The 72,089-nt window shown below is 40.8% G+C and overlaps 1 protein-coding gene across 1 annotated transcript; it reads right to left on the reverse strand.

The window, feature by feature from the left end:
- Positions 1–6,384: 6,384 nt before the first annotated feature.
- Positions 6,385–28,572, reverse strand: LOC150091856 (uncharacterized). Its single transcript, XM_090370040.1, has 4 exons — positions 27,924–28,572; positions 11,753–11,917; positions 10,742–10,949; positions 6,385–6,817 (listed from the first exon to the last, which is right to left on the reverse strand). The coding sequence occupies exons 1-4, from the start codon at positions 28,570–28,572 to the stop codon at positions 6,385–6,387; spliced, it is 1,455 nt and encodes a 484-aa protein (XP_090226166.1).
- Between the last annotated feature and the right edge of the window lie 43,517 nt (positions 28,573–72,089).

Here is a 72,089-nt window from a genome sequence, read left to right on the forward strand (position 1 = left end):
TAATGGCTCCAAGGCAGTAGCTAAGCATTCTATTAATATATTCATTCTTTTTTGCAGGTAAACAGTAGAAATTCTAGACATCGCCAGGATGACCGACAGCAGTGGAAACCAGTACCCATGCGATGCTTGTGGTACAATATTTTCTTGGCCTGCATCCATCTTTACTTACAAAACGATTCATACCAATGTAAACATCAGATGTGAAACTTGTGACAATGTCTTATGTACGTTATCAGATCTTAATACAAATGATACAGTTCTCACCAAAGACAAACCTTTTATTTGTGTCCTCTGTGAGAAGGGATTTTCACACAACTCAGATCTTCTAGTACATCTAAGAACTCACACCAAAGAGAAGCCATTTATGTGTGAGTCTTGTGGGAAGACATTTTCACAGTCAGCAAATCTGTACAGACACAGAAGAACCCACACTAAAGAGAAACCTTTTGTATGTGAACATTGTGGAAAGCAATTCTCAGATTCCTCAGACCTTGCTAGACATAATAGGCTTCACACCAATGAGAAGCCATTTGTGTGCAATATTTGCCACAAGAGTTTCAGAAGGAATGCACATCTTACGACACACAGAAGACTACACACAAATGAAAAACCCTTTTCTTGTGATTTCTGTGATAAAACGTTTTCGGATCGATCAAACCTTTCAGTGCACAGGAGAATCCACACTAATGAAAAACCCTTCAAATGCGATTTTTGTAATAAGGCATTTACGATGTCATCATGTCTCAATCAACATCTAAGAGTTCACACCAGAGAGAGACCTTTCACTTGTGCTACTTGTGGTGAGAGATTTACACAGTCATCCAGCCTAGCCAAACATAGCAAAATGCACATTAAAATGTGAAATGTTTGGATTATTATTTATTGAATTTATTTCTAAATAAAGAGTTGTTTCCAGTATTCGATCAAGATTAGCTTTTTACTCAGTTGTGATGATTTTAATGTGATATTTATGTAGGAGGACTGTATGAAAGTTAGGTAAATTTTTCAGGAGAAACTTCTTTAGCAGAGACATTGCATGAATAAAAGCTTTTTTAAAACATTTTAAACGATTTGGTTAAATGTTTGTTTTCCCCTTTTCGTGTTGTAGGAGGGTGCACATCTTTCTTGATATTAACTTACTAAAAAAGGTTCGTGTGGTTTTTTTATAGGTTAATATTTTTCCAATGATTACCATTTGTGGAAGCTGTTGTAGATGGCAGTTATCCGTTGATGCACATCGAAAGTATTCTAAAAATCCTTTACTAAAAATTAGTAATTAGTAATCTAAAAATTATTTACTAAACTCCTAGCATTGGTGTACACGCAAGTATACCTGCACCTGTTTCTATTCTTAGCTACCCTAACACAACCCATGTGTTTACTTGTACCGCAATGGCTCCCAGCAGTCTCTGAAATACCATGCATCTTGTTTTTCAGGCTTCTGCTCATTCTAATAGAAGCAGTGCAAGAATCTCTTTCACCTCTGCCAGTGGCTACTGTCAATCTATTGGTCTTTGTCTCCCCCCAAGCTAGCAGTTTTCCGACCCACCTAACACTGCCTCGATAGCATCAGCAAATATTCTTGCACCCTTTCTATTTAAGTGTATCCCATCCCTGTAGAAGCAATCTCTCCTGTTAACAAGTACAGTCCAGGCCGAAAAAAATTCTACCCCTTGAGCCTTGCACAATCTTTCCAGGGCCGAATTGATCGACAAGGCTCTCATCATATACTCCCTCCTATCGTGTCTGGGCAGAATTGCAGACACTTTCAAATTCAACCCTAATTCTCGGCTTTTGTTCAACAGTGACCTGTACTTGTTAAGTAATTCTGCTGGTCTCCTACTCTTAATATTATTAGTGCCAACGTGTACAACTATATCACCTTTTGTGCCCTTAAAAGATGATATTCGCTCTACAACGTCATCAACCTTTGCCCCTGGCAGACATACCCTGGTCCTGTTCCACCTATCTTTTTTACAAAGCATGTTCCCCGTTTCCCTGACAATAGAGTCACCAACAACTACTAGTTCCTTCGGGACCAGAGCATTCTGCCTTAGGGGTTGTCTCTGTGTCACGCGATGCCCAAGTGCAAGCTCTGGCGTTGATGTGGGCAGCTGGGAGCTTGATGGGCCCCTCAATTTAGTTTCTTCGAGGGCATCCACCCTGTCCTTCAAGCTCTCATATAGGCCCACAAGAACGCCGAGTTGTTGCCTGATATCGATACACTCCTTGCATCGCGCACACACAAAGACATCCCCCTTGGCAGTATCATGTCCCGTACCCGATTGCTCTGCAAACATCAAGCAAACAGTGCATTTTATAAGGCTGTGAGTCAGAGGACAACTGCCCCCCTCAGTTCTGCTCTGAGCCACAGCACTTCCATTAGCTTGAGCCTTTTGCTTTGCTGCTCTGGTCTGAGTCATGATTCTATTCATTTATTAATTAATTATGTTATGTTATTAATTATATTACGTTTGTAATCTAAGTCGTTATATGTATTTATTTAAACGTACAATTTAACTGCTAACGAAGTTCAACTAACGCTATCTAGTACGGTATATAACCTACGGTATATCTAGTACGGTATCACAATGGCGGAAAGTTACTAACGGTAACGGTAGTTACGAACACGTGGAAACCCTTACCGATACTTGTACAAGGCCGAGTAAAGAATAAATACACCAAATTAATCAAAAAATCACAAAATAATGTTATACTACTAAATTTAAATCAAAAGTTTTAGAAAAACAATAATTTCAAATCAATAAATAAGAAAAATCCACTTAGCGGCTTTGAACACGACCGTCACTAGTGGCCTCGTCAGCGTAAGTGATTAATACAACTTATTTGTTGTATTAATCACTTAAGGGATTAATACAACTTATTTCATTCAGCCATTAGATCAAGACAAATCCACCTTTAAAACTCGTATCAGAAAACCGTTACAATGGATTTTGGAAAAAATTGATTCCGAATCTATTGAAGTAATTGGAGGCATGGAAACATTTCTCAACTGTGGACTGTATCAGAATCATAGCTTTATCGCTGAAAGAAAAACAACAGATGCGTGTTGGAAAAATGTATGGCCAGAGTCAGTTCATGCAGGAAATATGATCGAACGGGCAGAAAATGGAATTGGTGCGATAGTAGAAATTGCTATGGCGGTAGGAGGAGCAGGTTTTGATGATATGGCTGCTGAAGTCCTCGTTAGTAGCACAGTCCATAGAATTGCCCTCCTCCTCCCCACACCGGCTGGTAAAGACCCGAGTTCGAATTCCGTCGATGAAGGGAGGAATTTATATTGGTTTTTTTTTCACAACGTGGCTGAGTTAAGTAGGGCTTGGGTGAGTGTAGCATGGTTTTTTCTCCCGGAAACTGGCGTTTTCCATCCAGCAAAACAGAAAATCGACCTCAGGACGCAATTTATAGACAATATACAAAGAGTAACATGGCCTTAGTTGCCGATGCTTCTAAAAAAATTTAAAAAAAGATATGATTACTCATAGAAGGAGAAGCCAGCGTAGCGGATTTGGTGCAAATGGCATCGGAGGTAAAATCAAATCAATTCAGATGATGATATGACAGATGAAAATTGTAAACTTCCAAAATTTGCATTAAAAAGCATATGGGAAGGCATAAAGTTAGCTGAGCAATTAGAATATTTTTTGAATGCAAATTCTTGAATGAAAGGAGACCAAAGTTCAAAAGGGAGCTTCAAAAATGGTTAGTTCCATAAAGATTTATCAATCAAACTCAGATTGCTGATTTTTTAAAGAGAGTAGAAGATACACTATATCTAGAATGGTGTAGTTTTGTTAACATTTTGTTAATGAAATAGTGTATTTTGGTTACACAAAAATCCTTTTAATGGGAATCTTGCAAGGAATTTGGTGGGCAGTGAAAGACTAAAATGCCTAGTCTATACATGGACAGGGATCACATACAAGAAACTCTCTCCAAAGCTGGATTTTAGAACGGTGACATGGCAGTTTAAAGCACACGACATTTTACAGGAACCTAATAACCGTGTTATAAGAGGGTTACCTGTACATCCATATTTAACTAAAACTATCTATCAGACCTTATTCTGCTGAAGTTATCAGACCATACCTTTGTATCCTGACCCAAACGCTGAAGATGACATGTTAAGGGGACGTTTGAGAGCCCACTTATTTCAGTAATTAACAAACTTGTTTGAATCTTGCATATATTTATAAGAGGTTGCTCTGTATTTATAAAACGCTGTTCTATATTTATAAATACATATAAAGGTTACTTTATATACAGACTTCGTTTCAAGCAGTATAGAGCAACCTTTTGGTCCTCTAGTGTATAGTGGTTGCTCTACTTTTCATTTGTCTGGGGTTAGAATCCTGTTGATGTTAACTGCATTTAATCTATAAATAAATTATTTATAATTATATATTTGTCAGCTAATTACAATTAATATTAATTAACAATTATAGTTAATTATAATTATTAAATTATCTTGTTTAGGTGGACTTGTGGAGACATGAATTTATGTAGTTAGAAGGACTTTTTAACCAGCAGGATTTAAACTGCTGAGTTAATGGAGTTCTCCTAATGCTTACAGCAGAACAAACTTTTTCCTTCACAACGAGTTGCCCCGATTTTGCACTACGTTCAAACAAATGACATCGCCAAGAGGTCCTTCAATTTGCATTTACTTAAAAATGAAATTGGCTGAATTGTAGTTCAACAAAATCAAGTCGTGTTATATACACAGATGCTGGTTGACGTAATGGAGTTAAATGTAAACCTTTATTTACAATTTAGAGTTTACAATGACAGTGTTTATCTCCTTATACATATAAAATGCGTACATTTTGCTTTTCCAATACCTTTTTTTAGTATCTTTCCTCACTTAGGCTATTGTATACTCTTAATGTTAAGTTACCTATGCTGGTAATTAATGCCAAAAATAGCAATGTATCTTTTCGCTCATTACCTACCATCCGAGATGGAGTTTCCCAGAGGAAATACCACACGAAGAATACAACTGTAACTCCGTAAATGGCTTATAAATGCATCTCTTACTTGTCTTAGTGTTAACTATCGCTCAAGCTAAGAATGTATGTATAGGTGTTATATTTGTCTTACAGTGAATTAATCACTGTTTATATACTCATGGATAGCCCGCCAGTTTAATTAAACCTATTAATATTAAAACGTCTGTGAATTTTTGTGTATGATCTTTTCTAGTATGGATTTAACAATAAACTGTTTTGTTTAAGCTTCCTTGCCTCAGACCCCATTCTCTTTTTACACGATGCTCAGAATGTAAATTAGAGTGATTAGAATAAAAGAACTTGCATTGCGGCTCTCAAGATCCGACTATAATCGAAAGGGTTTTGTAGTGAATAACACAGCGCTGGTCAACGCCGCGATTTCTATTCTGACAAGTAGTTTTTGAGGACCAAGACCATTGTCCTATCATAAAAGCCACTAGGCAGTCACATAAGTGTACTGGGGTTACGTTCAGGATCAAGTACTTAAGGAAGGAAACGAATCCCGCAACACAGTCGTGCTGTCCACAGAAGCCCGAACGAGAATATAAAATAACCGCCAGTATAACATACACCTTTCCAGCTTGTTTGTTTTTAACAGTTCTTACAGTAATGTTAAATTTAAGATTGTTAATCATACACATTTGCGAAAACAATGGATTAATCTGACTATTTTTAATACATTTTCTTCATTAGAAGAAATTCATCAGGATGAAAAGCACAGTAAAAATCCAGCACTTGACTTCACAATCCCGTTGCTTGTCCTTGAAGCATGCTTCGGCTTAATGAAGGATTGGACTTTTTGTCTCTAGTACAATTGTATCCTTACAATCTTTATGTCGTTTTTGTGGAATCTTATATCAAAAATGAGCAAGTAATATAAGAAGTTTTTGATAAATGGACAGTCACATGAACACTTTTAAGCAAGGTCTGACAGTATTTCGCTCGTTTAAGAAGCTTAGTGAAGTAAAGAAAAATGTCATCGATGATGCACGCATCAAGAATTTACTCTGATCTTTGAAGTTCAGGTGAAGAAACAATTGTATATCTTCAAGAAGTATTCATTCATCAGCAAAAGTTGAGAAAGTACATATCATTATCCCTGGCAATTGAACATTTTAGAAAAATTTGAAGTGTTCGAGGACTCTGTTGGACATGGAAGGAAAGACTTGACTAAGATAATAGATTTTTTACTTCACCATGACAATGAACAAAGGGTTTCCAGAATTCTTTTCACCAAGAGGAACATCGTAGGATAAAGCACACAACCACAAAAAAAAAAAAAAACCTGGAATAATTCAACGAAAATAAAGTTCCTGATGTATACTAAGGTATGTCTATTTTAAAATAAGTGTCGCTATAATTTTTCTGAAGCAACAAAGAACAGTATTCTGTGATTTGGACCATCAGTTACGATATTTGAATGATCTTTAAACTGCCATGTCACCGTTCTAAATCCAGCATTGGAGAGAGCCTCTTGTATGTGATCCTTGTCCATGTATAGACTAGGCATTTTACAGTCTTTCACTGCCCACCAATTTCCTTGCAAGACTCCCATTAAGAGGAAGCCTCCACCTTGACGGAGTAGGCAAGCGATATTCTTTATGGTTTTTCCAAATACTTTCCAGTTTGGGCAAGCTGACTCCAAGCACAGTGAAGAAATAACGAGGTCATACTGGTCGTTGTATTCCGATGGTATTATCTGATCTGCCAACACATCACAAAACACAATGGCTTTTAGATTCTTTCGCAGACGAATTTCAATATCTTTTTTTCCTTTCTCTAGATCACTAGAAGATAAAGAAAACAATAAATAAATTGTCTTATTAAAATTCTTATTCTACAATTATTTTTTAAAATTTATGTAGTCTTAATTAAAGAAAAAGATGAATCTTAATTTGCAATGGCTGCATTAATCTCCTTGTTTGGTTGCCCTTGATCTATAAAGGAATATAATAGCAGATTAATTGTGAAGAATTTTCTCATGCAAATCAGACTTGTTGGTGAGTTTGAAACAACAACAAACTGCTACATATTTAAGAAATTTATCAGATCATGTACGACAGGGCCAGTCATACAGTTCCGTGAGGCCAGGTGCAAGAATTAATGTTGAGATCTCTCCGTTTTACCTTGCCAGAGCCCCTTTGTTGAATGTGTGGTCCTTTTTGATTGCGGGCTCAGTTGCATTGCACCCAATGTAAAATTACTATGTGTTGGTGATATTGGGATTCTGTTTCTAATATTTTCGCCAGATAGTGTACATAATGCACTAATGAAAAATAAGTAATAGCACGATGGATGCGAAACATTCAAAATCGAGACCTTTGTTCTTGGACTGAGGAACAATGGAAATAGGTCCTATGGAACAAGCTAAGCTATGGTCTTAAGGTCAGACGGTAGAATGTGGTATGGAGAGTCACTGGAAACGTCTGCGAGAATGTGGGTATAGAGAAGCACTGGAAACGTCTGCGTGTCCATAGAAAAGTGTGGAGTCATAATATGGGGGTTTCTTCTTATGACTGACTTGGACCATTGTAATTTAAAATCCCAGGTCGTATACTGACATCTTCAACATTCTATGCAGCCACATTCTGGCAATTTTTTTTTTTTTTTTTTTTTTGAAAATGGACCATGTTAGTTCCAAGACGATAATGCTCCATCCCAAAAAAAACGAAAGCCCAGAAATATGTCTATGACTTGAGAACGAAACGTACATTCACTCACCTGGCTGACCCAGAGTTCACAGAGCAATCCTCTTGAACATCTTTGGGATCAACTGGAAAAGCAGATCAGGGCGCTTCCAGTATGCTCCTCTTCTTTAGCTGAAATGGCGATTGCACTGAAGGAGGAAGGGACTGAAATGTCCACTGCTTGCTCGATTTCATATTTTATTAAAAGTGCAACATCTGAAACTCACTGATGGACATAAGTCGTGAAATAAAACTACAGTAGTTGTTGCACTAAAGTTCTTTTCAAAAACAGACCAAGGCAATTAAAGGTATGAGGCAAAAGTATATCGTACCTGAAGATTGCTAGGTACTAAGTTAGATCTGCATGTTTTGTAGCACGAAAAACAAAGATTTCCAGCGGAAAACCACCAACTGAAACTTACTGACTATCCACGAAGACATCCAAGACATAAGATATTTGGTTAGAGGATGAAAGGACTCAAGTGGCAGACGGTAAGAAATTTATTCAGCTGCTCTAGGCTACCTTGTCAGTACTACTGTTGCTATCACAGCAATTGAAATTTGGTCCAAATTTTGGGAAATTCCCCAACTATTTTGCAGTTGTAAAATGTATATACAGATGATGCATTTGTAATTCAGAAGCCACAAAACTGAGTTTTTGAATGACGCCCCATCTTTCATACGAGTTATGGTTACCCTCAAGCTTGGGATAAAAAATTCCTTTTCATTTTTGGATGTTTTGGCAAAAATTGTGGCCTTCCGGCTTTGTAACACTGGTTGACAGAAAAGCTAACGAGCTCCTGAGACACCTTAGCGCAGCTCCTGAGGAGCTGCGCTAAGGTGTCTCAGGTTTGCATAGCTTGATGCAAAATAACTGAGTTGGAGATCTGAATTCGGGGATTGTATGATGAGCGAAGGACTAGGGTGCTGACCTTGCAGTTTAAAACTTCTGTACGTGTAACCAAAATTATTGATTTTGGTTACACAAAAATTTTGATTTTTTTTGTTGAGAACTCATCCTTGAGGGATTTCTTGTGAGGAATGCGTAAGTCCTCACTCACATGTAATTCCCTGAGAGGTGTCATTTATGACACCTCTTAGGGAATTTAACAGAAACAAATGTTTCATTTCGTTTTATTTTTGTTTGTTTTCCAATTATTTTTAGAATTAAAGGCACTACAGCAACTGTGAATCCAGTGAAAACATGACTATTACTACAGTGTATAATATACATTTGTCAGATATGGAATGATATTTAAAGGCATTTCGCGATTGTTCGTAAATGAACGCAATCTCTATACTTTCTCTGCAGCAACGAAAAATATCATTTTGTGATCTGCAACTTTAATTCCTGCATCTGAATGATCCATAAATTGCAATGTCAGAGTCTTGAATCCAGCACTTGAAAGTGCCTCCTCTATGTGATTCTTGTCCATGTCCAGACAGGGCATCTCACTGTCTTCGACTGTCCACCAAGAACACTGAAAGACTCCCATCAAAAAGAATCCTCCTCCTTGACGAAGCAGATCAGCAATATTCTTTATGGCTTTGCCAAATACCTTCCGGTTTGGGCAAGCTGCCTCCAAGCACAGTGAATAAATGATGAGGTCATACTTGTCTACGTATTCTGATGGTATTATCTGATCTGCCACCACATCGCAAAACACAAAGGCTTTTAAATTTTCCTTCAGGCGAGTTTCAATGTCCTTTTTTCCTTTCTCCAAATCACTGGAAAATATAAAAAATATATAAAAATTGTACATTTCAAAGACTTCAATATACACTACCCTAGCACTAATATCCGGACACCTGCATATCTACAAAAAAATCTGTATTTACAGGAAAACTAACAAGTTGTCCTGAAATTTTAGCCTTCATAAGAGATTCTAGTTTTGGTGTAAAACTATCCAGTTTTTTTTGTAAAACGCACATGCTCTAAGACTGAGGTCAGAGCTCTGGGATGGCCATTCCAACTTTCCAACTGTCATATCCTTGGACCAGTCTGTCACAACGCAAACACTGTGAAATGAAGCGTTATTATTTTGATTCAAGTATGGATCTTGCTCGACGTAGGTAATGCATTATTGTCCAGAACGTGCAGCTAGACCTCAGCATGATTTAATCCATAGCAACCAATAATCACAGGTCAAATCATGAAAAACAGCCCCAAACAGCCACTCTGCCTCTGTCAAACTTTATTGTCCGAACAATAGGGGCGGGTAGCTTTCTCTGGGCATCTGTCACACTCAAGAATGACAGTTAGATTGATAGACAATGTACTGGATGTCTACTGTGACTCGCACTCCAAAGCACAGCTTTCAATTAGGAATGTCCAAGGAGGGTAGGCTTTAAAATTAAAAATGGAGTGTAGCATTAAATGGGGGTGATTATTGGATTATGAACGGATTCAGGACCGTGGTAACACATCATGCTGCTTGCTTCGCACTGTAATGGTGTGGACGTGTCTCAATTGTCTCTGAGAGTCTGTGTGCAGCGACATCCTGGACCGTCTGATGAACGGAAGGTTCTTTATAGGACTCTCCTGTCACGTTCTCCCTTGTGGGTAGCACAGTTGGTAGGATCACCATCCTTCCCGCATCGTGTGAAAAGACCACAGTTCGAGCACTGTCGATGAGAGAAGGAACATTTATGGGACTTTTTCAGAACGTGGCTGGGTTAGTCCGTCTCAGGCGAGAGAGCATGGATGGTAAGGCAGTAGATTTCTCAATACCGGAAGGATTAAAGCATTACAAGTGGTTTTAAATGGAGATGATAAGCCAGTATACAAACAATGAAGCGAATCTAACATGCGATTTTGCAGATTTAGACTGTAAAGCACAAAATCATTGTATGCCCTAACAGATTGAATTTGCATTCACTCTGCGAATAGTTGTTAAACACGAACATATCTATTGATTTTTGAAGTGACGTGGTGTTTTTTTTTTTTTTTTTTTTTGTTCTGTGCTGATAGTATTCCTGAATGTCTCTTGAGTGACCTTAGAAAACTGAAAAATAAAAACTCACCTGTACTCTTCTAGTTCAGCCACACATTCGAAAAATGGTGAATAGTCCAACATCCCTGGCTCTTGTCGCATCCATTTCTCCACAAATCTGCGGTTAGAGTCTGAAAAGTCGCTGGTGATCAGATGGGAGAACTGAGCACTTGCCGATGCCAAAGAATAAACCGTAGGTCCACACCCGATTTCGAGGCATTTTGATCCTTTGAAATATCCTAATCACGAAACAGCATCACTTAGTGAACTATCTATGAGTAAGCATTCACAATGTAGGTGGATTTAGTAATATTTACTAAAAATTTACCAGAAATTAAATAAAATATTGAAAATAGTCACTACTTTTAATCACAGTTCACGACCATTGAAAAAAGTATTCGGACGCATTTCGGGATTTATATTTTAAGTCCATAGAACAGATTTCCACTATTCTGTCTACCATTTATGTCATATATTGAGCCATCCAAGGCGAGAACGATGATTGCAGTTAATGATCTTTGGTTGATGCACCACTTCTTTCCCCATAAAAGCAGAAGATGATGGCTCTGTACTTTGTGTGTTCTTAGAGACCTTAACTCCTATTGATTCCTTAAGCTCGTTGTTGATATTTTTCAGAGATGTCGAAGCGATCGCGTTATTATCCATTCAACTACTGTCTGGTCACGTGGAGGAAATATTTGTGATCTAACTGTGCATTGCTGGACTTGAGTGGTAGGTCACGCTGCCCTTCCAAGGTAACATCACCGATTGTCGACTTTGGACAGTGCAGACTATCAGCAGTTGCATGAAACGACAAGTTAGTTTATGACATCGGACAATACATGATGACATGAGTCCCTTGTTTATACAGAAAGGTCCAATGGACTATGAAAACGGTAGTGTACGGATACTTTTCGGAAGGTATTGTCTGTTAAACCAAAGAATTGCAGATATCGTTGAAATAACAAAGAAGACAACGGAATAGACAATAATAAAGAAGACAACTGAAATTGAGTGGTAAAATTTTAAACCTGATACTTACCAGTCTTGATAATGTCATGAATATTCGTGAGGTAAAACTTCACCATGATCTCTAATAAGTCAGTCATCATTTGAATATATCCCACAGAGTTAAATGCTTCTCCTTTGAAGTACTTCGACCAATCATAATGTTTTTCGGAAACAGTGGACATTTTCAGCAGAGGATCTGTGAAATTGGAAAATAAATTAATACATATATTTTTTTCCCAGGCATCATTTTATTATAAAAGAAATGAAAGTCAATAAGCTATATGTTCTAAGTTGGGCAATAGATTGAGTCCAGAAGCATATGTTCATCCAATTATTTCCCACACGAGTTATGATGCTTTACACACCACTGCAGTTGATCGAAATGGATTGTACACTTAATTTTCTGAAAAGATTACTCCTAAATCTACAAGCTGGCTAAAATTATCTAGTTCATGTGTTTATGGTATCAATAAGTTCGATTTCTATCGCAAGACAAAGTTCAAGTTACGTTTTCAATAGGAGCAGGAGGAAACTTTATGGATCATTCCATTTTTGAGTCGGACTGAAATGGCTGTGTCGGACGTTGGTTTCCTCCATCCAGCTAAACTTGAGTTTTTCATCCAGGAAACAGATTGGAGATGAAACAGGACTTAAATAAAATGGATTTAATTTATGTATGTAAATAACAAAAGTTGATATGTATTTAATTTAATTGTTTATTTATATTTAATGAAAGAGTAGTCATCAAGTAGAAATGTCATCAAGCCATTTTTTTAGGATCTGGAGCCCCTGCTGTGAACTAAAAACATAATAAATGTTTATGTTTTTTTCCGTAACTCAATTAACATGTTTCAGGTTCTGATACCACATGAGCTATATGATCTACACTTAGGGCTGCCACCTCTCGAACCTTAAAAATGTGAACATTTGGGCAGAAAAAGATTGGACCTTTGAGGACTTCTGAGGACGGAAGGCGCCTCCGTAGCCAGGTGGGAAGGAGCAGCAGTGTATAGCACACGCTTCTTGATTAGACCGGGGTTCGAGCCCGTCACCACCAAATACGGAAAGGTCAGGGAATGACCATCGCATATCCCGGAGCAATATGGCCTTAGTTGCTAATGCTCCTAAACAACAAACAAACAACTGAGGACGGCTTTCCCAAATGTACCAAAACATTAGTATCCTTAATTTCCGTTACAACTTTTTTTAAAATTACAAAACTGATCAAAGCACTTCAAGCACACTGTCCCATTCAGGTGGCTGGCTCTCTTAAAGCCACCCACCTGAATGAAGAGACTTCTTCAAGTGATTTAAACCACATGTCGAAGTTTTCAGTGCATGATTAATATAAGTTCTAGATATTTTTTCTGAAAACTCCACATTTCTCTGTATATTCATCTTCATGCCTCTTCTCCAACATTTCCATCACTTGGAGGGATATGAACTGACATTTACTTTTTTCCCACAGCTATTCCTTACGGGAGCAAGAGCTTCAATAACTTATATCAAAGAATTGTCATTCCTTTCAATACTCTTTATATGTAAATTGAAGACTGACATTACAGTTTGGCAATGAACAAGATAAGTTTCACTAAACTCATCTTCACAGAAAAGTTTTAAAATCTTGGGGGGATTTTCTTGAGATAAAAAGAAAGCCCTTAGGGCTGGATAAATACTTATAATTCTTTCAATTGCAGGTAATAGAGAAATCCAGCGTGTTCTGTTATGATACAGAAGTTTTTTTACAGGTAACCTCTGCAAATTCGCAGAATATTTTTAGGTTTTCAGCACATACAGTATGGACATTGAAATAATTAAAAATCTTAAGAACAATGGAGTCAATATCTACATCAATCGCATCTGCTCCATGCTGGATACAGTTATACAGAATGTGGTCAGGGCAGCCCACTCCTATTAGCGATCGACCAATAATCTTTGTAAATTTGAAAATACATTATTCCCATTGTATCTCCGCAGTCCTGTAAACATGGTGTTACTATTATCTCCATCAAATGCAATGCATTTCTTATCAAGGCCACTTTACACAAGGTCTCATAAACATAGCCAGAAATAATAGCTGCAGTCCCATCTGACTCGCTATTTAATTCTATTAGCTGAACCTTTGAGCTACCATTCTTTGTGCACCAAAATAATGCACAAGAAGAGGAAAATTTTTCAGAAATCCATGATCAGTGGCATCAGTGGAAACTCTAAAAAACTGTACATTCTGCAGACTTAACTTCTTCAATTGAATGAACTGCTAAGTCAGAGTTAATTATTGCTTCAATCTTTGTTTTTGCACAAGATAATCTCTTAGCAATATCTGAATCAGAGCATATCGACTTTAATAACTCTGCTGTACAAGGCATCGATTTATTACTGTGGTGATGTGCCACTGTATGAAAGCAAAGGGTTCCTTCAGCAACAGAAACTCTTGCATCAAGCCTTTTAGGGGAATTTACTTTTTTAAAAAGGAAACAGGCAAATCAACCATACATACGACGCAATATGGTCTCAGTCACTGATGAACTTAAATAGACACAACAACAACGAATGGGATCTACCGGTCCAACTGAATCCACCTGGGGAGGCTATCTTGTTGTTGTTGTAGTAGGATTTTAGGAGCATCGGCGACTAAGGCCATATAGTTCTGTGTTTGTTGTCTATAAATTGCATGTGTTCTGTGGTCGATTTTCTGGACAAAAATCCGAGTTTCCGGGGAGTAAAAACCTGCTACCCTCGCCTGAGAAGAACTAACTCAGCCACATTGTGAAAGAGACCCATAAAAATTCCTCACGTAGTCGACCGGACCCGAACTCCACCCGGTGTGAGAAGGACGGTGATTCTACCAATGCTACCCACAAGGGCCGGGTGCCTATGACAGTAGGCCGAATTCACTGTTATGCTCCTGGAATTGTACCAGTACGGTATAATTGTAGCTTACTTCTTGACAGTTTTGCCACTTGTTGGCAAAACGTTTCTCCAACCCTTGTTGGGTTGGAGAAACTCTTGTCAGTTGAGAAATGCCAGCAAGTTAATCGGAAGCTGTTGGTTAAAAAAAAGAGATCGAAGTGCAAGCATGTCTTCCTGTAATACGCAAATGGTTGTCTAATTTCCTGCACTTAGATTGGTATAATTTCATAGACGGAATTTCCTATAATTTCAAGAGGAAGTCATATTGCGTCTATTGATAGAATAAAAAAAAGTGAAGCTCTGTTACTATGGTTACAACATTATTATGACGTATGAAATTTCCTATCTTTTCCGGTTAGATCGAGCCCAGAAACAAGTCCCTGGTTCCGTCTATGTAGCAAAGTAAGCGCATCAGATTTAAATACATATATATATATATATATATATATATTTAATTTTTTTTTTGATTCGGCACTTTAATTAATATTTGTTTCATAATTGCATGTTTGGATCTAAGATTAAATTCCTCGAACTCAAACCATCTGAGGTCAATTCCCAAAAAAAAAACAAGAAATGGTCAATGACTTCTCACGAGACTTTAGAGGTTTATTCCTGTGCACCAGCTACAAATATCTTTTGATCACAGTTACCAATGTACCTGCCCAAAACGCCAATGAAATATGTTTCAATCATAATAAATTATGAAGAGAATAAGTAGCCTATCTTCGTGGGACAGCCAGAAGGCTAGGAGGATGCAGAATAATATATGAGGTCTTTATAAGATGGATTTCTTTTTGTTGCTGAGACAGTTCATCTAGCAATATTTCTTTTAAATTCCCAACATCTGGCTGAGTGGAGGACACTCTTTTATGTTATCAATGAAAGTTTTACATATGGAAAATATCTGTTTGATATTCTCTCTTTGAGTAGCCCAAAAATTAAATTTATTTACAAGCTCTTAGCTGCAACAAATTAACATTTTACATTGCCCTCGTGGGTCGCACAGTTGGTAGAATCGCCATCCTCCCCACACCGGGTGGAAAAGACGTGAATTCGAGTCCTGTCGATGATGTGAGCCTTTTTCATAACGTGGGCCTTTAATGGACCTTTTTCACAACGTGGCTGAGTTAGTCTGTCTCAGGTGAAGGTAGCTGGGTTTCTTTTTCCCTGAAACTCGGGATTTTCGTCCACCAAACAGAAAATCGACCACAGAACACATGCAATTTACAGAGAGTATATAGGGAGAAATATGGCCTTAGTCCCTAATGCTCCAAAACCCCACTACAATATTTTACATTTTACGCATGAATATTTTGGCAGATAGAGCACGAGGGATGTACTCTTGCGGTAAACACTGTTCTTTCATACCGAATACAAAAGATGTGATGAAAAAGTTGGTCGTTTTAGGGCATGATTGGTCCTTCTAGAAATGCAGGTTTTTCATATAAAAAAACTGGGATATTTTAGGTAGATGGACACTGTTTTATAGACGCCTCATAACTTTTGCTACCTCAGCCTTTAATCTCGAACAAGCATATTTTATATCGAATTCAAACATCAATGAATTATTATAAATTACGCAAATTTTAGCCCAGTTTTACTCAATTAGACAAAATATACTGATGCCTCGTAGCCTTAGTTGCTTTGGCCTTGACGCACATCTAAACCTCCAGGTAACCTTCATATACTGTCTAGATTCCAATGGCTCACATCTGGTGAGTAGTAGTAGTAGTAGTAGTGGCATGTGATGCAAGAAACCATGTGTATGAGCTTATGCAGCATCAGCCAAAAAAAAAATATATATATATATCACACCATTCCCTCCAAATGCCTGTCCAGTTCCTCCTTAAATTTATTCAACCTATCAACTTCCACAACGACAGATGGAAGTTTGTTCCAGCAATTAACCACCCGCTGGCTAAAGGCAAATTTCCGCACATCTATTCAACATCTGTCTTTTCTTAATTTGAAGTTATGCCCCCTTAGGTTCGTAATCTGAACAAGTGGAAGGATCCCATCAGAATTCAGCGTGCTCAAACCATTCAAGACCTTATACACCGCAATCAGATCACCGCGCAGGTGCCTAGTCTCCAGCCACTGCAATTTGCAGAACTTAAGCCTCTCTTGATAAGAGGATCCCTTCATTCCCCTCACCAATCTTGTTGCCCTTCTCTGTTCACGCTGAAGTAAATCTACATCCTTCCTAAAATGAGGCCTACAGAACTGTATGCAGTACTCAAGGCATGGCCTGACCATTGTCTTATACAGAGGAACAATCACCTCCGTTTCCCTGCTAGCAAAATTCCTATATATCATTGACAAAACCCCATGACCAGCCCTGGCAGCCTGTCTGCATTGCTCAGAAAACTTCATACCTGATTGCACAATTACTCCCAGGTCTTTTTCATTTTCTACCACCTTAAGTGTAGTACCACACAGTTGGCACGTTTCTCTGGGGTTACTTCTACCCATATGCAGTACTTTGCATTTGTCAAGGTTAAACTTCAGTTGCCACTTCTTAGCCCATCTGCCCAAATTATCTAGAATTAGTACGCTTGGAAAACCCAGGGTTCTTAGATGGATATCATTATTCTTCTCTTTTTTTGGTGATTCCTTTCTACTTCTCTCTCTCTCTCTCGTTGCACAATAATAATAATAATAATAATAATAATAATAATAATAATAATACATTTTTGCTGTAGTGTTTGTATATTGGTAAAAATAACATTTAATAATGAATAAATAAAATTTTAACAAATATAGCTTAAAAGAATTTTAAATGTTTAAATCTCGAAATGTTAATTCAAACTTTTTAAATCCAAAATAGTTAAATACTTAAGCTCTAACTTACCATCCGTACGTACCAGTTAATAAAACGTCAGCTGTATCCATTAGTTTACAATGAGCAGTGGCTAAACCACATCTCTCTTTAATCAGATTTTTCCATGCGACACCTTCCGGTACTGATATCATGACGTCATAACGTCAAAAAAAAACAAAAAAAAAAACCGCAAAGAGAGAGAATTATGAAATTACTTATCCTGGTATCTTGCATTTCTCAATTCGTTTTGATATATTCCAAACCTAATTATAAATAATTTGTTTAATCTGGAATAAATATCCGAGAGCATATACCTACTTATTCTTGAAAAAAGAAACCAATAATAATAATAAAAAGTGAGTTGTTTTTCTAAAAAAAGCATGATTATGCCTGTTGTTGTTATTGTAGTAGGTTTTAGGAACATTGGTAACTAAGGTCATATTGCTTGAAGAACATTGTCTGTAAATTGATTGCGTTCTGAGGTCGATTTTCTGTTTGCTGGATGAAAAACCCAGTTTCCGGATGCCACATTCGACTGAGACTGACTAGCTCGACCACGTTGTGAAAAAGGTAGTTTGGTAGTTTTTATGGGCCTTTGTAGTTTGATTCAAGTGTAAACTGAAAGAATAGCATTGCACTTTTAGGACTCGTATCTGCAGTTACTTGCAGTTTCACGTCTTTGGCACAGTATGATATTATCCATATAGACGGCTATTGTAATTGTCCTTTACTCTGATTTCTATGATATTCTCGGATTATAAACAGAAATTATTTATTTGTGAGATTAGGAGATAAATGTGCTGTCAGATTTGTCCTCGTACGTAGCACGGTTGGCATAATCACCGACCTTCCCACTGAAAAAGATCCGACTCCCCTCAACTGGGGTTTTTCTTCCAGCAAACAGAAAATCAATCTCAGTACAGACGCATTTTACAGACAGTACACATGGAACAATATGGCCTTAGTTAATGATGCCCCTAAAACCCTATTACAACAACAACGAGGTATCTGTTCTCGTAATTTGACTTCAATGAATTTTCCCTGCTCGAAATTTGGAGTTAACTAAAAATTAAACGAATTTCTTAATGGCTATAAGAGAAACTGTCTTACCTGACTTAGTGTAGTTGGAAAAGCACGTGATCTGAAGGGCCGGAAAACAAATACTTTTGTTAGAAAACACAGAGTTTACTAGTTAAATATCTGCAATGTTGCCTCAAGACAACTGTTATAACCGTATAGTAGCCCAATGTGTCTGAATGTTTTTAAAACACAATATGACGAAATAGTTGATCACAGATGAAGGTCACTTCCTGAAAAATATTTTGCGCAACTTAGAAAGAAATGTTTAGAAAGTTTTCTTTTTATTTTTTAAATTCCTTCTGATATTATCAGGATAAAACTCTTAAAATGGAAGTGGACTCTACATACGATTCATCGATACTATATCCATTATCTCAAGTATTTATAAATGTTATAATTAATGGTAATTATAAAATATTATCAAATCAGGAAATCTGCAGTTCCCTGCTGCTAGTGTTTTCATGGCTGAATTACATCTAGTGGCACAATATAAAAATGGAGATCATGTTAAATCGCTAAACCCTTGTTATGATGCTATGTGGATCATACATTCATAACTCAATGTGCAACCTCAATTTTCTTTTATAATGAAACCCTAAACATGAAAGATATTAGAACTTAAACTCGATGATCACTGAATTTTTACCACCCTATACGTAATGGGCTATGCCTCAAAGATATCAAGTAGCTGTTATGGGATGTAGTAAATTTATCACGGGGTTTTTAAAAGGGCATGATTGTGGGAGTGCGAGAGTCGGATGCTTCCATACCGGAAACGGTACGTCTTGTCGGTTGCTCATGGTCCACTGCGGTTAAGGTGTACGAAGAATAATGTCGAGTGGGCCAAACCAATTCGGCATCGTTCTTCGTACAATGTTCGTGGAGAGTTAAGATTGCAACTCGTTGTGTTGGCAGAATGGCAGGTCACTGTGCGACACCCATTGCAATACAAAAGCAAAACCCGTTTTCCTTAACCCCTGATGGTAGTTACATCTTTAAGTAAATCCCACATCAGTAGACTGTGATCATTGTCACCTAGTGATTCCTTTATCTGCAGATTCTTAATGCATGAATAATCGCTGCTGATAGTTAGATCAAGGGTGTTGCCTTTGAAGAATGCCTACTGGTCCAATATGTCTGTTTTTTCTTGGATGTAATTAAAATGAAGACATGCTGATGCCAAAGAATAAACTGTTGGTCCACAACCGCCTTCGAGTCATTTCGATCCTTTAAGACATCCTAATTATGAAACAGAAAGAAAAATGAAAACGCGCTTTGGACACCGTTAAAGCAAGAAACTTTTCACCACCGCTACATTAGACATTCAATGATAAAACAGACATCAAATAATAATACATTTGATCCTCATCACTTTCAATTATTTCATGAATTCTTTTTGATAAATTTGTATATCTGAAAACTCAGCCACGTTGTGGCAAATATCCCTAAAAATTCCTCCCCTCATCGACGAGATTCAAACTTGGGTCTTTTCTGCCCGGGTCGGGAGGACTGCGCTCCTACAAACTGTGCTCGCGAGGACGGTTCTTTACTGAATGGCCACTATATTAGGTATATCTCTTTTCAAGAAATGATGCCAACTTTCAGAACAATCTGGGTAGTCTGTGCAGTTTTAGTCGGCGCTAGAAATACCTGTGTGTTTATCTTGGAAACTTCGAAAATAGACCTCTAAGTAAATTTGTAATCAACAATCTTGCTAGGATTTCATGGAAGGCAATATCTCGTGTGTATTGAGATTGGTACGAAAACCAAATATCGTTATCCAAGGGTGATCCTGTGTTTGGACACAGCTAGTTAATGCGACGGAAATGTCGGAAAATCGTTGTCTGGTCTGACGAATCCCAGTCCCCGTGCTTTCTCCTTTCTATCTGCTAGAGTGGCCAATGCAGGTTGGGGTGAGTGGCAGTGAAACAGTGTGGAGGAAAGTTTTAGTCCTATATCCTGGCTCCTTGATACGAGGGGAGTAACGTTTTGATGCTTGGAATTTGCTTCCGACCACGTGCATTTCTCTGTGGCTCCAGTTTATCTATATGCGAATGGGTTCTTCGAACAGAATAATGCGCCATGTGCAAAGGCTGGAATTATGCAGAAATGGTTTCAGAAACGTGGAATAAACATGAAAAATCTGGAAACAGTAAATTCCCTCTCCATATTGACTGGACCTGAATCCAATTGAGTAGTTATGGAATGTTTGGATTAGAGATCTACCACCATCCAATTTGCAGTAACTGTTGGAAAGAGTGGAGTCAATATGGATCAACATCCCTGTGTTGATCGTTGAGTCCTGGTTGAGTGTTCCACAGGGGTTTTCCGTCGTATTATGCGCTTGCCTATCAACGTACTCATGGATCACTCGGCTTCCAGCAAGACCGCACGACATTATGTGTATCCGGAAAAACCCGGGTTTCAATATGACCTTCTAGCAGTTAAATTAGGACAATAAATCCTCAATAAACTCTCCAGCCCACTCAGACTTAAATAAGAGTGAACTGCAGCAACAAGATCGCGTTGTGATTAAACTCAAAGTAAGTTGACCTTTGAGCCCCGCAAATAATGGTTCCTTAAAAAAAATGTTCAGTGAATTGTGTGTAACTAGATGGAATGGTCAGGACGCAAAATAGTAAACAAACAAAACAAGGTTTATTAAACATATAAGAATACAAATGAGTACAATAGGACTGGTACATAGTTTAGATTAATTAGTATGTGTTCTCGGGGGGGGGGGTTCTGTACCAGACGTAATTATGGTTCTTTTCTCATCTTTTTCTAGTAATTATTATTTTACTTCTTCTTCACACAATGACAAAAATCGGCCATGTGTGTCCTCCTGCTTTCTCCTTTCCAAAATATATATCTCTGCATCCCCTCTCTGAGCTCCCAAGAATTGTTCTGATCTCACGAGTCAACTATGTGGGGGGGGGGAGAAATAAATGGATATTATACCATGCAGGGAGTGTGGAAGTGACAGCTAATATGTTTATAAAGGTCTCGTTATGCAAGACGTGCTGTGTCTTGTTCTGCTAATTTCTACTCGTTTAACAATCTACACCGTTCTTAGGACCTTGTGTGATCGACGCTCTTGTCCCCTCACAGCAGAACAGCGTGACGTCACTGTAGTGTTGTTTTATGTCGACTGCACCCCTATTTCTTTGTTGTACAAATCGTGGAAAAAAGTATCAGGCACTATGCGCAAAAATACTTCTTGAAAGCAAGTGAAAGGGCTAAAAAATGAAAATATTTTTCACATGAGTCCAGGTCGTGTTGAATCCAGAATAAATGGAACCTACTTGCTCTGTGAAAAGGTGTTTGGTGTTCTCGTGACTAATGACGTGAACATTGGACAAAAATGACTGACCCTGGAGGACTAGAACCATAAGAATTGGTGCACTATCACCATTACAATATATGCTCGAGGTAGCTTCCAATCAACAACGTTTTAAAAGACATATTGGACTGCATTTGTTATTCGTTTGAATAAAAACAAAACCAAATTCCCCAGTTCCTTTGACAGTTATGGACGCTTTACGGACAGCATTGTGATCCGTATCCCCAGATGTGTTTAAGCACCTTGTAAAATCCATGCGAGCTTGTGGAGGCTCGACTCAGTTCGACGTTCTTAGTTCATGCGGGATGGTAACAGGTATGGGGCCCACTAAGCAGTCACCGTTCATACCCGCCCACACATTTATTGCGAAGCGATGTTGTGCCGCATGGGGGTGCACACCGTGTAGGTTGTCGTAAGCCCGCACATGAGCATTGTGCTGATTGAAAAAGCCTTCCCGAGTGAAATAAGCCTCATCCGTGAACAAAACATAGGCTGGAAAATTCAAGTGTTGTTGTACACTTTCTTGGAGAAACCACTGCGCAAAAGCCACACGTGCAGGATGATCTTGGGGGTGCAGTAACTGAACCCCTTGGAGATGAAAGAGGTGTAAGGACTCGTCGTGCCAGACACGCTGTACACTGCAACGAGACACTCCTAAGGCAGAGGCAACGGCACGTGTGCTGGTAGTAGGATTGTTCTGGACGGCATTCAACACAGTTTCTTCTATGGCGGGAGTTCGCGTCGAACGTGATCTGCCCGCACTACTCCTGTTACCTCTAAATGACCCATAATCGCACAAATTTTGATGCACACGCGCAAACAAACGGTGGTCCGATACATGTCTGTCTGGGAAGCGTTCTCCATAAATTCGTTGAGCGGCTCGTCCATTGCCCTCTGCGAGCTCACAGTTCGTATATCGATGCATACTCTTCGTGCGGCGATTACTGCTTGAATGAGTAAACCAGAAATTTTGCTCTCGCGAACTGATGAATAGCGCCGTCTACCGACTTACGGTGACGTTTCCGGTTATGGGTTCCTATGCGATTCACATTCCTTTCGATGTTACCTACCTCCTCTAAACGTTTGTACCAATATTTTTGAGACACCCTGTATTTTCTGAAGGGAATGATGTTAATCAAAGTATTTGGTGTCTCAGATTTTAGTGGTTGCTTACAAATGGTAGAATCGCCCTCCTCTCTATAACAAGTGAAGAGGATGTGAGTTAGAGTCCCGTCGATGCGTGAGGAATTTTTATGGGCCTTTTCAAAATCGTTGATGAATTAATCCGTCTCAGGCGAGAGTAGCGTGGTTTTTCCTCCCGAGTTTTTCGTTCAGCATGTTTCTTCTACAATCCAAATAAACTGTGTCTGAATTATTATTAGAAGTGAAGATACAGCTTGTAGAAGTCATAATGATTTATAGCCCAAAAATAGCCTGTTTTTTCTGTTTGCTCCTTGTTGTGAAGTCAATTTTTAGGATAAACTAAAGTCCTTCGCTCAGTTCTCGTTGCAAAACCAGTTCTTGAGTACGTTTGCAATGAGGTAAAATTATCACGATCTTTAACTAGAATATTTGCATTGTTCTCCAATACGTTTGCAACCACAATCATTAAATTTGCTGTAGGTTGAGAGTAAAACGGACAATTCAGAAGGACATGAATCCAAGTTCCATTTTCTCTGAATGTGCAATACAGGTGAGGCTCCAGACCACACTCAGATAACTTAATCCCGAGGGACCTATTTCCAGTTAGCAGATTAGAAGTTGTCATGGAAGGCATAAACCATGAAATAACTCCAGGGGTTTAGAATTCCACTTGCGTGATGTATTTTCTTCTTACTTGCCCGAATTCACTTTCTCCCATCTTTTTTTCCAGACACCAGTAAGTTCCTTCCAAATCCTTTTCTTCTCACTTTTGAAGTCATTGCTTGGGTCAGTTGTTATTCCAATCATGTCTTAGACTGACATTTTTTCAGGTAGCAAGTCAAATCCCGGAAAGCAATGTACCAATGTACAGCGATCGCACCGCCAAGTATTACTGATTGCCAGAAGAACGGATCTTTGTGTGGAGATAAGTTTCTGTTTCACTTTTAATTTTGATACATTTAGGAACCAAACTTTTGCTGTGTATGATCTGTTATCGATGCTGTGTTTGTTGTTGTTGTGTTTGGATTTTTCTGGTGCAAAGGCTACTTAGGCCACGTTGAACCATTATCGATGTGTATGATTTGTTATATATATTATATGAATTTATATATGATATATGGTTTGTTAGTAAAGGGGACAATGTTTTCTTTGATGATCCCGTCTTTTTTTTTTTTTTTTTTTTTTTTTTTGAAGATCCTAATGACAGATGCTGTGTTGCTCGTGTCATCGACAGGATTCGAACCTGGGCCTTTTTCCACGCGGTGTGGGCAAGACGGTGATGATACCACTGTGCTACAAGCGCAGACTACCATCATAAACACGTAACGCATACATACAAATTTCGCCAATGAAACGTTGGTCCATGTGTACCAGGAGAGAAACATGCCCCGTATTAAGCAACCACCTCCACCTGCCTGTACAGTAGTCATCACGAGTGATGTTCTGAGGAATTCTGTTGCTTAGGCCAGAGACAAACGCATCCATCGGTGTTTTTCACCAGATATTTGGACTCATCCCATCAGTGCACTCGTTTCCAGTTCTCTAGTTTTCAAGCATCAGGTTGTTGATTCCACAGCATTCGCTGTCGAAAATGATCAGTGGCAAGGAGAGGTTGTCTTTTGGGTCAAGTAAATAAATCTTTATTTGTCCTACCAAATTTAAAATATAGGTGTACATTGGTAAGTGACAAATTCCCTTCACGGCAGAAAATGCCAGGGGATTACCATAAAGTGAATAAAAGAATGTCTAAAATATACAAGAAAGGTTAAATATACACGAAAAGATGAAATATAAATTGCATTACTCTTCACTACATTTCTGTCTAGAGTCCTGGCAATTGTAGTACAAAAGTTCATCTTAACATCACATCCACTGATCAATTTGTGCGAGATATACATTGCTCAATTGCGTACAGACAGTTCTTGACAGGAATTCACACAACTACTAGGCAACAGTAGCCTCAGCGAACTACAATGCAATTTGTTTCCTATATTTCAGATCTTCTGTGAGCCTTAGTAGGTCAATTCCTACAGGTGTTAGGCACTGAATTGATTCTAACGCACTGGCGGGTATAAACCTGTCGGCCATCTTCAGTCTATTGGTCTTCATTCTCAAGGATTTTGTGTCTCTTAATGCAGATGGCGGTATGTGCCACTCACAAAGCTGCCAGAAGTATGGTGATGATATCGTGGCAGTCATCATTTTGATTGTGGTTATTAATCGTTTCCAGACCATGATGTCTTGTAAACGCTGCACTTAAAGCTGTTTAGAGAGCTGCGTGGTTTCTAACTGTTGAGGGAGATGGTGCTTATGGTTTTCCCAATTCAGCAGCCAGAATTCACTCGCATGTATTCTCCTAATGTGGGTAGGGGTGGCTGATGCCCACAATTCGGCGCCATACAAAATGGCCGAATACACTATGGTTCTTAAATATCGTGCGGTTGTTGCAGTCTGCTTCACTTTCAAGAGGTGCTGTTTTGTTGCCCAACGTAAGTAGTTCATTTTCTTTACAATCAGGTCAATATGAGACTTTAATGTAAATTTCGTATCAAATGTTACTCCCAGATCTCTATGCGTCTCAACAACTGGGATAGGTTTGCCATTAAGTTTCGGGTATACGGGCGTAGGCGATTTTTTGAGGGAGTATACCATGATTATAGTCATCTGCGGATTTAGGGCCAAGCCAAATTTATCTAAATACACGAATAAGCTCAGAAGTGTATAATTAATCTGGTCACACAATGCACTATTGATCACGGACGGTTGGATGGGTGTTAGGATCTTAATATCGTCTGCATAAGTGCATACATAATCTCTACCTTTGCAGAACGGGATCATCATGGCGGCAAAGAGGAGTCCAGATAAAACTCTACCGTGTGGAACTCCTGCATGGTGTTGGCGTTGCAGTATCTGACTATCTGTGCGGTAATAAATGGACCAACAAGTAAGTAGGGCCTGTAGCAACTTCAGCAAATTTCCTTTTTATTTGGAAGGCATATTGGAGCAGATGAAGTAAGGCATGTACATCCAGACTATCGAAGGCTGCTTTTATATCGGCATAAATTATTGCAATTTCATTTCTGGCTTGGAAAGCATTTAGTATCGCGGTTTGAACTGTGAGGAGGTTGGTAATTCTTGATCTTGCAGTTATTGAATAATGAACTTGTTGAGGCTGCCCAGCCAGTATCTGATTCGACAACTTTGGCAACAGAGATTTCTCCAGTACATTTAACAGAGTAGATGCAGTAGATATAAGCCTATAGTGCTCCACAAGATTAGGCTTTGTAACTTTCGGCATTGGAATTACAGCGTACTTATTCCAGTTCTCAGGGAAAACTCGGCAAGCAAGGATAGAGATATAAATTGCTTGGAGTGGTTCAATTAGTAAGGGCTGAGACAGTTTACCATGAAGTGGGAGACTCCATTCACTCTAGCTGTCTTAGTTGCCCTGGGGGAGTTAATACTCTGTATTAGTGCTTCTTTAGTGATAAGAACAACCTCCATCTCATTGTCAATTAACTGATTCCACTCAAACTCCCTGACTTGAGACTCATGATATATGCTGGAGAACCTGCTGATGTGGTCCGTCCACGCTTCTTTGTCAAGCCCCTGATTTGTGTCAATTTTATGTGTACAACGAGGTAGCTTTCCCCTGTTAAGTGTGTCTTTCATGTAGCGGTTGATTGCTCTAGATTTTTCCCTATTAAATATTGCTCTGGCCCTCGAGTAGTTAATTCTATTTTGTGTGTCATTAGACAGTTTCCATTTTCTGTGCAGAGTTTGCTTTAGTTTAAACAATAGAGTTAGGCTAGAGTTCCACCAGGTTTTCGATTTTGATGACATCCTTACTACTTTGGAAGCCGCAAATTCTGTAATAGAGTTGATCCAACTGGTTAAGACAGTTGCTGTTGCAAATAAGGCATCAAATTTGAGTAGACATTCCCACGGGATACAGCTGGCAGCAAATAAGCATTTATTTGGGTCCAGAAAGGCTGGCGAAGTGACAAGCTGGCTCTTAATTTTTTCCTTGACATTGAAGTCTACATACGGTAGCATTATGAGCATTGCAATTGGGCTATGATCGGATGGAAAGAACATTTCGGGGGGTACATCAATTATACATTTACCAGAAGACAGAATTAGGTCAAGTCTATTTTCACCTTTTGTAGGTTGGTCTTTGATAAGAGAGATGGAGCATGGCTGCAGTTTATTTAACATGGTGCCCAGTAGGTTATTGAGCTGTGGTGGAAGGTTGAAATCTCCCCATATTATATGGGTGGTTGACACATGTAATTTGTTGAGAAGCCAGTCTACTACAGTATTTATCATTTCTAGACTAGGGACAGGTGGAATGTAAACGACTGCTATATCTAAGAGTGCTGAGTGGACTTTTAAAGTGACAAGTAATGCCTCATAAAGCTCTGAATCCGAGTAGGAGACCGAGATTATTTGAAGTGCTATGTTACGTACAAACAGGTCTACTCCTCCACCCCTCGCTAGAGATCTGGATTTGAAGTAGGCATTGTATCCAGCAGAGACTAGAGACTCTTGATGTGGCTGGAGCCCGGTCTCGGTAAGAGAGATAACATCAGCAGACCGTGACAAGAGCATTTGTTACAATGTGTCCAACTTGTTTCGTAAGCTCCTTACATTCTGATGAAAAATCTTCCCTATGTATAATGGTTTTATCTGTGTCCTAATAGGTCTTCTACGGGGTATAGTCTTTCATTGTATCATGCGTCGGGTAGTGACTATTGTAGAAATTCGATTGACATCTGACTGGCGATCCGGTAGAGGTTCAATATCCTGTGTAACTGACGGGGTACATATATTCTGCGATGGCCTGGTTTCCTTTCTTTGGCAACATACTTGTGAGTTTGTAGTTGGCTTACTGGGAAATACATAGCGAGGTAGTTTTAATGTCGGCTGACTGTTGTGATAAAAAGGCCTCATAAGAGAGCTCCAACTGGCCAGAAGGAAGTGGCAGCAACATTATTAATTCATTTTCGTCACACTCAATTTTGAAGGACGCATATGTTGCTGCCCTCTTCAGTAGGGTGACTCTTATAGTTATGTTCATGAGTCGTAGACATTCAGACACAATTTGGTCTGGAGTAGTCTGAAGGGCGACTCGGGAAACAAAGATGGCTTTAGATTGTTGGATGGGTCTTGTGATCATGGGTTTTATTCGAGAGGAGAATGATGCACCTGACAATCTACTGCAATTGTTATTGGTAGGGTATTGTGTACCAGCTGCCAAGATGGAGTTGTTTCGGCTGTACCCGCTACGACTAGACGAGTAGGAGTGGACGGGAGGTCTTTGAACAACTTTTCTTTTGAAGAAAATTTCATTTCTGTTCCCATATGATTTGTTATTCAGTCTATTGGGCATAAGGCTACTGAGATAGTATATAACATTCTGGATTGGCTGGGAATCCGGCAGACTGGTGCATGAAGAATTAGCTTCTTGATACGGCCACTCAGTAACGTCTTCATTAAGGCAATTTGCCATTGGATTATTTGTTGTGGATCTGTCGATGCATTTTCCCATATGAGTTAAGTGGTCTCTCTGAAACTAAGTTGGTTGGTTTGTGTAGAGATATCTGGCCTTAGGACCTACCGCATTAGGGTTATTTAATGTGGGAAAAATGATATTATTCATACAGCAATCACTCGATGCAGATGTGAGACTTAACTTCTCCGTTCTATGACATGAATTGCTTGTGTTAAGTTTATCCTCATGAGGTACTGAGAGATTAGAATGCTGCCAATTCTGAGTTTCAATTTCTAGCGAAGGAATTATACTGTTGATAACAGTAGCTTCTGGAACTGGTTGAACAGAACTCGTCATGTGTTGACGGTTTTGGGTGCCTTTAGTATCGTGACCATTAGGTGACCTCACCCTTGGTTGATATGATGTGTGTGAATTGACCCTGGGGGTATTCACCATCGCCTGATTGTCGTGATCTTCAGAGAGTTTTAATAATTTGGCTTTGACCAGAGACATTAGTTGACTATCTAGACTTCTAGAGAGTTGATTATTAGATGCCTTATTTCTTTCGCGATGAGTTCTAGTTTTTGGTCATCTAGGCGGAGGAACGTGGTATTATCTGATTGTTGGTACTCAGCTTTTTCTTTGGTTTGATTTATTAGGTTGCGTTTCCTTTCCTTTCGCTTTCGTCCTTCTATTTGGTGGTACCTTCCTATGTTTTGCACGCTTGGCACAGGTACGATTTTCGCTTAGAAGCTGACAATTTTGAGAGATTATTTACGCAACAAGCCCCTAGACTAAGTGAGCAGCTGACAGACTGCATAGTGAGAGACGCAGGCTTTTGACACGTGGTTTTTCCGGCGCAGATGGCATTCTTCTGGGAGGGCTTAGCATATTTGAACTCAGACAAATTTTACTGTAGTGAACATTGAATATGCTGCTTTCAAATGAGTTTTCAGTTAAGCTCAGAGGAGTTACTTTCAAGACGATTTGCTACGGTGACTTTCAGCAGATTTAATTACAGACTTCAGGCCGCTGGCGCTAGGAAGGAGGCCATTAGGGAATTTAACGCACTTAATGATCAAGGGAATTAATCAGGCCTATTGTGTGGCAACTTGACCTGGTGAGGCTTCTACTTAAACAATTGGCCAACTTCGAAATACCTTAGTTATGACTGCAATATATGAGACGAAATAATGACAATAAAAATTTACCTGTCATGGAGGGTTCTTACGAGAGCTCCAACAATGGGTGGCAAATACTAAACGGAGTCTTGTGGTATTGGATTCATCATGGTACACAGTGATTAACACTATATTTTTAGCACTAAACGTGGAGCATGAAAATACGTGGCCGCACGGTCGACGGCTTCTTCTTGGGTGATTTGCTGTAGAACTCTATACGTCAGAGTGTGAGATTCATCGTCGTTTGGGATATTGTTCTTGCATTCTCCATATTGTATTGCGATGTCAACTGTCGCACAATCACCTGCAGTTCAGCTCGCAAAAAGCGCTGCAACCTTAACTCACCACGAACCTTGCGTAATCTTTCTCAGTTCTGTTAGCGGGAGAGGTTAAATTGCGTGAAGAATGGTGTCGAATGGTTTCGCCCCATTCGACACTATTCTTCGTACACCTTAACCACAATGGGCAGTGAGCAACGGACAAGACATCCCGTTTCCGATATGGAAGCATCCGACGCTCGATTTCCCACAATCATTTCCCTTTGGAAACTCCACGATATCTTTACTACGCCCCATAACTGCTACTTTATCTCTTTGGCTTGCACGACCAGATGCAGACTTACCACTGCTCTAGCGCACGAACTATGCAACATAGTCCATTATGTATAGGGTGGTCCTAATTCAGTGATCACTGAGCGTAAATTCTAATACCTTTCGTGTTTGCAGTTTCATAATAAAAGACAATTCACTTTGCACATTGAGCTCTGAGTCTATGGCCCACGTGGTATTACGCCAAGCGTTTATCGATTTGGGTCACCTACATTTTCACGTTATACTTCTAGATGGCGTAATTCAGCCATTGAAACAGTAGCAGTAGAGAACTGCAGATTTCTTGTTTTGATGAGCGTTGGAGGGCTCTAGAAGTGAAGTCTTTATGAATACTTCAGGTAATGGATATCGTATCGATGAATCGCATGTAGAGTCCATTTACATTTTTACCAATTTTATCACGATAAAATGAGAAGGAATTGAAAAAATAAAAAGAAAAGTTTCTAAACACTACTTTACATAAGATTTAAGTTTCACAAAGTGACCTGAATCTGATATCAGTTATTTCGTCATAGTGAGTCTGATAACCCAGAATATCTGAATAACCTTTAGACTTGCTGAGGTTTTCCAGACAGATATAACAGCTGTTTCGAGGCCACATTGCAGATATTGAACTAGTGCCTTGTTAACCTATAATATATGCAAATTTTTCCCGGCCCTACTGATTAGGGACTCCACAGAGTATACCAACATAGGTAAGACTCACTTTCTCTTACAAGCGTTAAGAAAATTTTTTTTTTTAATTTTTCGTTAACTCCAAGTTGGGAGTAAGAAAGATTGATAAACATTTGTTGAGGATAAATTAAATAGGTACTTTGCATCTCTTTTTACTGAAGAAAGATCCTTTATGCTGGAAGAGACTGTGGGGCTAAGCCATATGTAATTAGTGATGTCATAATTACTGATGATTGTTTGTAAGAAAATCGTTTGAGCATAAAGGCTCCCAGAATTGATGGCATATGCCCTGTAGCTTTTGAGGGAGAGCGCGAGGGAGTATATTGAACGATTGAGGTTAATTATGAGGGCATCTTTGCACTCAGGGGAGATTCGTTTGGATTGGAGAAGAGCCAATGTATCGCCAATAGATACAAGCGGTTCTGAAAGTGAAGTTGGTAACTATAGACTGATTACTCTGGTTTCAGTGGTAGGACAAATCTTAGAGGCAATCACTAAGAGTGCAATCCATGGTCAATTAGATACACAACATCGCTTTGTTAGAATAAATCATGCTTCAATAACTTGTTAGGCTATTTTGACACAGTTACTCACGAGCTGGATTTAGAGAATAATTTAGACAGTTTATTTGGATTTTAGCAACGCATTTGACTCGGTACCTTAAGGGAGGGTGCTGCATAAGCTTAAACAGGTTAGGAATACTTAGATTCTAAGATAGATTGCTAGGTGGGTGCATGGAAGAAGGCAGAAGGTTATGATTAATGGATATTCTTCAGATTGGCGTAACGTCTGAAGTAGGATCCCTCAAGATCAGTTCTCGGACCACTGTTTTTCTCATTTTCATAAATGATATCGACGAAGGGATAGAAGGCGTGATGTTAAAATTTGCAGACGACCTAAAGATTGGCAGAGTTGTTAATGATCAGTGATAAGCAGCGCTCATTCGAGATGGCTTGTACAGACTTTAAAGACGACCCGAGAAGTGGCAGCTGTGTTTTAATGCTGATAAATGGTCTTACAAGTCTTACACTCGGGGAATAGCAACCCACAGATAAATTATACACTGGGGGAGGTTGAATTAAAAACAGTGTAAGAGAAAAGGGATCTGGGAGTTACAGATACGAGGTCTTCTGAACAGTGTAAACAGGCAGCCATAAAAGCCCATGGAGTTCTATCGATTATTTGTTGAACATTATCCTGTAGAGATAAGGAGGTCATAATACCACTGTATAAAGCAATTGTAAGACCACGTTGGGAGTACTATGTTCAAGTATGGAGACATCATCTGAAAAAAGACTTTGAGCTTCCTGAAAGGGTTTAAAGACGTGCAACTCGAATGGTTAGATCGGCAGAAAGACGACTCGACGAGGAAAGACTTCGAATATGTAGACTACAGAGTTTGCTGACCAGGAACCTCAGAGGTTATCTGATTGAGGTTTACAAAATCCTGAGAGTGATTAATAAATCATTCTGGAATTCTCATTGTTCTAAACAATTTCAGAATTTGGGGTCACAAATTCAAATTCCAACAGTTGAGGTTTAGATTAAATTGTAGGAAGTTTCCTTTTAACCAGCGAGTCGTTGATAGGTGGAACAAGTTGCCCTTGCAGGTAGTTGATGCAGCCAGTTTGAATAAGTCAATGACTACATCACAAAAATCTGACAATTGTTTTTTCTGGAATTGACCTCAGCTGGTTTGAGTCTGAGGCATTTAATCTGAGATCTAAACATGCAATTATGAAAGAAACATTAATTTAACCGCTGATTCAAATCAAAATTTTTATTGAAATCTGATGGGCGTACTTTGCTTCATAAACGGAACTAGAGACTTGGATCAGGGCTAAATTTCACCGGAAAAGGCAGGAAATTTCATGTGTGTGGGTAATGTTGTAATCATGGTAACAGAGCTTCAGATGTGCAAATCTATCAGTAGATGCAATACCTTCCGTTGAATATAACTGAATATGCCTTCCGTTGAATACAACTCCGTCTAGTCCATGAAATTATAGCAATCTTGGTGCAGGAAATTAAACAACCATTTGCGTATTACAGGAAGATATGCTTGCAGTCTGATCCTTTTTGTTTAACCAACAGCGTCAGGTTAACTTGCTAAACTGACAATAGTTTCTCCGAACGATTGACAAATGGCAAAACTACTATACGGCTATGGAGTAAGACTAGATTTATACCGTACTGGTTCCAGTAACAGCACACTGGATTCGACTACTGTCATTGGTTTTCAGTCCTCTTGGGTAGCACAGTTACCATCCTCCCCACACAGGGTGTAAAAGACCTCAGTTCGAGTCCCGACGATGACGTAGGAATTTTTATGGGCCATCTTCACAAAGTGGCTGAGTTAGGTTATGTGTGGACATGTGTATATGTATAGGGCGGCTCCTAGAACGTTTGTTCAACTCCGTCTAGTATCTCTGTGAAGAACAGTATCACTACAAATCTACCAGATATGTGTGTGTGACGTAGGTTTGTGTTTATTATGTGTGTGTTCTGTTGTTCTGTTCTGGCCTCTTGGCTACCCAGAAGCATCATTCACCGGGACAAATGATTCAGGGTACTCGTCCACACCACGGGAAGGTGGGCCAGTCCATGTAAAGCACGTACTGCCTCAAGAGAGACTCTGACCCATCTGATGTTGCCAGAAGGTAGGCCAGGATCTTCTGGGGCTCATTCCAAAGGGGGAAAAATAAAATAAAACATGTATAATAAAAATAATAAAAAAATAATAAATAAATAATAATAAATAAATAATAATAAATAAATAAAAATAAGTAAAATGTAAAAAAATAAAATATTCTCTATAACTAACTTGCACGTCTAAAGGTAATGTTCCGGCTAGTACTTGCAGAGCTTGCGTCGAGACTGTGCTGCATGCCTTAACTGAACACCGCAAGATGGTTCTCTGCAAGGAGGCGAGTTTTGCTTTGAAGTGTTTGAACCGTGCCCTGTGAAACCACGCACCGGCAGCATGCGTGACCAGAGGGAGGAAAACTGCATTGTAATAGATCCTTAACGTTTTTCTGGAGAATCCCCATTCAACACGGGGCACCCTAACAATTGCACCAGTAAATCTACGTATTTTAGATGATAAGTGTGTCAAGTGAGAAATAAAATTGAGACTTGAATCAATTACCACTCCTAGAACCTTGTTCTCTTTACCTTTGGGGAGACGAGTGCTATTGATCTTGACCAACGGAGTACGAGAGATATCCAACTTTTATCCAAGAATCATCATCTTTGTTTTTGACAAGCTGATTTTAAGCTTATTGGCCACAGTCCAATCGTAGATATCCCGGAGAATAAAATTTGCGGTAGTTTCAAGATCGGCCCTAGAGTTACCATTTACCAAGATGGTGAGATCGTCTGCATACGCTATTATTTTGACGTTATCGAAAGATCTGGAGAGCCACTGCTGCAGCACCATGTTCCATGTAAAAGGACCCAATATAGAGCCCTGGGCACCCTCTAGATGCTGATCTTAATACTTGGCTATTTTTAACCTTGATTATTATGGTTCTATTGGCAAAGTAATTACGGATTAAAAAGTAAAGGTGGCTGGAGCACCTAGCCGATCGTAAACGCTCCAGGATGCTTTCCCACCAAAGGGAGTCGAAGGCGCCCTCGAAGTCTGTGAAAACAGCCTGGGTATATTTATGTACCGAGTTTTTAACTGAGGACACAAAGTCCACAAGAGCATCCTAGCAGGAACGTCCGGGACAGAACCGATATTGACTCCTTGAAAGCAGATCCTGTTCTACCAGTAGGGTATTCAATATAATGGTCATTAGTCGCTCTAGCAGTTTACCCAAATTAGCCAGCAGAGCTATAGGCCTGTACCATCAGAAAGCTTATCCGGCTTTCTGATCAACTTAACTAGAGCGACCTTCCAAATTTTTGGAAAAGTTTCTTCTTGAAGGCATCTGTTGAATAAGTTTAGAAGAACTTAAGGTTTTAATTTCACGACTCTGATAATAAAAATGTTTTCTACAAGATCTAGTCCTGGGCATTTCTGAACATTACATTTATGCGAGACAGCCTGCAGTTCATCCAACGTAAAAGGTTCGGTGGTTGTTGAGGACACATAAGATTCATCGGTTGGTGATCAAATACCCAACGGATGAGACTGAAGTAGGCAATGTCTACTTCGGCTACAAAGGCCGGTATAGATCCCTCTTTTGGTCAGGTAATTGCTGAATGATGGTGCAAACCACCTCATGTATGTCTGCATAAAAAAAAAACTTCCTTTCATTGACCGAATCCTCAGCAGTTGAAGGAGAATGCACTCCAGAAAAGCATTTCAACACGTTCCGAAAAACATTGAACGAATATATGCTTCTGAGCTCAGTCTGTTGCTCAACTTGGAACACATGTACAAATAATACCTTATTGCCTTTTATTTCTCTTGTAATAAAACGATGATGTAAAAAAATTTAATTTATTTTCGATTTCACAGATCCTCTTCTGAAAATGTCCAATGTTTCCGAAAAACAAGATGATTGGGCAAAGTACTTCAAAGGAGACGCATTTAACTCTGCAGCATATGTTCAATTTAGGACAGACTTATTCGACAGCATAGCGAAGTTTTACCTCACGAATATTCATGAAGTAATCAAGAGTGGTAAGTATCAGGTTTAAGATTGTACGAATCAATTTCCTTTTCCATCATTAAGATTGTACCACTCAATTTCCCTTTCCATCTTTATTAGCTCTACAAGGATTGTAATTTTAACGTTACCTGCAATGGTTTCATTTAACAATTGACAGTTCCTTCTAAAAGGTATTCGAACACTACCATTTTCATTTTCCATTGGACGTTTCTTTATAAACAAGAAAAGTATCGCCAAGCTGACTGCTTTCCAAGGAGTGTTGTCCGATGTCATATATTGGCTTCTCGATTCATGCAATTGCTGACAGTCTTGACCATCAAAAGTTGTCAGTTGGTGATGGTACCTTGTAAGGGAAGCAGGATCTGCTACTCCAGCCCAGCAACGCGCAGTTAGACCACAATTATTCCCTCCAAGTTGACCACAGGGTAATTGAATGGACAGTAAAGGGATCTCTTCGGACATCTCTGAATAATATCAACCAGGAGTTTACGGAATCAACGATGGGTTAAATTCTGTTATCTTCTCCTTTTATGGGGAAAGCGGTGGTGCGTCAGTGAAGGATCATCATCTGCAATGAGCGTTCCCACCTTGCAAGGCTCACTAAATTCCATAATCAGTCAATACAAGAGTGTAAAATGGTTCTATGGACTGAAAAATATCGCTGCACCCTAACCTTTCATATTCCGGGATACTTTGTTTGAATGGTTGTGAACTGCAGTTAAAAATGGTAACTATTTTCAATATTTTAATTAATTTCTGATAAATATTTACTACATATTCCGCCTGCATTGTGAAAGCTTATTTGTGGATGAGTTTACTGATGTTTTGTGATTATAGGACGTTTCAACGGATCAAAATGTCTCGAAATCGGGGGTGGTCCCACGGTTTATTCTTTGGTATCAGCAAGCGCTCAATTCACTCATCTGATCACCAGCGACTTATCAGACTCTAACCGCAGATATGTAGAGAAATGGATGCGACAAGAGAAAGGGTTGTTGGGCTATTCACCATTTTTCAAATTTGTGGCCGAACTAGAAGGATACAGGTGAGCATTCATTTTTTTTAATTTTCTGAAATCTCTCCAGAGTCATTTAGTAATATTATCACCATCTCCATTTAAAACTACCTGTATGTTTTATTCCTTCCTGCATTTAGGGCTGCACTGTCTTACCATTAATATCAGAACACCCTCCGTTGATAGTTGGTCACTTCCTACCTGCACATCACGTGTCAAACATAACTATAAATGTGTTCATATGCCGATTATAAGGTATAAGGTATGTTAGTGTCTAACGGCTCCTGGGATTTCGCCCATCTCCGCGGGTATACATTGTATCGGGGCCAGAGATTTGAAGTGTGTGTGTGGGGGTCATGTGCTGTATATTGTGTTGTGCCCTTTGTTCCTCCGGTCTATTAGCCTCCGAGCCCCTAGTGGGACCCGACGTTACCACACCATGCCACGGGGAGGCTGACCGGGTGTACCACTGTAGCTAGAGTACTCTGGCGGGTCCTGCCACCTACTTTCCTGGGATTTCAGTGGCTAGGACCAGATTTGAGAATGAGATGATCGCTGTTTCTTGAGCAACGGTTGTAATTTTAACAGAGCGTAGGGTTGTTCGCTGATAACTTGTTCTAGGGCCAAATAGGTCGGGCAGTAATTTTGATGTTTTTAGACTTAGACCTGTGGGGATCATATGCCGATTGCGAAACTTAAGATTCCGCAGTTGACAGAGTTGGCATCAGTAGAGGCATATGATGCAAGAAAGCAAGCTTGTACAGTATGCCAAAAAAAAAAAAAACACCTCATTTCACCAATCCAATCGCTCCAAACGTTTGTCCAGTTCTTCATTGAATTTATTTGCTATCAACTTCCACAGCGACAGATCGAAGTTTGTTCCAGCAATTAACCACCCACTGGATAAAGGCAAATTTCCGCACATTTATTCAACAACTGTCGTTCCAAATAGCAAGAGGAAGAATCCCATCAGAATTCAGCTTGCCCAATCCAATCAAGGCCTTATATATCTCAATCAGATCGCCTCGCAGGTGCGTACTCCCCAGGCGCTGCAATATCCAGAACTTCCGCCTTTCTTGGTAACACCAACCTCTTGTTCCACTCACCAATCTTGTTGCCCTTCTTTGTACTCATTCTAGCAACTTTACGTCCTCAGTAAAGGATGTAAAATTGCTTCCAGACTTGTACGCAGTACTCACGTTGTGGCCTGACCATTGCCTTATACAAGGGAATAATCACCTCCTTATCCCTGCTCGCAAGATTCCTGTATATCATTCACAGTATCCCATGAACTATTCTGGCAGCCTGTATGCACTGTTCCGAAAACTTCATATCTGACTGCCCAATTACTCTCCCTGGTCTCTCTCTTTCTCCACTGCCCTGAGTGTAACACCACCCATTTAGTACATTTCTCAGTGGTTATTGCTACCAATATGCAGTAATTTGCATTTATCAATGTGGAAATTCAGTTGCCACTCCTAAGCCCATCTCCTAACTTTTCTAGATCCTGTTGTAGTGGCATACTGTTATTAACAACCTTGCCAACCTTTGTCTCACTTCATCAATATCATTAATAAATATACAAAACAACAATGGGCTCAACCCCGATCGCTGAGGGACACCACTTATAACGTTAGTCCACAAAGAGTAGTGTCCATTGATTACCACTCTCTGTCTTCTCCCTCTCAACCACCCTTTTATCCGTTGTAGAAACTTACCCTTAATTCCATACCTCTTCAATTTGTGCAGCAGTCTTTCATGTGAAACAGTATCAAATGCTTTCCTGAAATTCAAATATATTATATCGAAATTACTTTTGGCATTCAGCTGTTTTGTGACCACATCGTAGTATCCAATCAAATTGGTCAGACAAGACTTCCCCTTAACAAACCAATGCTGTCTGAATTATTAAAATGCAAGATCATCTAGACAACGCTGCAGTTTTCTCTAGAGGATCCTGCATCGCGTCCTTAACCAGCGCCTCAATTACTTTCCCCACAATAGAAGTTAAACTAACAGGTCTGTAATTACTCGTGTCCGCCTTTGATACCCCCTTTGTGAATTGGAGATACATTTGCACATCTGCAGTCCGTGGAGACTTCACCTGAGTCCAAGGATTCTCTCATAATTATGGCTCAGGGTAATTTATTTCCTTTGCCACCTCCTTTAATATAACTGAACAGATCCCATCCTTCTAGAGTTTACATAAGTAAAGAACTCTTTGCTGTTTTTCTTTGTATCCTTTGCCAAGGATTTCTCGTAATCTGCCTTCGCCTGTCTAACCTCCTTTGTGACTTGATTACAAACTATCTTATATCTACCATAGCCATCCTGTGTTTCCTTATAATTTATATGCGTCCCATTCATCCCTATTCTCTACTACGAGCCTCATTAATTCATCCGACATCCATTAGGTATGAACCTTGAACAGTATTTCTTAGATGGAATGAAAACCCTAGGAGCCTCCAAAATTATATCCGTGAAGGCTTCCCTTTAGAATTTGCTGTTGGTAACATCAACAGTTGGTCCCACTGAAAAACTGTCTGAGACCACTGTAGTCACCTTTACGAAAGCAAAAACCCTTCCCTTTAGAAATTCTAATGATTGTTTGGGGGTGTATTTCATAATTTCACCTGTAACCATTGGTTGCTAATGAATAAACCATGAATACTAAGGTCTATCTAGACGTCATGGACAATAGTGTGTTATCTACGACGATCAAGTTCCATATTAGTAGCAACAGGACAACGCTCCATGTCATAATGCTTGCGTTGTTGCAGACTAGACTGAGGACATAGTCCAAAAGGTGGACTCGCTAGTCCAGAGCCTCACTTCAATCCTACAGAGCATGTGCGTTTTACAAAAAAACTGGACAGTTTTTCCCGAAAACTATAAGCTGTTATGAAGGCTAAAAGATTCAAGACAATTTTAGTCTTTAGTTTTCTTGTAAACATAGATTATTTGTAGATATTGAAGACTTTAAAATGTACAATTTTTATATATTTTTTATATTTTCCAGTGATTTGGAAAAAGGAGAAAAGGACATTGAAACTCGCCTGAGGAAAAGATTAAAAGCCGTTGTGTATTGCGATGTGGTGGCAGATCAGATCATACCATCCGAATACGTGGACAAATATGACCTCATCATTTCTGCACTGTGTTTGGAGACAGCGTGCCCCAAATGGGATGTCTTTGGCAAAGCCGTAAAGAATATTGCTGATCTGCTCCGTCAAGGAGGAGGATTGTTATTGATGGGAGTGTTACGATCTTCTTCGTGGACACTCTGCGACAATGAGATGCCGGTTCTGAACATGGACAAGGATCACATAGACGAGGCACTCTCCAATGCTGGACTCAAGACGTCGTCGTGGCAGTTTACGGATTATACAGATTCGAAATTGTTATTTTTCGTTGTTGCAGAGAAAGTATAGAGATGGCATTCTTTTAAGAACAAATGCATTTAAATATGGTACTCATTTCTATAAAATAGTTAGAAAATAATAAAAAGAAAGGAAAAATTTCTGTTTGGGTTAAATTCCTTAAGAGGTTTCAATTACTGACCGAATTACACATCTATTACAAAAGTGAAGCACATTCAAGAACGTAAATATTAAATATAAAACCGAACCTGTAATTACCACACGTTATGTTCCACCAGAATGGACCCGAATGGTGTATTTTTTGTTAGATGAGAATAGGTTTTTGTCTCTAATCTCCTATTAATGGTTCTTGGTCCTCGGAAAGAAGCAATGTTCGAGTGTCTGATAAGAATTAAAGACATTCTCAGGGTTAGTGTGGAGAGATGTGTCCAAGGCAACGTTCCCCGGGCTGGACATCCTGTTTTGAATTCAGTGTAACACGTCCAAAGGATATTTTCGTTGTACAGTTAATAAAATGTTCATGTTCTAGAAACCAGATCATCAGATTTTTCTTTTAGAAATTTAATCTTTTTTTTTTATGGATAACGGATCATAAAGAGGGGATTCATTTGGGAACGTTCGTATCACCCTCGTGTACACTAATAGTTTTATAAACGGGAAGAACTATAGAATTAGACAGCAGAAAGATAAAATGTATAGAAAAAGTTATTAAATAACTCTAAGCTTGCTGGGGTTGTGAGGCCCAACCTTATAGTAAGGGCTCTGGCATTTTGTTTGATAAAGTCATGCAAAATTAAACGTTACCGTTAAAATATAGATGGGGCTGCTTTCTAATAAGCTGAATAGTAAACGCAACAGATTATAATAAACAAAAATCATCAAATATATTCAGATATAAATAAATCAATAATTATAATCTATCCAAATTTCATGAAAATTCATCCAAGGAAAAAGAACTGGTTTAAATCCATAGAAATAATTAACCCGGTGACTTCAGATCCAAAGGTGGTGTAGTTAAGGATCCGATTATAAAAAAAACATGAAATAAGTCCATGAATATGAAACAATTCCAAGGAAACATTTAAGGTATTGAAGAACAGGAAATAAATCCATGTATATAAAACTAGACGAATCCACAGGTTGTATCAAGTGTGAATTCACTGTGGAAGTACATAGAAGTAAATGAAACCAAGGAAAAGGAATCAGTTGAACCAGTTGACAAATCCCTTGGTAGTGTAGTTAGGAATGCAATTGTAAAACAACAGGAAAGAAGTCTATGGACATGAAACAGTTTAATCTTAAGAGGGCAGAACAAGAAGTAATTCAAAGGAATCAAAAATTTTTTGGATGTCTCTGTAGCTAATATTGATGTAGTTAAGATATTGTATAAAGTGATTATACCAAGTTAAGTGGTACAGATCAAAGTCACTAAAATTCACTTTTCTCGTAATCCAATGGAATTGTTTTAATAATCATTCATGATATTATTGCATCGACCGGTGCAATACCACCACTTTGATTATTGGAGGCTTGAAGTGGTGGAACCCATGTTTAGTCTTCAGAGCTAAGTTCCGGTCAATCCTTTCCCAGCTCTTCCATCATGCAGTATTATGACTGATGACTTTTGAGGTTATGATTAACATCACCGCGAGATCCAACTTCCTTTTATTTCGAGGGTACAGCTCTAAAACGGTGTTCGCAGGCCGGCCACCAGTTAGTACACTGGACCAAGCCTATTGGTAACTCTATAGGAGGCTTCCGGATCAGCTAGTATATGACAGGAGAGAGTCCGAGCAGTGTGTATGCGGGGGACATTGTCGAGACTACATTATGTCAAGCATCTGGATATATTCTTACCATGTGTATGCCATATCCAAAGATTTTATTACTTCATACAGCATGTTCCCCCACTTTTTCTTACTATTGAATACACCATGAATTGTCAAACTAATAGAGCAAGCTTATCTGCGAAAAGATCTAAACCTCCCAAGCACTTCCTAATTCATTTCACAAATATACGTGGTCTCAGTTCTAATCTCAACGATGCCCATTTCCACTTGCAGTCTGCCAAACCCCATGTACTTTTTCTGACAGAATCTCAGTTATTGGTTGATTCAACTACTGTTCATCTCAGTTGCCCAAATTATTTACTGTATGATTCCTTTCGCCTCAAAGGTTATGTTTGTGGATATGTCCGTTCCGGTATTCCCTGTCAGAGAATTGGTAATTTGGAATTTCTTCTCTTCGATCTTCTCTGGCTTAAACTCCCTCTACCTCATTGTGGCAAATTCATCTGTTGTCTCTACCGTTCTCCCAACTCCACTAATCACTTCGAGCTCTTTGACTTCCTCTCTTTGCAACTTGACTTTCTCCAGTCCAACTTTCCCAACAGTGAGGTAATTTTCCTTGGTGATTTTAATGTTCACAACTCCAGCTGGCTTCCGTTCTCTAGACACACCGACCTGGCTGGTCGAGATTCTGAGGCTTTTGTAATTGCTAATAACCTTGCACAAATTGTCCATCTACCTACAAGAATACCGGACAATCCTAACCATACAGCCAACACGCTTGATCGTTTTCTCACAAACAACCCTTCTAAGTACACGGTCGAAGTGAGTGGTCCTTTAGGTATCACAGATCCCAGCTTGGTGATTGTCTCTTCTCCAATGGAAACTTTATCTCATGGTTATTCCCAACCTTGTATTGTGTGGCATTACAAGAATGCAAAATGGGATGATCTGCGAGATTTCTTTTCTTCATTTCTTTGGTCGGATCACTGTTTCAAAACTTCTGATGTCAACGTTTGCTCAGATCGTATCAGTGAAATTATTCTTGCAAGAGTCTGCGCTGGTAGCACAGTGGTATCGTCACCTTCCTCCCCACACCGGATGGAAAAGGCCTGGGTTCGAATCCCGTCGATGACGCGAGGAACTTTAATGGGCTTTTTTCACTCCGTGGCTGAGTTAGTTGGTCTCAGGCGTAGATAGCAAGGTTTTTCTCCCCAGTAACTGGGGTTTTTTCGTCCAGCAAAACAGGCAAATCAACCATAGAACATACGCAATTTACAGACCGAAATACGGGTTAATGTATTTAATTACGGGTAACCCTAAAATTATAATAAATAATAATAATAATATTCTTGCAAGAATGGAATGCTTTATCCCACACTCCACTTTAAAATCTCGTCCTTTATCTAAACCTTGTTTTCCAACAAATGGGCTAAGGCTGTTCAAGAGAAGAATGTTGCATATCGTAATTGGCCTGTTTCCAAATCTTCAGTTTCATTTTTTGGCTACACCAAAGCTCGCAACAATTGTAAAGCAGTCATTGAAAATTTCTCTTGCCAAAGCTATTGGTCGCAACTTTTGCCCATCTCTGCTCCCACCTCTGTCCAATCCAGATGGCTTTGTTGTCATTTCAGCCAAAGACATAGTGGCATAGTGGCATAGTGTTTTGTGGAAGGCGCCACCGGTGGTTTCCCACATCTGCACCATAGTACTCTGTGAAGAATTTACAGAATCTCTGTAAAAGCCAGAAAAAGTGTGGTGTCTGGTTTGTGACAGAGTTGTGCTGTGGTCTGTTGTTCTGTCTCTGGCTGCTTAGCCGCAAGGCCCCTAAGGGAACACCACGTTGCCCGCCACCACCACTGGGAGGTGAGCCAGGCTGCCCATTATACTCTGGCTGCCTCTGCCAGGGTTGCCTGAGCTACCTGACAGAAGCCATAAAAGAAAAAAATAATAATAATAAAAAAAAAAAAAAAGAAAGTTATAATAAAATAAAGAAAATAAAAATAAATAAAATAAAAAATCATAAATAAAATAAAAAATAAATAAAAAATGAAGAGTGAAAAAAAAAAAAAAGTTGAGGCTGTAAAAAAAAAAAAAATATATATATATATATATATATATATATATATAAAAATAAATAAAAATAAATAAAATAAAAAGATAAGAGAGCATATGGGGGGGAGTAAGAGGAGAAGAAGAGGTCAAATGTGGGGAACAGTAGTTGGAGTGGACCAAAGAGGGAAGGCAGTCCACTCTAAGGAAGAGGATGGAGAAGGGAGTTGAAAATTACAGGAGCAGGTGCTCCTGTGAGTATCCTGCACCTAGGGTAAATTGCATTATCCTATCCCAGTAGGGGATCGCGTGGGTGACACGTTATTCTGTTCTGCCCTGAGTTCCGCAAGTCTTGCTCTTCTACAATTGAAAACAGCCTGGGCGTAGCGTGTTAAGGCTAGGTATGTGGCCTCTTCTTGGAGTAAAGTTGACTCCTGATTGCGGGGGTTTCCTTGAATCTCTGTGAAAAATTGAAGTCTGGCGTTGTCGTAAGTGAGACACTCGTACATAAGGTGTTCCCAGGACTCCTCTTCACCACAGTGGCAATATGGGTTATTTTCTATTCCCATGGCTGTTAGTTTTTGCTGGAACGGTCCATGGCCTGTAAGCAGGAAGGTGACTTGCAATCCAGGCGAGTACCAGGGAGGAGGCTTTGGGGAAGTCCGACTAATTGAGGGAATAAACCTTTTGGTGATTGCTCCTTTAGGTGTTGTGTCCCATGTTTCTTGCCAGAGGTTTTGTAGGTGGTCTGCAATTTTTCTTCTTTCCTTCTTAGGGTCATTTGCATGGTTCAATTGCAGGTTTAACAATTGCGTTGGGATTCCCTTCTTCAGGTGCTGGAAGAGACCCCTCTTGACAACTTCCAGATAGAGAGGTAAGTATCCTGCAATGACTTGTAATGCAGGGGTGCTGACAGTACAGCACGCCCTGGTAACCGATAATAACATAAACCTTTGAATGGAATCAAGCTTGCGCTTGTTCCTTTCCAGGATTGCCTTTTCACACCAGATGGAGGCTCCATAGCAGACAATCGGGACATATACTGCCTTATATATTAATGATAGAGCTTTATTCTTTAGGCCCCAATCCGCCTTATCATTGCAGTGTATTTTCGGATTTTAGTTGACAGGTATTTTAAGTGGGGATGGAAGGATAAGTTGGCGTCTAGATACAGGCCCAGATACTTGATTTCTGTGTAGAGACGGATTGGGGTGTTGGTAATTTTCATCACTGGTGGCCGTCGGATTTGGAGCTTTCCTTTTAGAAGGATTGACTTTGTTTTTTCACTGGAGATTGTTAATTTGTGCATGGCAGCCCAGTCTTGAAGTTTTCCCAGTGCAAAGTTGGCTTGTACTTCCAATGTGGCTCTTGTACCAGAATGAATAACCAGTACGAGATCATCAGCAAAGGCCAGGGGCTTGACCTCACCGAGATCCATCCCCAGGAACTCGTCCAAGACAATGGACCAAAGAAATGGCCCAAGAACAGAGCCCTGAGGACAGCCTCGCAGTATATTCCTGGTGACTGTTTGGTATTTGTTGGTTACCTGCACTGTTCTATTGCTGAGGTAGGACTTTATACTGTTATATAGAATGCTGGACGTCTTGGCCTGCCGAAGTCTTTGAAGTATGCTGGGCCACCATAGTCGATCGAAGGCCCCCGCAAAGTCCACCATTATGGCTAGAGAGTATTTAGATTCTGTCTGGGTAGCTAGAGAGATTAATCTGTGGATAGCATCTTCTGTACTGCAGCCTGTTTTAAAACCAAATTGATGTGGAGATGGTAATTGTTGCTTTTTGTAGTAGTCGGTGAGACGGGAGAGCAAAAGACGTTCTTGGAGTTTGGCCAAAACAGGAAGCAGGGCTATTGGTCTGTAAGAAGTCGGTACTTGAGGTGGTTTTTTCGGGTGTTTTAGGATTAACTTGAGTGTTGAAATTTTCCAGAAGTCAGGAAATGTTCCTTCAGCTAGGCATCTATTAAACAAACTTAAGAGAGTTATAGGATAGTGTTCTGCGAACTTTTTTACTACGTCAACTTCCAGCAAATCGAAGCCTGGGGTTTTACCCTCCTTCGTTTTGGCCAAGGCCAAATTCATTTCCAGGGATGTGAAGAGCGGTTCACTAGTATCTGATATGTATGCCCTGTTCCTGTCAATGATTTCTTGTTGCTCCAGTGTCGGTGCCAAGTCATCAGTTGGGTAGATATTGTCCAGTATGTTGTTGAGAGAATCAGACCAAGAGTATGTCGAGGTTCCATCCGGCCTGAGTGTGGTTTCCAGAACTTCACCTCTGGGTAGCCTGTTTGTAATGATCCGAAATACAATGCCCCATGGATCGCCATTTCCCACTGTGGAAACTAGAGTTTGCCATGACTCCTTCTTACATCTGCGTATTTCTTTGGAATATGCATTTCGTATCACACGGTAAGCCTCTCGTGCTGCAGCTACTTCTCTCGGGGGAAGGTGTACACGGGCTCGTTGAAATGTCTTCCTCGCTAGGTGGACTCTTATTCTCAGATCTCGCAAATTTGTATTCCACCAAGGGGCCGCATACCTGTATTGTCTTCTACGCGGGATGGAAGCATCACAGGCACTCCTGATGGCAGCTGTTACCTTGGTAACGCTTTCTTCAGGTGTGAGTGTAATAGGTAGTGGAATGTCTTCCGGAAAAAACTTGACCAATTCCTCTTGGAATCGGTCCCAATCTGCTTTTTTGGTATTGTATCTCACTATGTCTCTAGGAATTGGTGGTGCACGTTCCACAGAACGAACGAGGGAGAAGGTGATTGCTCTGTGGTCTGACGTTGTCCATGATTCTTGAACAGCCCAGTTGATCAGTTTACTTTGAATGTCAGGTGTTGCTATAGTGACATCAATTGTGCTCTCCCAGAGGGAACTGCTGAAGGTGGAGAGGTGACCTGGACGATTCAGGATCCGCAGACCAGACGAAATTATGTAATCTTCAAGTCTTGTACCATTTCTGGTTGGTGTTCTGTCTGGAGTTGGGCTGTACCAGAGTGCTGAGCGACAGTTAGCATCCATGCCTATCAGCAACCGCCCACCTGGGAGGAGATGGAGTGCTTCCTGGATGATGGAGATTGCAGTAGTAATATCCTCACCAGGGTGAGAATATAGTGAGAGAAGATATAGGGACCCGAGAGATGTCATGATCTGCGCACAGGCGCTGATGGAGGTGCACAATGGCGCGATTTTAGTCACCGTTATTTCTGGACTCCTCACAACAACAGCAGCCCATGGATGGTCTTCCGTGCAGTGAATGATTTTATATGAAGTGGGATATCCCACGACATTCCCAGAGTGAACGTACGGTTCCTGCAACATCATGGCGTCAGTTTGATTTTCCTCAGCTTTGATCTTTAGCTGGTCTGCGACTACTCTCGCTCTCTGCGCATTTAGTTGCAGTAACTTGATCTCTTGTTGTATGTTTCTTGTGGGGCATCTATCCATAATTTACTCTCATTTGGTAAAGGCTCTTCACTTTTTTGTATACTGGGCAGTTTGTGTCACGAATCGAATGATCGTGTGGTGCCCTAGCTGCCTTACAGTTTGCGCAGGTTGGAGACTGTTCTTTGTTGGGGCAGTTCTTAAAAACATGGCCCTTTTGAGCACAGTGGCCGCAGGTGGTCTCACGCTGATTGCAGGTATGGGACGTATGCCCAAAGCGGAGACACCTATAGCACTTAGGAACCGATATGTGCTCTTTAAACCTATAGCTGCCCCAGCCAATATAAATTCTATTTTGGGTTTCAACAAGTTGCCACACTCTTGGGGATAGTTCAATTATCCAATTAACCCTTGTCGGTGATTTTGTTTTAGCTCTGTATTTTGGTTTGATGTCTTCTACCGCCGTCTCGTCCAGTAGATACATACTCAAGTTTTTATGGTAGATCTCTTCTTTGAGTTCCTCTGGGGTCATATTCTGGTCTATATCGAAAAGTATAATCGACGGCCCATTTTTTTGGGGGGTTTCAGCTCTTAATCCATAGTTGGTCATTTCTGTGTTATTTAAGATAGTTATTGCCTCCTCCCTGGTATCAGTTTCAATTATGACTCCGGGGTGTCTGGTTTTCCTGATGCTCTTAATTTTGATGGTTTTAATCTGGTTCTTCATATTTTTTGGTTAAGGCGTCTTTAACTGCATCGCTAGTTTCCAGTTGTGCACCTTCAGCTGGTTTAATTATGATAACATGCGACTCAGGCTTCTTGGCTATCCTTTTATCTTGTACTTTTTCAGGTAAATTGGTGTTTGATTGTGTTGCACCATTCCTCAACGCTTCTGTAAAGGAACGGGGGCGTTGTTGCATTTGATTTCCTCGCTCCTGTGTAAGGACGTCAATTTTGGCTTCTAATCTTTCATGTTCTACATGGAGGTTTAAAACCACTGTCTCCATTTTGCTGAAGATGCCAATTAAATCAGACCTGATGGCAGCAGTGATCCTGCTCGATTGCTTTGCCATATATTTCTCTAAGGACACTCTGATTGTCCTGATCTGATCAATCGGAGAACCCGTTAGTGGGGGATCTTGACGCTTAGGCACTTGACTTTTAGGTTCTTCGCATTCTGAATCGCTGCAGGACTCATTTCCGCCCTCTACAGTTGTGTCTTTAGGTGTTGGAGAATCTGTAGTCGATATCATTCTACTTCTCTCCTTTTTCTTGAAATTATCCTTGGAGGGCTTGTTTATCTCTTCCGCAGCAGAGGGAGCTTCGCTCCTGGATCGTGTAGAGTAGCTTACACGTTCATTTTCAAGATTTTGAACTTCTTTCTCACTCATATTGATTTCGATAGTTACCCAGATAATTTTGGGGAGAAGCAGTCGGTTTTTTACGAATATCAGAATTTAATCACAAGTGTGTTTGTAACTGAGGAGCCAAAGACAAGTACAACAAAGTACAAAGTACAAAGTATGTTGAGGGTCAAACGGCACCAGGAATTTCTCCCATCTCCGCGAGTGTTCGCTGTATCGAGGGACAGTACTCTGTCAAGACCAGAGATTTAAAAGTGTGTGGATCATGTGTTGTGTAGTATGTTGTGCCCATTGTTCTTCTGGCCTATTGGCCGTCGAGCCCCTGATGAGACCCGACGTTGTCCGTACTATGCCAACGAGGAGGCTGGCCAGGTGTACCTTGAAATTTATTATACTCTGGCAGGTCCCGCCGCCTAATTTCCTGGGATTTCAGCGGCTGGGTCCTATAGAAAAAAAAAAAAAAAAAAAAAAAAAAGATAGATAATCGCGGTGGTATAATTGCAAAATCGCTATTAAGTTAGTATGTGGGGTTTGTTCCCCGAAATTACCATGGGATTGTACGCTAAAATGACAAGTTCTAGAGGCCTAATGGGGCGGGCAATAATTTTGGTGCTAATTTAAATTTGGATGCGTGGGGCTTTCGCGGTGAATAGTCAAAGAGAAGGGTAGGGAGACTGAAGGCTGGGGGGAAGAAAGAGAAGTAAGGGGCCGATAGGGTAGATGGCCCCTGCAGTCAGTGGGGCATGCCCATGCCCCACCAGAGGGAAAGGGGGATGGCAGGAGGAGGAGAAGACAGCGAGCCATCTCCCCCCCCTGCCAAGGAATAGGAGTGAAAGCAGGCTGGTCAAGGTTGCCAGCCCAGATCGCCATATGGCTAGGTGGCAGCAATGTGCTGCAATCATTTCTCTGAGCCCTTGCATGGTAGTATCTGGGAAGGTTTCCGTGGTTGTGTAGACATTCTGCTGGCCTGCACGGCATGGTTGTTTACTGCAGTGGTTGAGGCTGTGGGAGCGTCCTTCTCCTTGTGAAGAGGTCCTGGGCCAGCTGCGCGAATGCCTTGTATGTGTCAACTTCAGTTATGGCGAGGTCTTCTTGATTACGGAGGTTAAGCTGTGTTCTAGTAATGAACCTGCAATAGAGGTCCTCATATAGTGGGCAACTGTACATTAGGTGCTCCCACGTTTCACGTTCACCACAGAGGCAGAACGGTGTATCACTCAGTCCAAATCCTTGTAGTTTGTCTCTAATGGCCCCGTGTCCCGTCAGCAGGTAGGTGGTGTAGAGTCCTGGTGAGAGCCACGGTGGATAATTCGGGTATACCAGCCGTATGTTAGGTAGAAATTTTCTAGTTATTGCACCTTTGCTGGAGGTCTCCCAGCGGGCCTGCCAAGTTTGTTGGAGGTAAGCGGAGAGACGGCTCCTTTCTACTTTGGGATCATTTGACAGATCTATGGTGTAGTCGAGGCATGTTGCCATTCTGCCTTTGGTCAGTTGATAGAGTAGCCCATGCTTAACAATCTCCAGGTCCAGAGGGAGGGATCCCGTTAGAGCCTGGAGTGCGTGGGTACTTACAGTGTTACATGCTCTCGAGATGGTTAAGAGTATGTGTCGCTGTGTAGTCTCCAATTTTTTCCGGTTCACTGCAGTGGTAGCCTTGCGATACCATATTCCAGAAGCATATGTAATCGCTGGCAGGAAAATAGCTTTATAGTAGAGGCTGAGGGTTTTCCGCCTCAAACCCCATTCCTTGCGTGTGATTCGCGCAAAAAGTGCGGAGTATCCTCTAATTTTCTTCCGTAAGTGCACTATATGTGGTGTAAAGCTCAGGTTTTTGTCTAGTACGACTCCAAGGTGCTTTAATTCGGTGGTAAGCTTGATTGTGTTACCTTGTATCTTGATTTGAGGGGGTCGTCTGGTGTCTAGGGCTCCTTTTAATAATATAGATCTTGTCTTCGAGGATGAGATCTTCAAGTTATTGTTGTTAGCCCAGTCCTCTAGAGTTTCTATTGCTCTGTTGGCAGTGTTCTCCAGTTGCGCCCTAGATCCCCCAGGCAGCATCAGAACCACATCATCCGCATAGGCTAGGGGAACGACGTCGCCGAGGTCCAGGTTCAAAAAGCCATCTAGAACCAAGTTCCATAGGAGTGGGCCCAGGATTGAGCCCTGTGGGCATCCTCTGAATACTTCTCTTGTTACTGAACAATATGGTGCTCTGACTGTCACGAACCTATTCGACAGGTAGGATTTGATGACTTGATACAGATTTGATGGTAGGTTGACTTTCCGGAGTCGGGCCAGGACGCTTGGCCACCATAAAGTGTCAAACGCCCCAGCAAAGTCTATTGCTATGACCAGAAAGTATTTCTGATCTGAGGTAGTTGCAGCATTTGTAATATTTTCCAGGACATCCAAGGTTGAGCATCCCTTCCTAAATCCATATTGTCGGGGTGACTGCAAGCCGGCTGCAGTGTAGTGGATCCCTATTCTGTTTCTTAATAAGTGCTCAAAGAGCTTGCTCAGGACTGATAACAGTGCTATGGGTCTGTATGACCTCGGAAGGTCCAGTTGTTTGTTGGGACTTTTGGGAATGAGGCACAAGTTTGCAGTTTTCCAGGCCTGGGGGAACAGGCCTTCTTTGAGGTAGTGGTTGTATAGATTAAGAAGCACCTCTGGAATGGTTTCGACGGCTTTCTTGACAATTTCTGGCTCCAAAAGATCAGAACCAGGAGACTTCTTGTTTCTAATCCTCATGGCAGCTGTTTCCAGTTCAAGTTTGGTGAAAGGTTCTTCTGTTGCAGTCGTGTAGTAGGTTTCATTGTCTGCACAGAGGGTTATCTGCTCTGGGGTAGAGGAGGCAAGATGGTCTTGAAACATGGTATCCATGATGTTAATAATTGTTTCCTGCCAGGTCCGGGTATAAGTACCCTGCCGTGTCCTCGTCGCTGGTATGGTCTCACCCCTGGGGAGTTTGTTTGTGGTTACTCTGTATACCACACCCCAGGGGTTATCATTCCCAGTGGTAGAAACAAGGTGTTCCCAACTGCGCATGTTACGCTGGCGAATGGTTGCCGTGTATAGGTTCCTTGCATCTCGGAAGTTCTGTCTCAGTGCCTCCACTTCCGCTGCCGGCTGGGGGCTGTACCCTGGAGACCACCAGGGTACAGCCCCCGGGGTTGGGTTTTTCTTTTTGATAGAGGTGTTGGCAGCTTCAGTGATGAGACCAGCGACCGTCATCTGATGCTGATCCGGGCTGAGTCCAATGATGTTCAACGATTGGGCTGCTGTGGTCAGTGTGGCTTGGAAGAGTGGCCAATCCGCCTTCTCTATGGCATATCTTGGCTGTGCCTGCCTCACTGCTTGGTGTCGACTAAGGGAGCGCTGGAGCTCAAACGTGATGGCCCTGTGGTCCGACGTGGTCCAGCTTTCTTGGACGGTCCACGATGTTAGGTGGCCAGCGAGGGATCTGGTAGCCAGAGAGACATCGATTGTGGCCTCCCCCATCGAACTAGAGAACGTTGCCAGATTGTTTGGCCGGTTGAGGACTGTGTACGGACTATTTGCTAAGTAGTCTTCAAGTTGTTGCCCGTTCTGTACTCCACGTCTATCCATGGTCTCGCTGAACCACGCTGGGGACCTGCAATTCACATCCGCTCCCACGACAATTTTACTGTTTGGGAAGTCTGTCTGGAGGCTCCTCAGATATCTGGTTACTGGTAGTATATCTTCACCTGGGTGACAGTATAGCGATACCGCATAAAATTCATCCAGGGGCGTGATAATATGGGCACATGCAGCCCAGGATGTGCAGTAGTTGGTTAGTTTTGTTGCCGTTATATTTGGATTCCGAATCAATATGCAGGCCCAGGGTGTTTCTCTGTTATCCTGCACTATCTTATAGGCCAGGGGGTAACCCCTGACCTCCTTGCGATATGCATATGGCTCCTGGATGAGGAATATGTCGAGATTTGCCTCGTTCGCCTTCTTTGTGAGCTGCGCCGCTACTATTTTGGACCGTTGTGCGTTCAGTTGTATGAATTTAACCCTGTTGATGTTATAGGATTTAGGGCGTGTGGCCATAATCTAGTCTCATTTGGAAAGTGCTCTTTGCTTTACAGTACACTGGACATTCGTTATCCCTAACTGAGTGCTCTGCTGGTAGTTTATGGAATTTGCAGTTTACACAGGTCGGCGGCTTGTCTTTATTCGGACACGTGTTGAAGTCGTGGCCACGTTCTGCACAGTGGCCACAAGTGGGTTGGGTTTGGGCACAGGTATGAGTGGTATGCCCAAACCGGCAACATCTGAAACACTTAGGGACAGCAACGTGTTCCCTAAAGCGGTGACTGCCCCAGTTTATAAACACTCTGTCGGTCTGGCTAAGCGTGACCCAGGCCGCTGGTGACAACTCGACGACCCAGTGGTAAGCATTTCCTGTTCTGGCTTTCGTCTTGAACTTGGGAATACTCAAGTTGGCGGGTTCTTCTTCCGGATGTGCGTGCTGGAGGTTTCTGTAATACAGTTCCTCCTGGAGAGCAGTTGGTGTCAGATCATTGTCGAGGTTATATATTCTGATGCTAGGTCCTTTGCGTCTAGGGTGTAGGGCTTCAAGTCCGAGTGTTTGAATCTTCTCATTTTGTAGGATTTTTGTTGCGTCCTCTTTTGTTTGAGTCTCGATGATAATCCCTACGTTTCGGGTCTTTCTTACCGATTTTATTTTGGTATCTCTGAAGTCGTCTGCCAACTTTGTGACCACTAGATTTTTGACCTGTTCGCTGCTACTGTTTTCGTCTGTGGAGGTCGGGCGCAGTATTACCAAATGTGGTGTTGGCAGGAGGGTCCTGCGTTTCATCGCTGTAGTCGCAGTTGCAGTTGGGTCAGCAGTCGGTCGGGTCCTCAGCGCTTGCGCATACGAGGGAGCGCGCTGTGGCATTTGGTCTGCTCCCACGGATTGGAAGGCCTCCAGTTTCGCTTTAGCTGTTTCGCACTCTAGGTTGGTTTGTAGTAGGACTGTCTCCAGCTTTGTCCAGATGGACACTATTTTTCCTCGAAGTCCAGTAGTTATTCTGTTGCTGGTATCTTTCAGAAGGTTCTCTAACGTTGTTCTGAGGGCGAGGGTCTTTTCCAGTACCGTCCCCTCTGGGAGAGTCGGATCTAGTGACTCGCTATTTTCGTCCTCCTTTACATTGTTGGTATTTTCTGCTTGAGAGCAGAGGATGTTCTGACTTCCTCTTGTTCCTTGCTGGCTTCTTGTCTCTCTGTCGCTCTGTTCGACGACCTGTTTTTTATTATTTTTCCGCTTGGGTGCGGAGTTCGTTTCCTCTGTATACTCAAGCTGCACAGTTTCCAATAGAGTACTGCCTGCTGTTTCCTGCGGAGCAGTGTTTATTTGGGCGGTGTTGCTATCAGTTTCTTGTGGCATCTTGAACCAAAATTCGGATTACCCACCTATTCCAGATAAACGAATGTAATGCGTATCGTTGTGGAAAGTGATTCACAAGATTGCAAATAGCGTTGACTACAAGTTCGTAGCACAAGTCCAAGCCGAGATATGGCGTGTCAAAGTTTCAGCTAACCCCCGCAGGTCACTGAGGAGGGGGGGGGGAGAACACCAGGGAGCTGGGACTACCTTTAGTAGGGTCAACAAGTACAACGGTGGTGTTATTTCTGTCTATGGTGCATGGTTATCAATCGCGTCTTTAACATTTTAGGTTCCACGTGGGGTGGGTGGTGGGGGAAGCACATTAGAAATTTAGAAATCATTGTTCAGTAGTGGTAGTGAACTTCTTCCGTTCGATGACTACAGGAGAAAGTATGCAGCAGCGGGTGGGAGTGGGGGAGAAACAATCACTAACCCTGTCGCCACCTGACCTTGCCAGGAGCTTAAGTGACGTGTTGCCTTTAAGCAGAATTTCACTGGGTTCGGCTGCGTTGAATGAACATTAAGCTTGCTGTTGGTTTCGACTGTTATTTAACTGGAATATACGAATGCTTAAAATTTAGATTAAACATATTTTCCTTAGCAGACACTACAGGTTCTAGTTCTCAAAAGCTTTCTGTTAAATTGTGATTCAATATATAACACAAGGGGTCACCCTCCCCAGTCAAGAGTGCAGTTCAACCGCGGTGGCAGGAAATAAGTGGAATGCCACTCTCTCCAATGCTAGAACAATGCCGCCATGGTGAGCTGACACATTGTTGCCAGCGTTGAATCAAAAACGAGTTGAAATACACTATCTCACCCAATAAAACTGAAAACAAATCTCACCACTGTGATCCACTGATGTAGATAAATCCTTCAGTACACAATTTAATTACCATATTAAACTTAAAATGCATAATCCAGACACATTTTCACGGAGCGATGAACAGCACGTGTGAGTAAGAAGGCGGCCATTTTCTCTCTATATTTAACATAAATATCTTTGAGTACTGTTTTTAGTTTGGTTTGGTTAATGCTGGTACATCTTAGTAAAACACCTCCCACCATTCCCAACACGCGCCATTCAATGCCTCCTGTGGTCTTCCGTCTAAAAGGATGTCAGAAGGATTTTGACGAATCTCGATGATAAGAAAACTTCAGGTCCTGATGGTATTTCTCCACTTGTTCTCAAAACCTGTGCTCCTGAACTTACTCCTATTCTTTGCCGCCTTTTTTCGCTTTCTTATTCCAAAGGTGTTTTTCCTTCTGCTTGGAAATTTGCTCATATCCAGCCAGTTCCTAAAAAGGGTGACAAATCCCTCCCATCCAATTATCGTCCCATTGCAATTACTTCTACTCTTTCTAAAGTAATGGAGAAATCAATTAACCGCCAACTTTTAAACTACCTAGAAACCTTCCGTCGGATCAATGATTGCCAGTGTGGATTCTGTCAGTGTCGATCCACTGGTGATATTCTGGCTTATGTTACCCATTTATGGACTAATTCAATGGAAAGGTTCGGTGAAACACAAGTAGTTGCTCTTGACATCTCAAAGGCTTTCGATCGTGTTTGGCATAAAGTCTTCTAAACAAGCTTCCATCTTATGGTTTGCCAACTGTTTTTAGTAATTGGTTATCCAGTTTTCTCTCTGATCGCTCACTGAGGGTGATGGTAGATGGCTCTCTGTCTTCTAACTTCTCCACTAATGCTGGTGCCCCACCAAGGTTCAGTTCTTTTCCCCACTCTTTTCCTCTTGTATATTAATGATCTTCTTCCACTGACTGGAAATCCTATTCATAGTTTTGCCAATGGAAGCACATTTCATTCCACTTTCCATTTTGAGAACCCTTGCCCTGGTCAATCAGCTTCAACTTCTCGAAAATCTGCTACCAATTCCTTAAATGCCGATGTTCAGGTAATTCTCCAGTGGGGAAAAGACAACTTAGTTGATTTTAATCCTTCTAAAACTCAGTCTTGTCTTATATCTCGCAAAAATGATTCTTCTACTCCTATGCTTATCTTTAGTGACACTCCGATTTCTAGGCAAAATGATATATCTCTTTTGGGGATTACCCTGACTTCTAATCTCTCGCTCTCTCTCTCTTGGCACAAGCACATTACAAATATTTCTTCCTCTGCATCTAAAAAACTTGGTTTTCTCTTTCGCTCTCGGCGTTACTTTTCTTCCAAACAGCTGCTCACTCTGTATAAATCGCAAATGCGCCCTGCCGTGGAATATTGTTCCCACATCTGGGGTGGTGCCCCCAAATCCTCTCTCAGGCTTCTTGATTGCATTCAGAAGAGGGCAATTAGGTTAATTAATGATTCATCTCTAACAGTTTCTCCACTCTCTGGCTCATGGACGTACTGTTTCTTCTGCATGCCTCTTCTACAAATACTTCCATGGGCACTGTTCTTCTGAATTGGCTTCTATAATTCCCGCTCTCTCTTTCAAAACAGTCCGAACACGTACTACAACCAGCCAACATCCATTTACTGTCCAACTTCAGACTCACAGAACCAACTTTTCATCTTCCTCGTTTATTCATTCAACTTCCGTTTTCTGGAACAACCTTCCTTCATACGTATTTCCTTAAAATTAGTCTACACAAGTTGAAGTCCAATGTCAACAAGTATCTTCTTTCTTCTTCTCAACCTCCAACCCAAGCACGGTACTAAGAACTATAGGTTCTAATACCTCTCGTGTTTGGGGTTTTCATAAAAAAGAACCTCCTAACTTCATTACTATTAGCTACAGAGACATCCAAAAAAATTTTGGCTCCTTTGAATTACTTCTTGTTCTACCCTCTTAAGATTAAACTGTTTCATGTCCATAGACTTCTTTCCTGTTCTTTTGTAATTGCATTCCTAACTACACTACCAAGGGATTTGTCAACTGATTCCTTTTCCTTGGTTTCATTTACTTCAATGTACTTCCACAGTGAATTCACACTGATGCCACCTGTGGATTCGTCTAGTTTTATATACATGGATTTATTTCCTGTTCTTCAATACCTTAAATGTTTCCTTGGAATTGTTTCATATTCATGGACTTATTTCATGAATTTTTATAATCGGAACCTTAACTACACCACCTTTGGATCTTAAGTCACCACGTTACTTATTTCTTTGGATTTAAACCAGTTCTTTTTCTTTGGATGTACTTTCATGCCAATTTGGGTAGATTATAATTATTAATTTATTTGTATCTGAATATATTTGATGAGTTTTGTTTATTATAGTCTGCTGCGTTTACTGTTCATCTTATTATAAAGCAGCCCCATCATTTGGTGTAACGTTTTTTGCCACCGTATAATTCTTTACATTTTAACGGTGACGTTTAATTTTCTATCACTTTATCACAGTAAAGACAGTATTACAAATGCCAGAGCCCTTCACAAGCCCAGCATGCTTCGTGTCATTTAATAACTTTTTCTATGCTTTTCATCTTTCTGCTGTCTAATTCTAAAGTTCTTCCCGTTCATAAAACTATTAGTGTACACAAGGGTGATACGAACTTTCCTACTGTCCTACTTGTATCGCCATTTTTCGTCTTTATTTATTTAAAATACTCCTTTTTCCTTTCCCCATTCTCAATTTAATACCTCACCCTTATACCATTTCCTTGTTCTAAATTTATTCTTAATAGGTAGGTATAGGTATGTTGAGGGTCTGACAGCTCCGGGGATTTCTCCCATCTCCGCGTATGTGCTATGTATCGAGTGACAGTACCCTGTCTATGCCAGAGGTTTAAAAATAATGTATGGGTCATGTGGTATGTAGTTTGTTGTGCCCCTTGTTCATCCGGCCTGTTGGCCGCCGGGCCCCCCAGTGGGACTCGGCGTTACTATACCTAGCGACGGGTATGACGCCGGCCGGGTGTACCAAGAGACTGACTATACTCTGGCAGGTCCTGCCACTTACTTTCCTGGGATTTCGGTGACGAGGAGCTAAAATAAAGGTTGGAGTTATCGCTAAGTTGGAGTTATCGGTTTAAGTAAAATTGCATTTAGAAAGCGCTGCGTGGGGTTTTACGCTGAAAGAACTATTTCTAGAGAGCCTAAAAGGTCGGGCAAAATTTGATGCGATTTAAATTTGGACGTGTGGGGCAGTCGCTGTACAAGAGAAAGTGTTGGGAGGGGAGGATGAAGACTGGGGGGATGAAATAGGAAGAAGAGGGGTCGGATAGAGAGGTGACCCCCATTTTCAGTGGGGCATGCCCATGCCCCACCAGAGGGAAAATATGGGGAGGCGAGGAGAGGAGAAGAGCAAATACCCCCTCCCCGAAAAAAAAAAAAAACCGCACAAGGGAGTGCAGTTTTGGGTCGACAGTAGGCCATTCAAATCATCCTAAAGTCTTGTCTTTCTGTGGTATGGTGAGTTTTTTGCTGTGTTTTTTTTTTTTTTTTTTTTACTTGTTTGACCTCCTGCATTGTTTCTAGTTGGGTTGCCTTTGGTATATTTCTATCATTGTTTTCCTTCTAGAAAATAGATCCTGGGCATATTGACTGAGTGCCTTGTAGTCCTCTTGAGTGTCTAGCAGTCTGGGTTCTTGGTTGTCTGGGATATATTGGATTGACGTTATTAGCTGTAGTCGCAGGTCGTCATACAAATCGCACTCAAACATTAAGTGTCTCCAGGACTCCGGGTTGCCACAGGGACAGTCCGCGTTATTTATGATACCAAGTTGGTGAAGTTTAGCTTTAAACGGGCCGTGTCCTGTAAGGAGGAAGGTGGTATTTCGACCAGGGTGAAACCACACTGGTGCCTTAGGGTACAGCTTGGTGACAGTGGGGAGAAATCTTCTGGTCACTGCACCTTTTTCTGTGTTGCTCCATCTCCTCTGCCAAATCTGGATGAGGTGGTCGGTGATTCTTCTCTTCTCATAGTTGCGGTCATTAGTGATGTCAGTGGTGAGGTCATTCATTGTAGCCGATGTGTTTCTGGCAAGATGGTAGAGCAGACCACAGCGGGTAGTTTCGAGATCTAGGGGGAGAACTCCTGCCAGGACTTGGAGGGCAGCCGTACTAGTCGTTCTAGTTGCTCTCGACATGGTAAGGAGGATGGTCCTCTGAATGGTTTCGAGGATCCGTTTATTCACTTCTAGTGCCGCCCTAGCGTACGAGACAGGGGAGCCATATGTGATGGCAGGGATGAAGAGAGCTTTGTAGTACAAAGACAGGGTAGTACGTCTGAGTCCCCAGTCCCTGAGAGTGACTCTAGCGAGGAGGGCCGCATATCTTCTTATCTTTTGTTTAATATATTCTAGGTGTGGCTTGATATTTAATTTTCTGTCCAGGATTATTCCTAGGTATTTAATCTGTTCGCACAGCTTAACTGTTTTGTTCTCAATCTTAATTTGTGGTGGTCTCCTTAAGTCTAGCATACCTTTTAGCAGCACCGAATTTGTCTTGCCGGGTGCTAGTTTGAGCAAGTGTAGCTTCGTCCAATCTAGCAGCTTTTGCAGGGCATCATTTGCTTGGATTTCTAAGGAGGATCTGCTGTCAGCCTCGATGGTCAAGATCAAGTCATCTGCATAGGCCTGGGCCTCCACACCACCCAGATCCATGGCGAGGAATTCGTCCAGGACAAAGTTCCACAGGAGCGGCCCCAGGACAGAACCCTGGGGGCAGCCCCTGCGGACTGGGCGACTGAGGCATTTATATGGTGTGGTAACTTGCACTGCTCTATCAGCCAGGTAATCCTTCATACAATAATAAAGATTCAATGGAAGGTTGGCAGCTCTGAGTCTCGCCAAGACGCTCGGCCACCAGAGGGTGTCGAACGCCCCAGCGAAATCCACTGCGATGACGAGGAAGTATTTCCTTTTACAATGGGCGACTCTAGAGAGGAGGTTCTGTATTGCTTCGATAGTGGATTTGCCTGGAGTAAATCCGTATTGCTTTGACATGTTAGGATTTGCTTCATTATAATGCCTTGTGATTCTTGTATGTAGCAGCCGTTCGAATATTTTACTGAGGGTTGGTAGCAGGGCTATGGGTCTGTAGGAACTAGGTGTCTCTGGTGGCTTTGTTGGGTTTTTTAGGATCAGTTTTAAATTTGCTTTTTTCCACTGTAGTGGAAATTTACCTGCTTCCAGGCAGCAATTGAATAGTTTTAGCAGTAATTCAGGTATATGTTCCGTTGCTTCTTTTGCCATCTCCGGTTCAATTAGGTCCAGTCCAGGGCATTTCTTATTTTTCGCGTGGCTTGCTGCATCCTGAATTTCTTCTAAGGTGAAGGGGAGTTCTATTTGGTCATTATTATAGGAATTGTTTGCTTGGCAGATAGCCTGCTGCTCATCTGTTAGTGTTGTTGGCAGCTCCTGAAGGATGTTGTCCAGGATGTTCCCAATCGACTCCTCCCAGGTTATGGTTAAATTTCCTTGTGCTGTTTTGGTGGCTGTCACGACTTCCCCCCTGGGGAGTTTGTGAGTGGTAATTTTGTATACCACCCCCAGGGGTTGCTGTTTCCTGACCCTTGTACCAACCTCTCCCATGATTCCCTTTTATTTTTCTCTATCTGTTCAGTATAACAATTTCTAGCGATTCTATATTGGTTCCTGAGTTCAGTGACTTCTTATTGCGGCCAATTCCTCCTAGCCCTCTGAAATTGTTTCCTTCTGTGTTGTACTATTTTCCTCATTCGTGTGAGCTCTGGAGTCCACCAGGGCGTGGCCCCTGCAATGGGGATTCTTCTCTTCATGGCTTTCTCTGCTGCTTCTGTTATTATTTTTGTTAAATCCTTCTGGAGTCGTTCCGGGTTTTCGCTCCCGCATTTCTGCTCCCTCAGTGTGTGCAGGTATTGCTGGCCTGCTGTGCGTAGAGTCTCTCGGAAGGTGTCCCAGTTTGCCTTGCTTAGGGCGAATCTATTTAGCATGTGCCTGTTGGCAGCTGTTCTTGTCAAGTTCCTTTCTAATGTGAAGGTTATTGTACGATGGTCCGAGGTCGTCCAGGCATTTCTAACCGTCCAATTTGTGATGTGGGTGTCTATGTTTCTTGTGGCTAATGTTATGTCAATCTCTGCTTCCCATAAGGTGTTGCAGAAGGTCGGGAGGCAGAAGGGTTGGTTTTTAACAACAAATATGGAGTTGGCCAGGTGCTCCTCGAGCCTTTGCCCATTTGTTGAGCCTCTTCTTTCAGGCGTGGTACTGTGCCAGAGGGGGGATCTGCAGTTGACGTCTGCCCCCACTATTATCTTGTTTCTGCTTAGTGCAGTTTGAAGATTCTCCAGGTATGTTATCGCATAGTCGATTTCTGCCCCTGGCCTGCAGTATAGAGCAACCACATAAAGACTTCCCACAGAGGTGACAAGGTGGGCACATGCTGCCCATGGTGTGCAGAATTGTGGGATTTTTGTGACCGTGATATGGGGGTTCCTGATTATCACAGTTGCCCATGGGGTTTCATCTGTGTACTGCACAATTTTGTATTTAATAGGATACCCCCGTACTTGCTTTTGGTGCGTGTACGGTTCCAATATTATGAGGATGTCAGCATTTTCATCGTCAGCTTTTAGTCGGACTTGCTCCGCCACCGCTCTGGCACGCTGTGCATTGAGCTGGTGGAATGTGAGAACGCTGGAGTTGAATTGTTTATGGTGTGTGGCCATAATCTATTCTCTGTTGGTAGGAACTCTTGATTTTTTGGTATGTCGGACACCCAGTATCGCGGATGGAGTGTGAGTGCTCCAGTTTCAGACTCTTACAGTTTGCGCAGGTTGGTGCGTCGGTTTTGTTGGGGCAGGTATTGTACTCATGCCCTTTGCCAGAGCAGTGGCCGCAGGTCGGCTCTCTTTGTGTGCAAGTATGAGTGGTGTGGCCATATCTGCAGCAGTGAAAGCACTTGGGAATGGATATATGTTCCCTGTATCTCAGGCTGCTCCATTCTATATATATTCTGTTTTGGGTGCTTAAGATTTGCCAAGCAGATGGCGCCAGTTCCACCGTCCAATTTACTCCCATCCCGTTCTTTGCTTTTATTTTGAACTTTGGAAAAATCAGCTCAGGGGGTTCCAACTCTGGGAAGTGGCTCTGTAAGTTCTTTCTATAAATCTCGTTGGTTAATTGCTGCGGATCCAAGTCATACTCTACATCAAATATTAGTATAGTTGGGCCTTTCTTTTTCGGTAATTCTGCCTTTAGCCCTAATGTGGTTATTTTCTCATTTGCTTTTATTTCTTCTATCTCCTTCTCGCTCTCAGTCTCAATCACGATCCCTGGGTTCCTGGTTTTGCGGATAGACTTTATCCTGGTGTTTTGAAAGTCTTCCTTCATATTATCTATGACTTTTTGTTTGATTTGCTCACTTGTCCACTTGCTCACTCGTTTGATTTGCACACTTTGCTCAATTTATTCTTAATATGCTACTACCGGAAACTCTGGATTTTGTCCAGCAAACAGAAAACCACAGAGCACACGTACACACGTTACAGACTGCATACATCGAGCAATAACGCCTTAGTCGCTGATGCTCTTAAAACCCTACGACTACAGAAACCATCTCAGGATGTTACCAATAATCCCAACCTGTTCAAGCCTGTATAACAAGCTCTCACGAGGGACCTAGTCAAATGCTTTGCTGAAATTTGTCTTCGAACTCAATCATGTCGACTATAATTACCATTGTGAATTTTATACCCAAAAAGGGCCCGAATCATCGTCAGTTTAAAATTTTCTTGGATGAAATGGAAAGCGAATATGGTGATTTGTTGTATCATACGAGGGTTGAGTCGTGGTAATGTGTTAAAAAGATTTTTTCAACTCAGAATCAAAATAGACATTCATGAACGAAAAATTAAAACCAGTCCCAGAATTAACAGACTGTAAATGGTTATGGAAAATTGCAATTTTGTCCGAAATCTTGAATTATTGATGGCAGCATTTGTTGAATTCGAAAACAATAGAAAATTATTTACATTAATTCAGAATCCATTTGATGTAAATGTTTCACAAATAGATAAAGATCTACAATTAGAAATCATAGATCTTCGAAGTAACGATAACCCGAAAACATTAAATAAAATCCAAACATCGATCAAGAATGACAGATGAACATTTGTGAGACTTTTTTAAGTTTGGGAACTTCTACTATTAAACCTAACGTTTGAATTATCGCTAAATCAAAACAACTCATTGATTTGCTATTTCTGTAATATCAAGTGTGATTATAATAATAAAAATTGTGATTTTTAATATGACTATGTCTTTAATTATAATAAATATCCCTTGTTAATAATTTTTTATAGTTTTTCTATCTTGTACACCCCGTTTGACCTGGTGAAGTCGCTAAAATTGCGTTTTTTGGTTTACGGTGTTTTTAGTCGTCAAAATTGCACCGACTCCGGCCCGCCATTTGTTATGAATTTTCTATGTGGCTCTCCGATGAAAAAGGTTGGGAACCCCTGGTCTAGATGATCCTGCAGTGTCTCTTTAACCAGTGCCTCCATTGATTTCCCTGGAACAGAAGTTAAACTAACTGGTCTGTGTCGCCCTTTGATCTCCATCTTTGTGAATTGGGGTCACATTTGCACATCTCCAGTCCATGGGGCCCTCCCATGAGTCCAAGGAAGCTCTCATAATTATGGCTAAGGGTTTGTTTACTTCCTTTGCTGCCTCCTTTAATATAACTGGATAGATTTCGTCCACCCCAGGTCCCTCTTTTTATTTATAACTTCAACAATTTCTCCTTCACTTTGCTCTCAGTTATTACAAAGTCGCTTAGCTCCCTGTTAAGAGTTTTTATAAACTTGTGGCACTCCCCTCATTGAATAACATCCCATCGTGAAAAGCACTGTGGGCCGAGAAATGTGGTGCATGAACGTGGCCTTCGACATCTGTCTCGCATGGTTTCAGCCAACCAGAGAGCAACAGTAACACAAATAACCGCCGACTTCAACGAGGGAGGAGCCAGAAACGTCTCCACTAAGTTTAGCCACAATAGGTCATGGAACCCACCATAGTCCCATTGCTAACACCACGACACAGGACTCTACGCCTCAACTGGGCAATATAACATCAGCACTGGACCTTGGATGATTGGAGACGTCTGGATTCTATTGGGTCTCTGTGGGGTTATTATTTTTATTATTAATTTATTTATTTTTGTTGCTTGTACTAGGCATATAAGTCTTTAGTCTTGCCGGTTCAGGACCCAGGGTGTGCCAAGCCCATACTCACCAGATGCGATCGCAGGGAGTTAATGTCAAATAAGTAATATTTTAAAATATAATGGCCAGACATTGGCTAAAATGCAGCCCAGAAGGAGAATAAGATGACAGTGATGTGTGCCAGTTGCAATAAAAACAGAATTTTTTAAACGCTGCTGGGTTCAGGTGGGTGATAATAAAAGGTTTCAGTACAGTGAGACAGGTGCACTGGCCTCATTGTATCTCAGAGAATTTTACTGAAACCTGCTTGTACTGAAATAACAACAATCAGCAATATTTTAAGATATTACTCATTAAATCATGATATACACTGTGCTGCCGCTTTATTAGGTACACCTACCAACTAGCGTGTTGAGCCTCCTTTAGCCTTCAAAACAGCCTGCATTCGTCTAGACATGGATTGAACAAGATGCTGAAAACGCTTTGCAAGAATGGAGTACCATGCAGACATCAGTGTGTCAGGCAGTTCCTTGAGATTCGACAGGGGTGTGGGCCTGCAACGAACAGCTCTTCCCAAAGATGTTCTATAGGATTGAGATCCGCGGACTGAGCAGGCCACTGCAGCAAAGACAAGTCATTGTCATGTTCCTGGAACCATTCCATAGTGATTCGGGCTTTGTTCACCGGCGCATTAACCTGCTGGAAGTAACCATCTGAATGAGGATAAACTGTCAACATGAACGGATGCACTTGGTCAGCAACGATGTTTAGGTACGATGTGGTATTCAGACGTGAATCTATGGGTATCAATCTATGGGAGGGCAGTACTATGATGTTTCCCCACATCATAGCACTGCCCCCCCTACTTTGCACAGTAGTCGTCAGACATGACGGGTCCATGGATTCGTGTTGTTTTCGCCAAATTCTGAGCCTTCCAGCAACATTTTGCACCAGGAACTTCGACTCTTCAGACCAAGCAACTGTTTTCCAATCCTCGATAGTCCAGTGCTGGTGTAGCTTCACACACAGGAGGCGTGCTCTCTTGTTCTTCATTGATAACAAAGGTATGCGATGTAGCCATCGGCTGATGTAGCCCATTCGCGACAAAGTGCTACTAGTCGTCTGTTGCGATATTTTGTTCTGTGCACCAATGTTGTATTCTGCCGTGATTTGCGACATTGTGACTGTCTGTTTGCTTGCACAATTCTAGCCATCCTCCTCTGACCTCTCTCATCAACAAGCGATTTTCTTCCACAGGAGTGCCGTTGAGAGGATGGTTTCTATTCGTTGCACCATTATCGATACACCCTTGAAACAGTGGTGCGTGAAAAGTTCAGACTGGAGGATCCACTCTACGTGCGTTTTAATATGTAACCAGAATTAAGAAGATTGTCGTCTATGAGTATGTTACTACTCTGTGGCCGTCGACGTCTTTCTCGCATTATTTCAACCAACTGGAGAGCGACAGTGGCACAAATCAATGCCCACTTCAACGAGGGAGGAGCCAGAAACGTCTCTACCAAGACCATCAGGCAACCATTAGCCGCAATAGATTATGGGAACGTCCCACCAGAGTCCCATTGCTAAAACCACGACACAGGACTATACACCTCACATGTGCAAAAGAACATCATCAATTGACTTTGGATGATTCATCTCCTGGTCCAATTAGTCCCGTTTCCAGTTATTTCGATCGAACGGGAGGGTTCGTATCTAGTGGAAACCGCACGAAGCTATGCACTCATCATGTCAACAAGGAACGGTTCAAGCAGGTGGACGATCGGTAATGGTCTGGGGTGTGTTCAACTGACACACCTCTGGTGCGTCTAGATGAATCTCTTAACGGTCCAGGTTACATGTGCATCCTTGCAGACCCCACCTTTTCTTTTTTTTTTTTTTTTTTTCATTTGTCATGGCAGCCTCTTCCCAAAATGTACAAATATGCTGACCTCCAACTGCAGAGAAAAATTTACTGGACAAAAAACCCCAGTTTCTTGGTGAGGGAAGTCCAATCACCCACCTGAATCCTCTCTAAGTTCTGATATTAAAATCTAACCCTAAGTTAATTATTCCATCTCATTTTTAAAGTGCCAATTTCTCTCCTCGTGGCGGAAATTTCAACTAATTGTTTTTCTTCTACAAATCACTTCCCCATACCCTAAATGATACACCCACCGATTTTCACAAAGCTGTCTCTAACCGTTTTGACACCAAGTCCCAAATAGGGAAACATTAGCACGTGTTCAAGAACAGTTATGAACAACGACTGATACGTTTAATAAAATAATAGAATAGCAAATGATCGATAATGGAATATTGGAATGATTGACAAGCAAAAAAGCCTATCGAGAATGACGAAAAACACGAACTCCAAAATCCTACACCTTCCTCAAAATGAAAAGAGCAATGCGCAAAAGGATTAGACGACAAGCCCATAACAAGATAATTAAAACCTTCCTAAGCATTGAATATTTGCTTCTTCGTGATACAGCTTCCTCTCGCGCTTCAATCGCTCGTCTAGTAAATCCCGAACCTGACGAAACAAACCTCTAGGATCCTACAGGTTCATTGGATAAAATGTTGCAACCTCTAGGGAGAAAGTTGCGATCCCACGTCTCGAGGTCTAAAACACCAGTTCCTCCCCTAGAACAGAGTGGCTTGGTGGACCGTATTTCCTGCAATGATTGCAATGGCTGCTACATTGGGGAAACCGGCAGAAGACTCAGTAATAGGGTCTCTGAGCACGAGAAAGTTATCCGTTCAACAGACGTGGATCACTTAGCGATTGCTGGGGATTCCAGGTCAACCCAACTCAACATCGATTCATGCCGCGAGGTGGAGATCATAAACTAATCCCGCAACTACCCTCTCTTGTTGCAATCGCTCCACATCTCGTGTTGTAGCGGTTCCTTCAAAAGGAGCAGAGGTTGTCACATCAACCCCATAACTGAGGCAACCATCGACTTAGCTGACAAACGTCATGGCACGCACATGATGTTCTGTATTTTACAATAACGGTTAACTATCACAACTTAGGAAGGACAACATCCATCTGAAAGCTGCAAAATCTTGTTTTAGATGTTAAAGAACGTGGTTAATTCATACGTTGAATAATAGATGGCGCCACACGAAACATAAAATAGAATATATAAATAATTTAATAATAACTACATTAGCAGATGATTTTTAATTCTGTACATGCAGGTTGAAGGGTGTTTCAAACACAAACATATTCTTTAAAATGTTAAAAGAGAAAAAAAAGGAAAGAAAAGAAAAATAGAAGAATTCAAGGTTCCGAGTTTTGAACCAAAGATTATGGGAATAAAGCAGTCGTCATATAAAACTACTAAATATGAAATAATTCTATTTGTGTTTTAGCTCTGGAGCTCGAGGTCACCATATTTGTACTCATCGGGAAGGGGCAGCCGGGACAAATAAAAAAAAAAAAAAAAAAAAAAAGTAGGATAGCGCAAGTGGAAACGTCATTACACTTCATACCCAGTAGGTAGAAAAAACCACTGAACAAAGCCTACTTCGAGAAAAAAAAATTTTATTATGTCCTTTAAACTATTAGTATTAATAATGACTGCATGATGTAAGGAAGTTTATCGTTTATGTTATATTGTGAAAAGGTAAATTACCAGATAATAATTGAAGGGTGAAGGCTCTCCATTGAAATGAGCCAAAAGTACACAATTTAATATTCAATATAATATAGGTTGACATTTATCGAGATACATGTCACTTGTAATAACTATTGTTATTTTTCCCTGATTGGGGTTCCACCTAGTGACGAGTATTGCTACCAAGTACGCAGGATGCTTGTCTGGTGTTGGTCGAACAACTATGATTAACCTTTAAGGCAATGAGGCACGTGCCTAAGCCCCAAGCCAAGACATTTTCCTATAGTGTTCTAAAATAGATTGTTTTCAGTAAACATCATAAAAATCTTGATTAAATTTAAGCGAAAATTTAAGCAAAAAATTATTTGCCACCTACCTTTTATTTATTTTTTATTCTTTTTTTTTATTTTGTATTATTATTTTTGGGAACCCCAAATATAATTTGCCTAGGGGCCCCAACTATCCTTGATCCTCTACAGATGTTCAGGTTTGAGGCTTTCTGGAGTTCCTTGTAGATGTTTGCCAGGAGACGGAAGTTATATAAGACCTATTGCTGGTAGGCTGTTATATAGGGTCTTTGGCACCATAGTTGTGGTTGACACGATGATCGGGATGGTCGTTACTTGTTGCATATGCCACATCTCTTTGATCTCCTGTCTTAGGTACGTGTACTTCCTGATTTTTTCCCCATGGGTTTTCTTGAGGTTGCCAGTGTTGGGTACCGCTATGTCAATCAGGTAGGTAGCCTTTTCCTTCTTATCCACAAGGGTTATGTCCGGTTGGTTGTGCGGGATTGTGCTGTCCGTTATTATGGCGCGGTCCCAGTACAGCTTGTGGGATGGGGTTATTAGAGAGAGAGAAAAAGAACAGGAGTCAGGAGTAGAAGGAAATCACCAAGAAAGTGTAAAATGATGATATCCAACTCAGGACCCTGGGTGTACCAAGCCCATACTCAGCAGACATAAGCCCCTGGGGGTTATGTATCGAATCTGTTTACATTTGTAGATAGGGGACTAATAAAAATAAAATTTTAGGAAAATATTTATATTAAGAATAAATCACATTAAAGTTCGTGTTCTGTCAAATAATACGAATTTTGGAATACTCGAATTTTATGTAGGGTGTCCCTACATCCTAGGTTTCCGGGATTCGTTCTGATTTATGTCAATCTTTTCCGGGGTCCCGAAATTTTTTTTCGGTGCGTTTAAATGTCCAGGTTTCTTGGTATGAACAGTTTTGTACAAATGTATTTGTGCACAATCTAAAAATATTAACTGAGTTTGTACCTGCGGTTTGAATTCAGTGCACGTGGTTCGATAAAAAAAAGGAACACACGAAAATGAAGCTGAATATAAAATGTGCTCATGTTTTATCAACATAAAATCACTGTGGGAGACGTGATACCAAAGATCACGTTAATTCTAAAAACACGCGATCAAATTTCAAGCAACTAGATCATCATCCAAATTGGAACATTTATTTCTCAAAGAAAATTCAAATGAACATGACAAGCTAGCCATCCCTAAATTCATGATGGCATATCATTTTATTAAACATCAGCCACATTGTTATTGCATTATTTCAACAAGAAAAATGGTACCCAAGTTAAAGTTTTTAAGGATGAATGGAATCCAATAAGACATCAGAAACTGTCGCCAACAACATTCTTACTTCTCTGAAGGAAAATACAATTAGTGGGCAGAAACCAGGGCATACCTACCTAATAATGGGTAGCCCACATTTCGCTCAGATAAGGGCAGTCACACTGCGAGGCAGTGAGTCCTCGAGGATAGTTGTTGAGGGATGTGCAGAGGTTTTCCTTCGGCCGGCGGGTGGTTGCTGGAACGCATCTATCTGTGGTTGTGGAAGTTGATAGCTTAAAAAAATTCGAAGAACAAGTGGACAAACTTTTGAAGCGAATACAGCTGCATGGCTAACACAGTGGTATCGTCACCGTCCTACCCACACCAGGTGGAAAAGGCTCGGGTTCGAACCCCGTTGATGACGCGAGGAACTTTAAATGGCTTTTTTCACTCCGTGGCTGAATTAATCGATCTCAAGCGTAGATAGCAAGGTTTCCCCCTCCGGAAACTGGAGTTTTTCGTACAGTAAACAGACAAATCGACTCTAGAACACACGTAATTAACAGCCATATGACACAGCACGGCAGATGAATTTAATTATTCGGGTGGCTTAAATATAATAGTTTCGGTTTTTCTTTTTGGAGTGAATGGATGTGTCAGTGAGGTTTTTTTGTTTTTTTTTTGGGGCTGATGGTGTATAAGTTTACTTTCTTGCATCATATGCTTCTTCTAAAGCTAACACTGGAACACTTCCCCATTTCTATCCTCCCCCACACACAAAAAAATGTACAATTTAAAAGACTATTAATGCCAAGGAATATCTTACACCCAATGGACCTAAAATTATACAATTTAATATTCTTCAGAGGCCTCGTTTATAATTTGAGACTAGAATGGTAAAAAAAAAAAGAGAAAACGCTGTTATTAATTACCAGCAATTTAATGCAAAATCTTGTGTTTTAGATAATGTTCAAGAACGTGGTTAATTCATAATTTGAATAATAGATGGCGACACACGAAACATAAAATAGATTTTATAAATAATTTAATAATAACTACATTAGCAGATGGTTTTTAATTCTGTACATGAACGTTGAAGGGTGATCCAATCACAAACATATTCTTGAAAATATTAAAAGAGACAAAAAGGAAAGAGAAGAGAAAAGAGAAGAATTCAAGGTTCCGAGTTTTGAACCAAAGATATGGGAACAAAACAGTCGTTATATAAAACTAATAAATACGAAATAATTCTATTTGCGTCTTCGCTCTGGAGTTGGAGGTCAACATAGTTGGAAACTTCGGGAAGAGGCGGCCATAACAAATAAAAAATAAATAAAATAAAAGGTGGGGTGGCGTCAGTGGTAGGATCATTAGAACGCATATTCAGTAGATAGAAGTAACCACTTAACAAAGCCCGCCTCGATAAAGAGTTTTGTTATATCTCTTACAATCCATAAACTATGTTGCAAAGAGTGAACTGATAATGTAATAATTCAAGGGTGAAGGCTCTCCATTTGAATAAGCCCGGATTACACACTTTAATATTCAATTTATATACTGTATATATAATATAGGTCCACATTTATGCTACGGTTCGGATCTAGAAAATATAGGCAGATGGGCTGAGAAGTGGCAACTGAAGTTTACTTTGACAAATGCAAAGTACTGCATATGGGTAGAAGTAACCCCAGAGAAATGTACCAACTGTGTGGTACTACACTTAAGGTGGTAGAAAATGAAAAAGACCTGGGAGTAATTGTGCAGTCAGATATGAAGTTCTCTGAGCAATGTAGACAGGCTGCCAGGGCAGGTAATGGGGTTTTGTCAATGATATATAGGAATTTTGCTAGCAGGGAAAGGTTACGCCACGCCTTGAGTACTGTGTATAGGTCTGGAGGCCTCATTTTAGGAAGGATGTAGAGTTTCTTGAGCTACTCTCAACAATACTGGTGAGGGAGAACGAAGGGGTCTTGTTACCAAGAGATGCTTAAGTTCTGTAAATTGCAGCGGCTGGAGAATAGGCACCTGCGAGGTGATCTGATTGAGGTGTATAAGGCCTTGAATGGGTTGAGCACGCTGAATTCTGATGGGATCCTTCCACTTGTTCAGATTATGAGCCTAAGGGGGCACAAATTGAAATTAAGAAAAGACAGATGTAGAATAGATGTGTGGAAATTTGCCTTTAGCCAGCGGATCGTCAATTGCTGGAACAAACTTCCATCTGTCGTTGTGGAAGTTGGTAGGTTGAATAAATTTAAGGAGGAACAGGACAAACATTTAGAGGGATTTGTTTTGTAATTTTTTTTTTTTTTTTTTTTTTTGGCTGATGCTGCATAAGCTTTTATACACTTGCTTCCCATACACTTGCTTTCTTGCATCACATGGCACTACTATATGTCACTCAACTATATTATTATTATTATTATTATTATTATTTCTCCCTGATTCGAGTTTCCACCTCATGACGGGTATTTCTACGAAGTACACAGGGTAGTTCTTGTTATGTCTGGTGTTACTGATAGTCGAAGAACTCTTTGACTATCGTCCAGGTGTTCAGGATTGTGACTTTCTGGAGTTCCTTGTAGGTATTCGCTGGGAGACCTATTGCTGCTAGGCTTTTATGTGGGGCTTTGGCACCAAACAGGTGGTTGACACGATCATCGGGATGGTCGTAACTTGTTGCATATGCCACATCTCTTTGATCTCCTGTCTTAGGTTCGGGTACTTCCTGATGTTTTTTCCCATGGGCTTTCA

The sequence above is a fragment of the Mastigoproctus giganteus genome, chromosome 1 (assembly GCF_048544385.1).
Source record: "Mastigoproctus giganteus isolate SK-2022 chromosome 1, ASM4854438v1, whole genome shotgun sequence".
NCBI classification, from domain to species: Eukaryota; Metazoa; Arthropoda; class Arachnida; order Uropygi; family Thelyphonidae; genus Mastigoproctus; species Mastigoproctus giganteus.

What these genes read in the sequence shown, in the direction of transcription:
- LOC150091856 (XM_090370040.1), bottom strand. Translation starts at nt 28,572, where the DNA reads ATGGGAAAATGCATCGACAGATCCACAACAAATAATCCAATGGCAAAT. An exon ending in TCATGACATTATCAAGACTG is followed by an intron (nt 10,950 to 11,752) that starts GTAAGTATCAGG and finishes TTTCGTGATTAG; the next exon opens with GATATTTCAAAGGATCAAAA. An exon ending in GCTGAACTAGAAGAGTACAG is followed by an intron (nt 6,818 to 10,741) that starts GTGAGTTTTTAT and finishes TTTATCTTCTAG; the next exon opens with TGATCTAGAGAAAGGAAAAA.